At 48.7% G+C, this 71,746-nt stretch overlaps 1 protein-coding gene across 2 annotated transcripts; it reads right to left on the reverse strand.

Moving 5' to 3' along the window:
* Positions 1 to 11,305: 11,305 nt before the first annotated feature.
* On the reverse strand, positions 11,306 to 39,642 carry LOC137360463 (immunoglobulin superfamily member 1-like). 2 transcript variants are annotated; one of them, XM_068025885.1, is made up of 10 exons: positions 39,342 to 39,641; positions 33,502 to 33,534; positions 28,662 to 28,961; positions 27,739 to 28,038; positions 26,267 to 26,566; positions 24,293 to 24,598; positions 19,250 to 19,285; positions 15,380 to 15,466; positions 13,914 to 13,942; positions 11,306 to 13,484 (listed from the first exon to the last, which is right to left on the reverse strand). In XM_068025885.1, exons 1-10 carry the CDS (start codon positions 39,535 to 39,537, stop codon positions 13,347 to 13,349), a joined length of 1,725 nt encoding a protein of 574 aa, XP_067881986.1. In that variant the 5' UTR covers positions 39,538 to 39,641; the 3' UTR covers positions 11,306 to 13,346. The 2 variants fall into 2 exon arrangements, with proteins under 2 accessions (XP_067881986.1, XP_067881987.1); XM_068025886.1 differs by lacking the exon at positions 33,502 to 33,534 and having other exon boundaries at positions 39,342 to 39,642.
* Positions 39,643 to 71,746: the final 32,104 nt, after the last annotated feature.

Here is a 71,746-nt window from a genome sequence, read left to right on the forward strand (position 1 = left end):
AGAAAATGAGGGAGTGAGGCAGAGAGAGTGAGACAGAGAGAGAGTGAGTGAAGCAGAGGGAGAGAGTAAGTGAGGCAGAGAGAGTGAGGGAATGAGGCAGAGAGAAAGAGTGAGGGAGTGAGGCAGAGTGGGAGAGAGAGTGAGTGAGGCAGAGAGAGAGAGAGTGAGTGAGGCAGAGAGAGAGTGAGGCAGAGTGTGTGGGAGTGAGGCAGACAGAGAGTGAGTGAGGCAGAAAGAGAGTGAGGTTGTGAGGCAGAGAGATATTGAGGGAGTGAGGCAGAGAGAGAGTGAGGCAGAGAGAGTGAGGGAGTGAGGCAGAGAGAGAGAGAGAGACAGAGTGAGTGAGGCAGAGAGAGAGTGAGGGAGTGAGGCAGAGAGTGAGTGAGACAGAGGGAGAGAGTGAGTGAGGCAGAGGGAGAGAGTGAGTGAGGCAGAGGGAGAGAGTAAGTGAGGCAGAGAGAGAGAGTGAGTGAGTGAGGCAGAGAGCGATGGAGTGAGTGTCAGAAAGAGAGTGTGGGAGTGAGTGAGGCAGAGAGAGAGTGTGAGTGAGGCAGAGAGAGTGATTGAGTGTGGCAGAGAGAGAAAGAGGCAGTGAGTCAGGCAGAGAGAGTGAGTGCTGTACTGAACTTTACTCAGGCCACACTTAGAATATTGCGTGTAATTCTGGTCGCCACACTACCAGAAGGACGTGGAGGCTTTGGAGAGGGTACAGAAGAGGTTTACCAGGATGTTGCCTGGTCTGGAGGGCATTAGCTATGAGGAGAGGTTGGATAAACTCGGATTGTTTTCACTGGAACGACGGAGGTGGAGGGGCGACATGATAGAGGTTTACAAAGTTATGAGTGGCATGGACAGAGTGGATAGTCAGAAGCTTTTTCCCAGGGTGGAAGAGTCAGTTACTAGGGGACAGAGGTTTAAGGTGAGAGGGGCAAAGTTTAGAGGGGATGTACGAGGCAAGTTCCTTACACAGAGGGTGGTGAGTGCCTGGAAGTTGTTGCTGGGGAGGTGGTGGAAGCAGGTACCATAGAGACGTTTAAGAGACATCGTGACAAATACATGAATAGGATTGGAATAGAGGGATACGGACCCCGGAAGTGCAGAAGGTTTTAGTTTAGGCAGGCATCAAGATCGGCGCAGAATTGGAGGGCCGAATGGCCTGTTCCTGTGCTGTACTGTTCTTTGTTCTTTGTTTGAGTAAGGCAGAGAGATGAGAGTGAGTGAGTGAGAGAGAGTGAGTGAGTGAGTGAGGCAGACAGAGAGAGTGAGTGAGTGAGGCAGTGAGAGAGAGAGAGAGAGAGTGTGAGTGAGGCAGTAAGAGTGGAGTGAGTGGGGAAGAGAGGGAGAGTGTGACTGAGGCAGAGAGAGAGAGAATGAGTGAGTGAGGCAGAGAGAGAGAGAATGAGTGAGTGAGGCAGAGAAAGAGTGAGGGAGTGAGGCAAAAAGAGAGTGTGGGAGTGAGTGAGGCAGAGAGTGTGGGAGTGAGTGAGTCAGAAAGAGAGAGGGTGAGTGAGGCAGGCAGAGTGAGAGAGAGGCAGTGAGTGAGGCAGAGAGAGTGGGAGTGAGGCAGAGAGAGATGGGAGTGACTGAGGGAGAGAGAGTGAGTGAGTGAGGCAGAGAGAGTGAGTGAGGCAGTGAGAGAGAGAGAGAGTGTGTGAGTGAGGCAGTGAGAATGGGAGTGAGTGGGGAAGAGAGGGAGGGTGTGAGTGAGGCAGAGAGAGAGAGAGAATGAGTGAGTGAGGCAGATAGAGAGTGAGGGAGTGAGGCAAAAGGAGGGAGTGTGGGAGTGAATGAGGCAAAGGGAGAGATGGAGTGAGTGAGGCAAAAAGAGAGTGAGGGAGTGAGTGAGTCAGAAAGAGCGTGAGAGAGTGACAGACAGTGAGGGAATGAGGCAAAGAGAGAGTGATTGAGGTAGTGAGAGAGGGTGAGGCAGAGAGAGAGATAGTGTGAATGAGGCAGAGCAGTGAGTGAGTGAGGCAGAGAGAGAGGGAGTGAGGCAGAGAGAGAGTGATAGAGTGACGGAAAAGTGAACGCGTGGGGAGAGGAGGAAGGAGTGAGAAAGCAGGGAGGTAGAGAGTTGGGGCAGAAAAGAGAGGGGGAAAGAGAGAGAGAGAGAAAGAAGTAAGATTATTGGTTTCGTCAACTGGAGTGAGCGTGTTATCGCTGGCAGGAGGTAAAATGTATAAACTCTAGGACCTGATCTCCATAATCCAGGCCGACACTCCCCCGGTGTCAGTACTGAGGGAGTGCTGCACTGTCGGAGGGAGATGTATAAACTCTAGGACTTGATCTCCATAATCCAGACCGACACTCCCCCGGTGCCAGTACTGAGGGAGTGCTGCACTGTCGGAGGGAGATGTATATACTCTAGGACTTGATCTCCATAATCCAGACCGACACTCCCCAGTGTCAGTACTGAGGGAGTGCTGCACTGTCGGAGGGAGATGTATATACTCCAGGATTTGATCTCCATAATCCAGGCTGACACTCCCCGGTGCCAGTACTGAGGGAGTGCTGCACTGTCGGAGGGAGATGTATATACTCTTGGATTTGATCTCCATAATCCGGACCGACACTCCCCAGTGTCAGTACTGAGGGAGTGCTGCACTGTCGGAGGGAGATGTATATACTCCAGGACTTGATCTCCATAATCCAGACCGACACTCCCTCGGTGCCAGTACTGAGGGAGTGCTGCACTGTCGGAGGGAGATGTATATACTCTAGGACTTGATCTCCATAATCCAGATCGACACTCCCCGATGTCAGTACTGAGGGAGTGCTGCACTGTCGGAGGGAGATGTATATACTCTCGGACTTGAGCTCCTTAATCCAGGCCGACACTCCCCCGGTGTCAGTACTGAGGGAGTGCTGCACTGTCGGAGGGTGATGTATATACTCTCGGACTTGAGCTCCTTAATCCAGGCCGACACTCCCCGGTGCCAGTACTGAGGGAGTGCTGCACTGTCGGAGGGTGATGTATAAACTCTAGGACTTGATCTCCATAATCCAGACCGACACTCCCCGGTGTCAGTACTGAGGGAGTGCTGCAGTGTCGGAGGGAGATGTATATACTCTAGGATCTTGATCTCCATAATCCAGGCCGACACTCCCCCGGTGTCAGTACTGAGGGAGTGCTGCACTGTCGGAGGGAGATGTATATACTCTAGGACTTGATCTCCATAATCCAGTCCGACACTCCCCCGGTGTCAGTACTGAGGGAGTGCTGCACTGTCAGAGGGAGATGTATATACTCTCGGACTTGATCTCCATAATCCAGGCTGACACTCCCCGGTGTCAGTACTGAGGGAGTGCTGCACTGTCGGAGGGAGATGTATATACTCTAGGACTTGATCTCTATAATCCAGACCGACACTCCCCTGGTGTCAGTACTGAGGGAGTGCTGCACTGTCGGAGGGAGATGTATATACTCGAGGACTTGATCTCCATAATCCAGGCCGACACTCCCCGGTGTCAGTACTGAGGGAGTGCTGCACTGTCGGAGGGAGATGTATATACTCTAGGACTTGATCTCCATAATCCAGGCCGACACTCCCCCGGTGTCAGTACTGAGGGAGTGCTGCACTGTCGGAGGGAGATGTATGTACTCTAGGACTTGAGCTCCATAATCCAGTCCGACACTCCCCCTGTGTCAGTACTGAGGGAGTGCTGCACTGTCAGAGGGTGATGTATATACTCTAGGACTTGAGCTCCATAATCCAGTCCGACACTCCCCGGTGTCAGTTCTGAGGGAGTGCTGCACTGTCAGAGGGAGATGTATATACTCTCGGACTTGATCTCCATATTCCAGGCTGACACTCCCCGGTGTCAGTACTGAGGGAGTGCTGCACTGTCGGAGGGAGATGTATATACTCTAGGACTTGAGCTCCATAATCCAGACTGACACTCCCCAGTGTCAGTACTGAGGGAGTGCTGCACTGTCGGAGGGAGATGTATATACTCTAGGACTTGATCTCCATAATCCAGTCCGACACTCCCCCGGTGTCAGTACTGAGGGAGTGCTGCACTGTCGGAGGGAGATGTATATACTCTAGGACTTGAGCTCCATAATCTAGTTCGACACTCCCCCTGTGTCAGTACTGAGGGAGTGCTGCACTGTCGGAGGGAGATGTATATACTCTAGGACTTGATCTCCATAATCCAGTCCGACACTCCCCCGGTGTCAGGACTGAGGGAGTGCTGCACTGTCAGAGGGAGATGTATATACTCTAGGACTTGAGCTCCAAAATCCAGGCCGACACTCCCCCGGTGCCAGTACTGAGGGAGTGCTGCACTGTCGGAGGGAGGTGTATATACTCTAGGACCTGAGCTCCATAGTCCAGGCCGACACTCCCCGGTGACAGTACTGAGGGAGTGCTGCACTGTCAGAGGGAGATGTATATACTCTAGGACTTGAGCTCCATAATCCAGGCTGACACTCCCCGGTGTCAGTACTGAGGGAGTGCTGCACTGTCGGAGGGAGATGTATATACTCTAGGATTTGATCTCCATAATCCAGGCTGACACTCCCCGGTGCCAGTACTGAGGGAGTGCTGCACTGTCGGAGGGAGATGTATATACTCTTGGATTTGATCTCCATAATCCAGACCGACACTCCCTCGGTGCCAGTACTGAGGGAGTGCTGCACTGTCGGAGGGAGATGTATATACTCTCGGACTTGATCTCCATAATCCAGGCTGACACTCCCCGGTGTCACTGCTGAGGGAGTGGTGCACTGTCGGAGGGAGATGTATATACTCTAGGACTTGATCTCCATAATCCAGGCCGACACTCCCCGGTGCCAGTGCTGAGGGAGTGCTGCACTGTCAGAGGGAGATGTATATTTTCTAGGACTTGATCTCCTTAATCCAGGCCGACACTCCCCCGGTGTCAGTGCTGAGGGAGTGCTGCACTGTCGGAGGGAGATGTATATACTCTAGGACTTGATCTCCATAATCCAGGCCGACATTCCCCCGGTGTCAGTACTGAGGGAGTGCTGCACTGTTGGAGGGAGATGTATATACTCTTGATCTCCATAATCCAGGCCGACACTCCCCGGTGCTAGTGCTGAGGGAGTGCTGCAGAGTCGGAGGGAGATGTATAAACTCTAGGACTTGATCTCCATAATCCGGACCGACACTCCCCCGGTGTCAGTACTGAGGGAGAGCTGCACTGTCGGAGGGAGATGTATATACTCTAGGACTTGATCTCCATAATCCAGACCGACACTCCCCCGGTGTCAGTACTGAGGGAGTGCTGCACTGTCGGAGGGAGATGTGTATACTCTGGGACTTGAGCTCCATAATCCAGGCCAACACACCCCGGTGTCAGTACTGAGGGAGTGCTGCACTGTTGGAGGGAGATGTATATACTCTAGGACTTGATCTCCATAATCCGGACCGACACTCCCCCGGTGTCAGTACTGAGGGAGAGCTGCACTTTCGGAGGGAGATGTATAACTCTAGGACTTGATCTCCATAATCCAGTCCGACACTCCCCGGTGCCAGTACTGAGGGAGTGCTGCACTGTCGGAGGGAGATGTATAACTCTAGGACTTGATCTCCATAATCCAGTCCGACACTCCCCGGTGTCAGTACTGAGGGAGTGCTGCACTGTTGGAGGGAGATGTATATACTCTAGGACTTGATCTCCATAATCCAGTCCGACACTCCCCGGTGTCAGTACTGAGGGAGTGCTGCACTGTTGGAGGGAGATGTATATACTCTAGGACTTGATCTCCATAATCCAGTCCGACACTCCCCGGTGTCAGTACTGAGGGAGTGCTGCACTGTTGGAGGGAGATGTATAACTCTAGGACTTGATCTCCATAATCCAGTCCGACACTCCCCGGTGTCAGTACTGAGGGAGTGCTGCACTGTTGGAGGGAGATGTATATACTCTAGGACTTGATCTCCATAATCCAGGCCGACACTCCCCCGGTGTCAGTACTGAGGGAGTGCTGCACTGTCGGAGGGAGATGTATATACTCTAGGACTTGATCTCCATAATCCAGACCGACACTCCCCCGGTGTCAGTACTGAGGGAGTGCTGCACTGTTGGAGGGAGATGTATATACTCTAGGACTTGATCTCCATAATCCAGGCCGACACTCCCACGGTGTCAGTACTGAGGGAGTGCTGCACTGTCAGAGGGAGATGTATATACTCTGGGACTTGATCTCCATAATCCAGGCCGACACTCCCCCGGTGCCAGTACTGAGGGAGTGCTGCACTGTTGGAGGGAGATGTATATACTCTAGGACTTGATCTCCATAATCCAGACCGACACTCCCCTGGTGTCAGTACTGAGGGAGTGCTGCACTGTCGGAGGGAGATGTATATACTCGAGGACTTGATCTCCATAATCCAGGCCGACACTCTCCGGTGTCAGTACTGAGGGAGTGCTGCACTGTCGGAGGGAGATGTATATACTCTAGGACTTGATCTCCATAATCCAGGCCGACACTCCCCCGGTGTCAGTACTGAGGGAGTGCTGCACTGTCGGAGGGAGATGTATGTACTCTAGGACTTGAGCTCCATAATCCAGTCCGACACTCCCCCTGTGTCAGTACTGAGGGAGTGCTGCACTGTCAGAGGGTGATGTATATACTCTAGGACTTGAGCTCCATAATCCAGTCCGACACTCCCCGGTGTCAGTACTGAGGGAGTGCTGCACTGTCGGAGGGAGATGTATATACTCTAGGACTTGAGCTCCATAATCCAGACTGACACTCCCCAGTGTCAGTACTGAGGGAGTGCTGCACTGTCGGAGGGAGATGTATATACTCTAGGACTTGATCTCCATAATCCAGTCCGACACTCCCCCGGTGTCAGTACTGAGGGAGTGCTGCACTGTCGGAGGGAGATGTATATACTCTAGGACTTGAGCTCCATAATCTAGTTCGACACTCCCCCTGTGTCAGTACTGAGGGAGTGCTGCACTGTCGGAGGGAGGTGTATAAACTCTAGGACTTGATCTCCATAATCCAGACCGACACTCCCCGGTGTCATTACTGAGGGAGTGCTGCACTGTCAGAGGGAGATGTATATACTCTAGGACTTGAGCTCCATAATCCAGTCCGACACTCCCCCGGTGTCAGGACTGAGGGAGTGCTGCACTGTCAGAGGGAGATGTATATACTCTAGGACTTGAGCTCCAAAATCCAGACCGACACTCCCCCGGTGCCAGTACTGAGGGAGTGCTGCACTGTCGGAGGGAGGTGTATATACTCTAGGACCTGAGCTCCATAGTCCAGGCCGACACTCCCCGGTGACAGTACTGAGGGAGTGCTGCACTGTCAGAGGGAGATGTATATACTCTAGGACTTGAGCTCCATAATCCAGGCTGACACTCCCCGGTGTCAGTACTGAGGGAGTGCTGCACTGTCGGAGGGAGATGTATATACTCTAGGATTTGATCTCCATAATCCAGGCTGACACTCCCCGGTGCCAGTACTGAGGGAGTGCTGCACTGTCGGAGGGAGATGTATATACTCTTGGATTTGATCTCCATAATCCAGACCGACACTCCCTCGGTGCCAGTACTGAGGGAGTGCTGCACTGTCGGAGGGAGATGTATATACTCTCGGACTTGATCTCCATAATCCAGGCTGACACTCCCCGGTGTCACTGCTGAGGGAGTGGTGCACTGTCGGAGGGAGATGTATATACTCTAGGACTTGATCTCCATAATCCAGGCCGACACTCCCCGGTGCCAGTGCTGAGGGAGTGCTGCACTGTCAGAGGGAGATGTATATTTTCTAGGACTTGATCTCCTTAATCCAGGCCGACACTCCCCTGGTGTCAGTGCTGAGGGAGTGCTGCACTGTCGGAGGGAGATGTATATACTCTAGGACTTGATCTCCATAATCCAGGCCGACATTCCCCCGGTGTCAGTACTGAGGGAGTGCTGCACTGTCGGAGGGAGATGTATATACTCTCGGACTTGATCTCCATAATCCAGGCTGACACTCCCCGGTGTCACTGCTGAGGGAGTGGTGCACTGTCGGAGGGAGATGTATATACTCTAGGACTTGATCTCCATAATCCAGGCCGACACTCCCCGGTGTCAGTACTGAGGGAGTGCTGCACTGTTGGAGGGAGATGTATATACTCTTGATCTCCATAATCCAGGCCGACACTCCCCGGTGCTAGTGCTGAGGGAGTGCTGCAGAGTCGGAGGGAGATGTATAAACTCTAGGACTTGATCTCCATAATCCGGACCGACACTCCCCCGGTGTCAGTACTGAGGGAGAGCTGCACTGTCGGAGGGAGATGTATATACTCTAGGACTTGATCTCCATAATCCAGACCGACACTCCCCCGGTGTCAGTACTGAGGGAGTGCTGCACTGTCGGAGGGAGATGTGTATACTCTGGGACTTGAGCTCCATAATCCAGGCCAACACACCCCGGTGTCAGTACTGAGGGAGTGCTGCACTGTTGGAGGGAGATGTATATACTCTAGGACTTGATCTCCATAATCCGGACCGACACTCCCCCGGTGTCAGTACTGAGGGAGAGCTGCACTGTCGGAGGGAGATGTATAACTCTAGGACTTGATCTCCATAATCCAGTCCGACACTCCCCGGTGCCAGTACTGAGGGAGTGCTGCACTGTCGGAGGGAGATGTATAACTCTAGGACTTGATCTCCATAATCCAGTCCGACACTCCCCGGTGCCAGTACTGAGGGAGTGCTGCACTTTCGGAGGGAGATGTATATACTCTAGGACTTGATCTCCATAATCCGGACCGACACTCCCCCGGTGTCAGTACTGAGGGAGAGCTGCACTGTCGGAGGGAGATGTATAACTCTAGGACTTGATCTCCATAATCCAGACCGACACTCCCCGGTGTCAGTACTGAGGGAGTGCTGCACTGTTGGAGGGAGATGTATATACTCTAGGACTTGATCTCCATAATCCAGACCGACACTCCCCAGTGCCAGTACCGAGGGAGTGCTGCACTGTCGGAGGGAGATGTATATACTCTGGGACTTGATCTCCATAATCCAGGCCGACACTCCCCCGGTGCCAGTACTGAGGGAGTGCTGCACTGTCGGAGGGAGATGTATAACTCTAGGACTTGATCTCCATAATCCAGACCGACACTCCCCGGTGTCAGTACTGAGGGAGTGCTGCACTGTTGGAGGGAGATGTATATACTCTAGGACTTGATCTCCATAATCCAGACCGACACTCCCCAGTGCCAGTACCGAGGGAGTGCTGCACTGTCGGAGGGAGATGTATATACTCTGGGACTTGATCTCCATAATCCAGACCAACACTCCCCCGGTGCCAGTACTGAGGGAGTGCTGCACTGTCGGAGGGAGATGTATATACTCTGGGACTTGATCTCCATAATCCAGGCCGACACTCCCCCGGTGTCAGTACTGAGGGAGTGCTGCACTGTCGGAGGGAGATGTATATACTCTAGGACTTGATCTCCATAATCCAGTCCGACACTCCCCCGGTGTCAGTACTGAGGGAGTGCTGCACTGTCGGAGGGAGATGTATATACTCTAGGACTTGATCTCCATAATCCAGTCCGACACTCCCCCGGTGTCAGTACTGAGGGAGTGCTGCACTGTCAGAGGGAGATGTATATACTCTAGGACTTGAGCTCCCTTTGTAGTGACACTGGAAAGTGCCGCTGGATTATATGCAAGGGGTTTGTGTTCGATTTAATGTGTAAGTGGTGTCTCTTTGGCGACACTGGGGAGTTGTGGGGCCGAGCCAGTGTTTTCTAGTGGTATCACATTGCCATCTACTGGTGTGTAAGCGTTTAGCAGAATAATGTGTGTAATATTTTGCCAGTGGTTTCCTGTAGTTTAGTTTAGTGATACAGCACTGAAACAGGCCCTTCGGCCCACCGAGTCTGTGCCAACCATCAACCACCCATTTATACTAATCCTACACTAATCCCATATTCCTACCACATCCCCACCTGTCCCTATATTTCCCTACCACCTACCAATACTAGGGGCAATTTATAATGGCCAATTTGCCTACCAACCTGCAAGTCTTTTGGCTTGTGGGAGGAAACCGGAGCACCCGGAGGAAACCCACGCAGACACAGGGAGAACTTGCAAACTCCACACAGGCACTGCCCAGAATTGAACCCGGGTCGCTGGAGCTGTGAGGCGGCGGTGCTAACCACTGCGCCGCCCTGTGTTTCATTCATATGCCAAGCTTTGCTCTCAGAGTAATGTGGGGGCTACATTATAACATTGTTCTTTATGCCAAAACGCGACAACAATTCCAGACGTAGAGTCATTACGGCATATAAGGAGGCCACTCGGGCCATGGGTCTTCATGCTGTCCCTTCGTTGACACCTCCGAATGCACAGTTGAGTCCCAAAACCCCAAATTGTCGCCGTCCGACACCATGTCCAGTTCACCCCTTGCTTCCCCCACCCTTGTGCTCGCTGACCGACACTGGCTCCCCTTCTGGCAACACCTCGATTTTCAACTTGTCATTCCCCTGTTCAGACGCCTCCATGGCCTCTTGCTTCCCCCCCCCCCCCCCCCCCCCCTCTCATCCCAGGATTCAGTCGTGTGAACCTTTGCCTCTTCTGCAGTTATATCCTTTCTTAAGTCAGGTGACCAAATCTGTCCACAATTCTCTAGATGTGGTCTCACCAGTATCCTGTCCAACCTCAGCAAAACATCCCTACATCTATATTCCATTTCCCCTCACAATAAGCGACAATGTTGCATTTGCCGCCTTCATCACTTGCTGTAGCTGCAGACTAACTTCTTGTGTTTCGTGTACTCGGGCACCCAGAATCCTCGGCATCTCAGAGATCTGCAATCTCCCCTCCATTTAAATAGTTTATTGTTGTGCTATTCTTCCGGCCCAAGTGGACATTTTCCCGTGTTATTCAGCAAGATGCATTGTGTGCTGCGATTTCGTCGTTGCCTCCGATGTTGATTTGGAAAGAAAATGTTCCCGGGGTTAATGAACGGAAAAAGGATCAAAGTTTCCCAGTCCTGCTGACATTGAAATTCCAGTTATTGATCTGGGCAAAAAATAAACTTGCTGCAGCAAGGGGCCAGGACTTTGAACTCTGTGACTGTTCAATAATGTGACATGTTACTCTCTCCTTTACTGCATTTCAGTGAGCAATAACAACACACTGCATTTATATAGCAGCTTTTACAGGGGCGGTTATCAAACATAACTTGACCCTGAGTCACGTCAGGAGATATCATGGACAGACGAGCAAAAGATCGGTCACAGAGGGAGGTTTAAAGGAGGAGAGAGAGGGAGGGAAGTTCAGGGAGGGAATTCCAGAACTCCGGGACCCCCCCCCCCCCCCAGGACAGCTGAAGGCAGGGCCACCAATGGCGGAGCGATGGGCATCGGGGAATGGTCAAGAGGCCGGGATTGGAGGAGCTCCAGAGATCTCGGTGGGATGCAGGGGCTGGAGGAGGTTACAGAGAGAGGGAGGGGAGGTCGAAGGGCCGTGGAGGGATTTGAAGAGGAGGATGAGAAGTTTAAAATCGAGGCGTTGCTGGACTGGGAGCACAGGGAGGGAGGTGAGGGGTGAAGGGAGACTCGATGCCAGTTAAGACACGGGCATCGAGGATGACCTCAGGCTTACAGAGGGTAGAATGCGGGTGACTAGCCAGGCATGCAGTGGAATAGCCAAGTCTAGAGGTGACGAAGGCACGAATGAGGGTTTCAGCAGCCGATGAGCTGAGACAGGGGTGGAGTCGGGCGACGTTACGGAGGTCTTAGCGATGGCACCCACATGAGGTCGCAAGGTCATCTCGGGGGAAAATGGGACCCACCCAGGTTGCGAACGGACTGGCTTAATCTCTGGCTGTTGCTCGGCGGAGGCATGGAGTTGGTAGGTGGGAAAATGAGTTTGGAGTGGGCACCGAAAACAAGGGCTTCAGCCTTCCCAGTATTTAATGGGACCAACATCCTGCTCATCCAGTCCAGGTTGTCGATTCGGTCATCCGCTATTTTAGCTAAATAATGATCTTCCAGAAATATCGGAAGCAGGATCAAAACTTTTCAACAGAAAACATTTTTTTTTTAAATCGTTCATGGGTTCTGGGCGTCACTGGCCAGGCCAGCATTTATTGCCCATCCCTAATTGCCCTTGAGAAGGTGGTGGTGAACTGCCTTCTTGAACCGCTGCAGTCCATTTGGGGTAGGTAGACCCACAGTGCTGTTAGGAAGGGAGTTCCAGGATTCTGACCCAGTGACAGTGAAGGAACGGCCGATATAGTTCCAAGTCAGGATGGTGTGTGACTTGGAGGGGAACTTGCAGGCGGTGGTGTTCCCATGCATCTGCTGCCCTTGTCCTTCTAGTTGGTAGAGGTCGCGGATTTGGGCGGTGCTGTCTAAGGAGCCTTGGCGTGTTGCTGCAGTGCATCTTGTAGATGGTACACACTGCTGACACTGTACGCTGGTGGTGAAGGGAGTGAATGTTTGTGGATGGGGTGCCAATCAAGCGGGCTGCTTTGTCCTGGATGGTGTCGAGCTTCTTGAGTGTTGGAGCTGCACCCATCCAGGCAAGTGGAGAGTATTCCATCACACTCCTGACTTGTACCTTGTAGATGGTGGACGGGCTTTGGGGAGTCAGGAGGTGAGTTACTCACCACAGGATTCCCAGCCTCTGACCTGCTCTTGTCGCCACGGTATTTATATGGCTACTCCAGTTCAGTTTCTGGTCAATGGTAACCCCTAGGATGTTGATAGTGGGGGATTCAGTGATTGTAATGCTGTTGAATATCAAGGGGAGATGGTTCGATTCTCTCTTGTTGGAGATGGTCATTGCCTGGCACTTGTGTGGCACGAATGTTACTTGCCACTTATCAGCCCAAGCTATTTAATTCCAATTAATTTGTTCTTCTTGACCCGAATATTGTTTATATTGATGCTAATATAATAAAGCATTAGGAGGCCATTCAGCCCCTCTCGCCTGCTTGTTAGATTATTTTTCTGAATTCTTTCATGGGATGTGGGCATCGCCAGCATTTGTTGTCCATCCCAGTTGCCCTTGACAATGTCCGAGGCCATTTCACCGAGCTGTTAAGAGTCACCCACATTTCGGTGGGTCTGGAGTCACTTGTCGGCCAGACCGGGAAAGGATGGGCAGATTTGTCTTCCTGAAAGGACGCCTTTGACCCACACGGGGTTTGGTCTTGCAATCGGTGACAGTTTCACAGCGCCGCCCCTGAAGCGATCTAACCACCCCGGATTTTTGGTGAAGGAATTGGATTTATTCACCCATTCAATTGAAATGCCTTAATGAGATTTGAACTCCCGCGTTTCTGGGTGGGAAGTGAGCCTGGGCGCATTTCGGCGGAGCTCGCTCAGCCGGCTGTCTCCTCGCCGCTATCTGACCGTCATGACCGCGTACACGCACGCCTCCGTCTCGGCCGGCTGGCGCGGAGCTGGGGCACTGGCGGAGCCCTGTCGCTGGTTCAGGAAGGCAGTGTTCAGAGAGGCGTAGACCACCGCGGGTTCCGTCTCCTGCACAATGAAAGTCATTAGCATTGGAGTGGCTTCCAGCAGGCAAGACCCATGGGCTTAGTGCCAGTCCCTATGAACAAGCCATCCGGCTCAGTCCCGCTTCTCCACCCCTGCTCTTTCCCCCCTCGACCCCCCCCCCCCCCCCTCACTCCCCCCATCTCTGTCACCTCCTCCAGCCTCCCTTCCCTCCACCATTGGCTGCCGTGCCTTCAGCTGCCCTGGGGTGGGGTGGGGATGACGGAATTCCCTCCCTGAACCTCTCCGCCTCTCCCTCTCCCGCCTCCTTTCAGCCGCTCCTCAAAACGTCTCCCTCTGACCCACGCCGCTTCTCCGCCACATACAGTTACAACTCAGGCTGAAGCCAATTTCAAGATTAACTCCCGGCGACAGGTTCCCCAGGGTCGCAAGGCTTTGACGCAAGGTACTCACGTTGTCACTGGGATGACCATCGGCTGCACCTAGAATGGGGGAAGGGGAGAGAAAGTAGATTTCAGTGGCAAGTGAGCCGTCACGTTGTGTTGTTGCTGGGTCATTGCCTCAATGTTCTTCCCGCTGTCAGCAAGAGCTGCCCTCAGTGTCGGATTGCGGCTGATCCTCGAGCACAATTCCACAGTCCAGCCCTATTCCTTCATTCAATCGGAGTCCAACATTCTACCCATCTCCGGCTTGATCAATGACTCAGCTCAAGATTCCAAAGATTCACAAACCCCTCGGAGCGAAGAAACTTCTCCCTGTCTCAGTCCCGACTGGCCGCCCCTTATCCTGAATCTGTGACCACCCCCATCCTCCCCCGTTCGAAACCCTCCAGCCAGGAGAGTGGGGGGCTGTTAACAGCCTCTCAGCATCTACCCAGTCAAACCCACTCTCCGAATTTTACCCGTTTCAATGAGATCGCCTCTCATTCTTCCAAACTCCAGAGAATCTCGGCCCCCATTCTACTCGATCTCCCCTCATCGGAACACTCTCTCATCTCCAGGAATCAGTCTAGATTATGGAGCTCAAGTCCGAGAGTATATACATCTCCCTCCGACAGTGCAGCACTCCCTCAGTACTGACACCGGGGAGTGTCGGACTGGATTATGGAGATCAAGTCCTAGAGTTTATACATCTCCCTCCGACAGTGCAGCACTCCCTCAGTACTGACACCGGGGAGTGTCGGACTGGATTATGGAGATCAAGTCCTAGAGTTTATACATCTCCCTCCGACAGTGCAGCACTCCCTCAGTACTGACACCGGGGAGTGTCGGACTGGATTATGGAGATCAAGTCCTAGAGTTTATACATCTCCCTCCGACAGTGCAGCACTCCCTCAGTACTGACACCGGGGGAGTGTCGGCCTGGATTAAGGAGATCAAGTCCGAGAGTATATACATCTCCCTCGGACAGTGCAGCACTCCCTCAGTACTGACACCGGGGAGTGTCGGCCTGGATTATGGAGATCAAGTCCTGGAGTATATACATCTCCCTCCGACAGTGCAGCACTCCCTCAGTACTGACACCGGGGAGTGTCGATCTGGATTATGGAGATCAAGTCCTGGAGTATATACATCTCCCTCCGACAGTGCAGCACTCCCTCAGTACTGGCACCGGGGGAGTGTCGGTCTGGATTATGGAGATCAAGTCCTGGAGTATATACATCTCCCTCCGACAGTGCAGCACTCCCTCAGTACTGACACCGGGGAATGTCGGCCTGGATTATGGAGATCAACTCTGAACTGGGAATCGACTGCACATTCTTGTGACTCGGTGGTGAGAGTCCTGATCATTTCATCCAACTTGTGGGGTTTTGGACCTTTGGTCACTGGATAGGACAATAATCCCATTTGGATGGTCTGCCCAGGACAGGAGACTATTTGTCTATGCAGAACTCCTGGAAAATAAATGACAACACTTACTTTTCCTGGAGAAACAGAACCAGGCCAGGCCAAGGATTAGGAATGCAAACAGTGCTGCTGCAAGTAGGCCCGCTGCCACGATCAGTCCTGTTGAGAGGGGTGCAATGTTAAAAAAGAAAATGAATACAATGTGTAGAAACTTCTAGACCCCACACAAAAACCCCGCTCTGCCACCAGGTTCCCCTGGGGAACAGCGGCACTTGCTGCAGACCATGTCCGGATCCAGGGCTCGGGCAGCTTCGGAGGGCAGGTTGGCCTTTTGGAGCAGGTGCACAGCACATTGGCCTGAATGATGCTGGCACTGATCAGGCTCCATGATGAGGGCAGTTTGCAGGGACTCGGCTTGTAGTCGCCTGAGTTTGGACAGCCGAGGAATCACCAAGTTGAGGTGTTGTGCAGGTGGTGAGATAGGTAACTGGTACAGAGAGAGAGAGAGAGGGACAGAGAGAGACAGTGAGGGACAGAGAGAGAGACAGAAAGAGAGACAGTGAGGGACAGACAGACAGAGAGAGAGAGAGAGACAGAAAGAGAGACAGTGAGGGACAGAGAGAGAGACAGGCAGACAGAGAGGGACAGAGAGAGAGAGAGAGAGACAGAAAGAGAGACAGTGAGGGACAGAGAGAGAGACGGGCAGAAAGAGAGGGACAGAGAGAGAGAGAGACAGACAGAAAGAGAGAGAGAGAGAGAAAGAAAGAGTGGAGGAAAGAGAGAGACAGAGCAAGAAAGAGGTGGACAGACAGAGAGAGAGAGACAAAGCGACAAACAGAGATAGACAGACATACGGAAAGAGAAAAAGAGATTGAAAGACGGACAGTGAGATAGACGGAGAGAGAGAGACAGACAGACAGGCAGAGAGAGAGAGACAGACAGACAGAGAGATAAAGAGACAGGCAGAGAGACAGACAGGACAGACAAAGACAGACAGAGAGAGAGTCAGACAGAGAGACAGCAAGAGACAGACAGACAAAGAGACACATAGAGAGAGACAGACAGACAGAGAGATGGACAAACAGAGAGAGGGAGAGACAGACAGAGAGAGAGAGAGAGACAGACAGACAGAGAGAAAGACAGAGAGAGAGACAGACTGACAGAGAGTGAGAGACAGACAGAGAGAGAGACACACAGACAGAGAGAGAATGACAGAGAGAGAAACAGACCGAAAGGGACAGACAGAGAGAGAGACAGATGAACAGAGAGAGAGAGAGAGACAGACAGACAGACAGATAGATTGATAGGTAAGGGAAATTATTTTCTCTGGTGGGGGAGTGAACAAACATTGTAAAATTGGAGTTAGAACATTCAGGAGTGAAATTCAACTAACATTCGCGCCACACAAGTGCCAGGCAATGACCATCACCAACAAGAGAGAATCTAACCATCTCCCCTTGACATTCAATGGCATTACCATCGCTGAATCCCCCCACTATCAACATCCTAGGGGCTACCATTGACCAGAAACTGAACTGGAGTAGCCATATAAATACCGTGGCGACAAGAGCAGGTCAGAGGCTGGGAATCCTGAGGCGAGTAACTCACCTCCTGACTCCCCAGAGCCTGTCCACCATCTACAAGGCACAGGTCAGGAGTGTGATGGAATATTCTCCACTTGCCTGGATGGGTGCAGCTCCAACAACACTCAAGAAGCTCGACACCATCCAGGACAAAGCAGCCCGCTTGATCGGCACCCCATCTACAAACATTCACTCCCTCCACCACCGACGCACAGTGGCAGCAGTGTGTACCATGTACAAGATGCACTGCAGAAACGCACCAAGGCTCCTTAGACAGCACCTTCCAAACCCACGACCTCTACCAACTAGAAGGACAAGAGCAGCAAATACATGGGAACACCACCACCTGCAAGTTCCCCTCCAAGTCACACACCATCCTGACTTGGAACAATATCACCGTTCCTTCACTGTCACTGGGTCAAAATCCTGGAATTCCCTTCCTAACAGCACTGTGGGTGTACCTACCTCACATGGGCTGCAGTGGTTCAAGAAGGCAGTTCACCACCACCTTCTCAAGGGCAATTAGGGATGGGCAATAAATGCTGCCATAGTCAGTGACACCCTTATCGCACAAACGAAATGTACTGCATTGGCAAATGGTGCAAGGAGAGACAGGTTGAAGGTTTTGGGTAAGAGATGCGGAGTTGGGGGTGGGGGAGAAACATGAGGAGGGACTTTTTTACGCAGCGGGGAGGTGTGGGCGGTGATGACCTGGAACTTGCTGCCCACGAGGGTGGTGGAAGTGGAGATGGTCAGTGACTCCAAGAGGAACTTGGATGGCCACCTGAGAGAAATGGACTTGCGGGGATATGGGGTGGGGGGGGGGGGGGGGCGTGGTCGAGCTGGGGAGTGGGACCGACTGTACAGCTCCAGGGACTCGATGGGCCGAATGTCCTCTGTCTTCGGTTATGTACATTCCATTGGGGTCCAAGCCCTCCAACCCTCCGAGGTCTCTGGAGCCCCTCCAATCCCGGCTTCTTGAGCATCCCCCCCTGCGGCCCTGCCTTCAGCTGTCCTGGGTGGGCCCGGAGCTCTGGAATTCCCTCCCTGAACCTCTCCGCCTCTCTCTCTCTCACTCTCCTCCTTTACGTCGCTGATTAAAATCTTTGAGCGAGCCTTTGTTATTGAGATTCCCATTCACTTCTATCCAGTGTTATTGTGGACTGTCACCCCAGTGTGTAGGACAGCCCTAGTGCCTGATTTCACCCCGATACCATGAGTTCCATAGATGGTTGTCAATTGTTGATAGATTTTAGTTAGCCAAAGGCAGGAATACAAAGCCTGCCACGTGGAACAGACTCGAGGGGCTGAATGGCCTTCTCCTGTTCCGATGACCCCATGACTATTTCACAGTAATAAGGCAGACCCCCCCTGTCTTGTATATTCTCCAACCCCTGCAACCTTCAAAGAGAGACAGGGACGTACGACTGTACGGACGGCGGAGCAGGACTAGGCCACTCGGCCCCTCGAGCCTGCTCCGCCATGCGGCAAGATCATGGCTGCTCCGATTGTAACCTCAACTCCGCATTCCAGCCTACCCCCGATAATCTTTCGCCCCCTTTGCTCATCAAGAATCTATCTACCTCTGCCTTAAAAATATTCAAAGACTCTGCTTCCACCACCTTTTGAGGAAGAGATTGCCAAAGACTCACGACCCTCTGAGAGAGAAAACAAAATTCTCCTCATCTCTGTCTTAAATGGGTGACCCCTGATATTTAAACTGTGACCCCTAGTTCTAGATTCTCCCACAAGGGGAAACATCCTTTCCACATCCACCCTGTCAAGACCTCTCAGGATCTTATATGTTTCAATCAAGTCGCCTCTTACTCTTCTAAATTCCAGCGGATACAAGCCTAGCCTGTCCAATCCTTCCTCATAAGACAGCCCACCCAATCCAGATATGAGTCTAGTAAACCTTTTCTGCTTCCAACGCATTTACATCCTTCCTTAAATAAGGAGACCAATACTGTATACAGTACTCCAGATGTGGTCTCACCAATGCCCCGTATAACTGAAGCAAAACCTCCCTACTTTTACATTCAATTTCTCTCACAATAAACTATAATATTCTATTAGCTTTCCTAATTCCGTGCTGTACCTCCATACTAACCTTTGGTGATTCATGCACTGGGACACCCAGATCCCTCTGCATCTCAGAGCTCTGCAAATTTCTCACCATTTAGATAATATGCATCTTTTTTATTCTTCCTGCCAAAGTGGACAATTTCACACTTTCCCACATTATACTCCATTTTCAGATCTTTGCCCACTCACTGAACCTATCCATATCCCTTTGTAGCCTCCTTATGTCCTCTTCACAACTTAATGACAGGATAATGACACAAAACGTTAACCCTACCTTTCTTCCAGCTCTGATCACTCGGCACATGCGCATCTGAAATGACAAGACGTGTTTCACAGAGCAGAACTATATTTGATCCCTTCAGAAAAAAAAACATTTTGAGCAGCTGAAATCTGCTTCTCTATGATTCCTCCTGTCGCACATTAGTTGGGGGGCCAGGACAAATCCCGTTTGCACAGCAACAGATATCAGATTATTCCGTTGTGCATTTGTGATCTTGCTGTGCGAAAACTGACTGCTGTCCTTCCGACATGACATAGGATGTACGGTGGAGAAACAGGCGATTGGACCCAATCAGTCCAGGCTGGCTTTTACGCTCCACTCAGGCCTCTGACCATCTTTACTCAGCTGAATGTGACAGCATAGCCCTCTATTCCAGGGCTGTCCAACCTTTTCACTTGGGGAGTGGGGGGTGCGGGGCACATTACATAGGGGAGACAGTTTCAGAACAAACAAAGAACAAAGAGCAAAGAACAGTACAGCACAGGAACAGGCCATTTGGCCCTCCAAGCCTGCGCCGATCTTGATGCCTGCCTAAACGAAAACTTTCTGCACTTCCGGGGTCTGTATCCCTCTATTCCCATCCTTTTCATGTATTTGTCAAGATGCCTCTTAAACGTCTCTATGGTACCTGATTCCACCACCTCCCCCAGCAGCAAGTTCCAGGCACTCACCACACTCTGTGTAAGGAACTTGCCTCACACATCCCCTCTAAACTTAGCCCCTCTCACCTTAAATCTATGTCCCCTAGTAACTGACTCTTCCACCCTGGGAAAAAACTTCTGACTATCCACTCTGTCCATGCCGCTCATAACTTTGTAAACCTCTATCATGTCGCCCCTCCACCTCCGTCGTTCCAGTGAAAACAATCCGTGTTTATCCAACCTCTCCTCATAGCTAATGCCCTCCAGACCAGGCAACATCCTGGTAAACCTCTTCTGTACCCTCTCCAAAGCCTCCATGTCCTTCTGGTAGTGTGGCAACTAGAATTGCACACAATATTCTAAGTGTGGCCTAACTAAGGTTCTGTACAGCTGCAGCATGACTTGCCTATTTTTATACTCTATTCCCCGACCGATGAAGGCAAGCATGCCGTATGCCTTCTTGACTACCTTATCCACCTGCGTTGCCACTTTCAGTGACCTGTGGATCTGTACGCCCAGATCTCTCTGCCTGTCAATACTCCTAAGGGTTCTTTCATTTACTGTGTACTTCCCACCTGCATTAGACCTTCCAAAATGCATTACCTCACATTTGTCCAGATTAAATTCCATCTGCCATTTCTCTGCCCAAGTCTCCAACCGATCTATATCCTGCTGTATCCTCTGACAATCCTCATCACTATCCGCAACTCCACCAACCTTTGTGTCATCCGCAAACTTACTAATCAGACCAGCTACATTTTCCTCCAAATCATTTATATATACTACAAACAGCAAAGGTCCCAGCACTGATCCCTGCAGAACACCACTAGTTACATCCCTCCATTCAGAAAAGCACCCTTCCACTGCTACCCTCTGTCTTCTGTGACCGAGCCAGTTCTGTATCCATCTTGCCAGCTCCCCTCTGATCCCGTGTGACTTCACCTTTTGTACCAGTCTGCCATGCGGGACCTTGTCAAAGGCTTTACTGAAGTCCATGTAGACAACATCCACTGCCCTTCCTTCATCAATCATCTTTGTCACTTCCTCAAAAAACTCAATCAAATTAGTAAGACACGACCTCCCCTTCACAAAACCATGCTGCCTCTCGCTAATAAGTTCGTTTGTTTCCAAATGGGAGTAAATCCTGTCCCGAATAATCCTCTCTAATAGTTTCTCTACCACTGACGTAAAGCTCACCGGCCTATAATTTCCTGGATTATCCTTGCTACCCTTCTTAAACAAAGGAACAACATTGGCTATTCTCCAGTCCTCTGGGACCTCACCTGTAGCCAATGAGGATGCAAAGATTTCTGTCAAGGCCCCAGCAATTTCTTCCCTTGCCTCCCTCAGTATTCCAGGGTAGATCCCATCAGGCCCTGGGGACTTATCTAACTTAATGCTTTGCAAGACACCCGACACCTCCTCCTTTTTGATAATGAGATGACTGAGACAATCTACACTCCCTTCCCTAGGCTCATCATCCACCAAGTCCTTCTCTTTGGTGAATACTGATGCAAAGTACTCATTTAGCACCTCGCCCATTTCCTCTGGCTCCACACATAGATTCCCTCCTCTGTCCTTGAGTGGGCCAACCCATTCCCTGGTTACCCTCTTGCACTTTATATACGTATAAAAAACCTTGGGATTTTCCTTAATCCTGTTGGCCAATGACTTTTCATGACCCCTTTTAGCCCTCCTGATTCCTTGCTTAAGTTCCTTCCTACTGTCTTTATATTCCTCAAGGGATTTGTCTGTTCCTACCCTTCCAGCCCTTACAAATGCTTCCTTTTTCTTTTTGACTAGGCTCACAATATCCCGTGTTATCCAAGGTTCCCGAAACTTGACAAACTTATCCTTCTTCCTCACAGGAACATGCTGGTCCTGGATTCTAATCAACTGACGTTTGAAAGACTCCCACATGTCAGATGTTGATTTACCCTCAAACAGCCGCCCCCAATCTAAATTCTTCAGTTCCTGCCTAATATTGTTATAATTAGCCTTCCCCCAATTTAGCACCTTCACCCGAGGACTACTCTTATCCTTATCCACAAGTACCTTAAAACTTATGGAATTATGGTCACTGTTCCCAAAATGCTCCCCTACTGAAACTTCAACCACCTGGCCGGGCTCATTCCCCAATACCAGGTCCAGTACGGCCCCATCCCCAGTTGGACTATCTGTTTCAAGAATCCCTCCTGGATGCTCCTTACAAATTCTGCCCCATCTAAGCCCCTAGCACTAAGTGAGTACCAGTCAATATAGGGGAAGTTAAAATCACCCACCACTACAACCCTGTTACCTTTACATCTTTCCAAAATCTGTCTACATATCTGCTCCTCTACCTCCCACTTGCTGTTGGGAGGCCAGTAGTAAACCCCCAACATCGTGACTGCATCCTTCCTATTCCTGAGCTCCACACATATTGCCTAGCTGCATGATCCCTCCGAGGTGTCCTCCCGCAGTACAGCTGTGATATTCTCAGAAAGATAAAAGCATTCAAAATTTATCTTCGCATTAATCAACACAACGACAAATGTACATTTTTCTGTAGAAGCTTTAAATGAGAAGATTAATTTTGTGACTTACTTTCTTGTCACTATGTTGAACACTGATTTAGTGAGATTCCTGGCATTTTTTGTTTGCAAAAGTAGTCAGTGTCTGCCCGCACACTTGATGTCGCAATGCGGAGCATTCCACATAGATGTCCTTTTTTCTGGAGTGATTTTGATCACTTGCCACCCCCCCACCCCCCCCCCCCCCCCCCCCCCGTCTCTCTCTCTCTCTGTCTTTTTCTCTTTCCCTGTGTCTTCCCACCCTGTGTTGTTCCCCCCTGCACTGTGTCTTCCTCATTCTCTGTATTCCCCCTGCCCCTGTCCCCGCTCTTTCTCTCTCTGTCACCCCTTTTTATCTTTTGCCCCACTCTCTCTCTGTCCCTCCATTTCTCTATCTGACACTGCTTCTCTCTCTCGGCTCTGCCCCTCTCTGTCACCCCTCTCTGTCCCCCCTTGTCTTTCTCTCTCTCTCTGTCTGTCCACTCTCTCTGTACCCCCTCTCTCTCTGCACCCCCTCTCTCCGACCCCCTCTCTTTCTGTAACCCCCTCTCTCTCTGTCCCCCTTTTGCTCTCTCTTATGTCCCCCTTGTCTCTCTCTTTCTCTCTTCCTCCTCTCTCTCTGTTCCCCTCTCCCTCTCTGTCCCCTCCTCTGTCCCCCCTCTCTGTTCCTCCTCTCTCTCTCTGTTCCCTTTCTCTCTCTGTCCCCCCTCTGTCTCTCGGCCCCCCCACTCTCTCTCTCTACTCGACCCCCCTCTCTCTGCCACCCCTCTTCCTGAACACCCCACTCTCTCTGTCCCGCCCCTCTCTGTCCCCTCCCCCTCTGTTTCCTCCACTCTCTCTCTCTCCCCTCTCTGTCTCTGTCCCTCTATCTCTGTCCCCCTTTCTCTCTCTGATTGATGCAGAGGGTGAAAATGCTCAGCGGATGGTTTGTCAGCCGTTTTTTTAAAAAGAAGATCGCAAGTCAGTTTCACAGCTGACAGGTCTGACATTGGGAACTGTCATTTCCCAACTTCGGACTCGGGGTTTTCCAGCAGCCTTTAAAAAAAAAGTCAGAACCCGCCGGAAAACCAGGAATCTGTCCAAATTTAGCAAATCACTGTTCCTGATGTCAGCACCTGTGAAACTGACCTCCAATCTTTTTTTTTAAAGTCGCTCTGACAACGGGAAATTTCCCATCTCCAGTCATGGAGCCCTGGCGAGGATGAGGAACAGCCCGGGTACAGTTTACATCCGTGGGCCGCATGGAAAGTTTTGGCGGGCTGGATTCCTAGTTGATGGCATCAGGAACCATTGAAAAGACCCACTGATGCAAGGGTGGTATACGAGGGTTGGAATACCTGTTCGCAGTGGCAGGATCAGCTGGTCTGTTTGGCCATCACACCTGTCTGAATGAGGGATGTTCCTCCGACCAATGTCAAACCACTTATCCATAAAGGGCGGAATCTATCCTAAATGCACCAGAGGAGTACAAAGTAATGCTTGCAGTACAAATGGGACTTTGAGGGAAATTTAACAGCATTGCATACAAAATCGAGATTTTCTACGATATAGGGACACATGAAAGTGGAGCAGGACTAGGCCACTCGGCCCCTCGAGCCTGCTCCGCCATTCAACAAGATCATGGCTGATCTGATTGTAACCTCAACTCTGCTTCCTTTTTTGGACTGATCGGGGAGATGCTCAGATTTTCTGGGATCTTGCTGTGCGACAACCGGCTGCTGCGCTTCCTGCATTCCGACAACTTTGAAAAGTACCTCTTTGACAGCGCATTGCTTTGGGGCCTCCTGCGGTCAGCAAAGGTGCTGCATCAATGCAAGCCCTTCTCTTAATGTCGTAGCACTTACCTGTCACAGTTACCTGCACTGGATCACTGAGTGGTGAATGATATGCAGTCTGCTTTACTATCCTCTCATAACTACAGGTGTAGTTCCGTGTCCCGGGTGTGTCCGTGCCATTGACATGGAAAGAGACTGAGTTCGCAGAGCCAGACACATCCAGTGCCCTCACGTGATTCATTTCACCATCCCTGTATAAGTAGAACTGGCCGCCGGAGGACAGAATGGTTCCTTTGCAGATAATTCGAAAGGGCTCCCCTCTTCTGACCACACCAGTGGCTGGATCAACAGAGATGTTGGCCTTGGGGAGCATATCTGCCATTGAACAAACACAGATGTGAATAGCTTACAATACACAGGAGGAGTCTCTGTGTCAGAGTTATAACGGTGCCTTTATATTTTCTGTTAAGCTTTTTTTTTGAGGACTTTGTATTTTAGAATTATGGGCATTGTTTATCAGGGAAAAATAAAAAGGATTCCATGGATGCTTTCCTCACTGAAGGTCTTTTGGACTTTGTTTGTAAACAACCCGCACTGGGAGCTGCCTGCCTTCTGATAAATAGCCAGCAGGGGCATTTTGACTTGAAGTGATGTTTACGGAGAAGTGACAGGTCAAGGTTAATAGTGGTCAGGAGGCTGAACTCTTGAGATTGTTTTTTGGTTTTGCTTTGGACCACCAGTTGAGGGTTTGGATCGTGTTCTGAAAGGACTTTTAAATCAACCAGCCAAGGTCGAAAGCCCAGCTCAGCCTTTTCCACCTCTTTGAGAAGCTCTCAGAAGTGACTAAGAAATAGAGAAATTGTTGCAGCATTCCTCCTGCAAGTCCTGCCTGAAACCCCTGTTGCCGCATTTCTCCTGGAAAGCCTACCCAAACTGATCCTCAATGCCACCTGAAAGTAACATTCTAGGAATATCCCAGTGATAGCTGTCTAAACATATTTGGGATGCCAGACCAAAAAGGGACAGCTGACATCTTTCCATATCTTCTCTTTCTTTTTCAAGAATGAAAAAGTATATGGCCAAAGTATTCTTTTTTGTCATTTTTAGTAACAGATCTCGAAAAAGAATATCTCTATTTTTCGGTTCACCGGTATGTGTGGAGTGTGTGTGTGGGAAGGGGCTAAGGTAAAAGGGAACTTTCATATTTCAATCAGTGTGTTAATGCTTTGCTTTCTTACTGGTTATGCCTTGTTTTATAATAAACGAATTTTTTCTTTGTTTATGAAAGAAACCTGGTTGGTGTATTTTATTCTGGGATGAAGAGTAGAGTATATGATTGACCAAATTGGTAACTTGGCAAACGTTTAAGTGTAAGTGTGACCTGTCAAGAAGCGGAACTAGAAAAACAGTGCACTCCTCCCGCCTCGGTCGTAACAGTCAGGTGTTGGCAGAATAGGAGAAAGATCAGGACTGATACTCCCCGGTACCAGAACTGAGGGAGTGCTGCACTGTCGGTGGGGATGTATATACTCCAGGACTTGAGCTCCATAATCCAGGCCGACACTCCCCGGTGACAGTACTGAGGGAGTGCTGCACTGTCGGTGGGAGATGTATATACTCTAGGACTTGAGCTCCACAATCCAGTCCGACACTGCCCTGGTGTCAGTACTGAGGGAGTGCTGCACTGTCGGAGGGAGATGTATATACTCTAGGACTTGATCTTCACAATCCAGACCGACACTGCCCTGGTGTCAGTACTGAGGGAGTGCTGCACTGTCGGTGGGGGATGTATATACTCTAGGACTTGATCTTCACAATCCAGACCGACACTGCCCTGGTGTCAGTACTGAGGGAGTGCTGCACTGTCGGTGGGGGATGGATATACTCTAGGACTTGATCTCCACAATCCAGTCCGACACTGCCCTGGTGTCAGTACTGAGGGAGTGCTGCACTGTCGGAGGGAGATGTAAATTGTTGAAGTTCTAACAACCCTTTGTTGTGGGAATAATGGGAAAGAGTTTCACTAACTGACATATCACTCACCTTTCACAGTTATCTCTACCGAGTCACTATGATATGAATTATATGCTCTCCCGTTTACCATTTTCTCAAAGGCACATTTGTACTCCGCACTGTCCACTGGTTCGACATTGATGAGGGTGAAAGTGACTGACTGCTCGGACACTGAGACATTCCGCGTATCAATAGCTTGACTATTACTATTCCTGTACAAGCAGGACCTGTGGCTTGGGTAGTTGGTGGTGCAATGAATCTGAACTCTCTCGCCGATGGTGACCACACCAGAGGGTGGATCCATAGAGACCGTGGGCTTCGGAAGCTTGTCTGAAATGAGAACAACACACTGAGCAAGTGAGAACTGTTCAGAATATATGGAAGCGAGTGGGAAAACAAACAGACTGTCCTTGGAGACTGTGCACAGGAGATTGACTAGAACGGTAGCAGGGATGAAGGATTCCAGTGATGTGTGGCAGGATTAGAGAAAGTGGGATCAATCAGCTTAGAGCTGGGAAGGTTAAAGGAAGATGTGATAGAGGCGTTGAGAATTAGGAAGTGTTTCATTGAATAAATCAGGAGATATTAGTCCAGTGTCCAGAACGTAGGAAAGCAGGGACATCGATCTGAGATAACTTGCAAAAGAACCAGGGGCGAGGTAAATTTTTTTCCAGGAAGTGATGAAATGATCAGGAAGATACTTTCAGGTCTGTCTGAAAGGGAGCATTTGTGTGAAGGGCCACCTCTCTTAGTGAGATACACCGATATAGTCTCTGTGAGATCATGTACATTTTGCTTTTTGTTTGGGACGCCAGACCCAAAAGGGACAACTGACATCTTTCCATATCTTCTCTTTCTTCTTCAAGAATGAGGAAGTATTTGGCCAAAGTGTTCTTTTTCGTCATTCTTTGTAACAGAGCTCTAAAACGAAAGTCTCTATTTTACGGTTCACCGGTGTGTGTGTGTGTTTGTGTGTGTGTGTGAGAGAGAGGGGCTAAGGTAAAAGGGAACTTTCATATTTCAGTCTGTGTGTTAATGCTTTGCTTTCTTACTCGTTATGCCTTGTTTTCTAATAAACTTTTTTTTTGTTCATGAAAGAAACCTGGTTGGTGTATTTTATTCTGGGTTGAAGAGCAGAGTCTATGGTTGACCAAATCGGTAACTGGGTAAGCACTTAAATATGTGTTGTGACCTATGGAGAAGCAGAAGTACAAAAACAGTGCACTCCTCCTACCTCGGTCGTAACAGTCAGGGATTGGCAAAATAGGAGAAAGATTGGGACCGACACTCCTCGGTGTCAGTACTGAGGGAGTGCTGCACTGTCGGGGAGGGAGATGTATATACTCGAGGGCTTGAGCTCCATAATCCAGGCCGACACTCACCCGGTGCCAGTACTGAGAGAGTGCTGCACTGTCGGAGGGAGATGTAAGTTGTTGAAGTTCTAACAAACCTTTGTTGTGGGAATAATGGGAAAGAGTTTTAATAACTAACATAAAACTCACCTTTCACAGTTATCTCTACCGATTCACTATGGTATGAATTATATGCTCTCCCGTTTACCGTTTTCTCAAAGGCACATTTGTACTTCCCACTGTCCGCTGGTTCGACATTGGTGAGGGTGAAGGTGACTAACCGCTCAGATCCTGAGACATTCCGTATATCAATAGCTTGACCATTATTATTCTTGTACAAGCAGGACCTGTTGCTTGGGTAGTTGGCAGTGCAATGAATCTGAACTCTCTCGCCGATGGTGACCACACCAGAGGGTGGATCCATAGAGACCGTGGGCTTCGGAAGCTTGTCTGAAATGAACACAACACACTGAGCAAGTGAGAACTGTTCAGAATATATGGAAGCGAGTGGGAAAACAAACAGACTGTCCTTGGAGACTGTGCGCAGGAGATTGACCAGAATGGTAGCAGGGATGAAGGATTCCAGTGATGTGTGGCAGGATTAGAGAAAGTGGGATCAATCAGCTTAGAGCAGGGAAGGTTAAAGGAAGATGTGATAGAGGCGTTGAGAATTAGGAAGTGTTTCATTGAATAAATCAGGAGATATTAGTCCAGTGTCCAGAACGTAGGAAACCAGGGACATCGATCTGAGATAACTGGCAAAAGAACCAGGGGCGAGGTCATTTTCTTTCCAGGAAGTGATGATATGATCAGGAAGATACTTTCAGGTCTGTCTGAAAGGGCAGTGAAAGCAGATTCAATAGGAACTTTCAAAAGGGGAATTGTATAATTATTCAAAGGGGAAAATGTTTGCAGGGGTATGGGGGAAGAGCAGTGGGAGAGTGGGATTAACGGGATAGCTCGCTCACAGAGCCAGCACAGGCATGATGGGCTGAATAGCCTCTTTCTGTGCTGTATGACTGGACAATTCTTTGTGTTGCTTTGTCACTGAGATTGTGGTGTATCTCCCTTACCTTGAACAGTTACCCGTAAGGGCTCACTGGGTGGTGAAGATGCCCAGGTCCTGTTGTTCTTGAAGTATTTATTATATTTACAGGTGTAGTTGTAACTACCTTTCAAGGTTTTGCCTCCTTCAACATTATAGATGGCAGTGTAGTTTACTTCACTGCAATGCAAGAGTTTCTCTTTGTTATTTTTGTAAAATTCAACATTGCAGCCGATGAAAGGGCAGCGACAGACGAGTGAAAATGCATCTCCCAGTAGAATGACACTTGATTGTGGATCCAGCGAGATGGTCGGTTTGGGTAAGAGAGCTGAAGAACAAACAATATATCAGACACGGCAGCTTTGGTGCAATCTATTCTTGTGCAAGCCTCATACTGGTGACCTCTGCGCTGACTTCACATTCTTATTCATGCTTGTCTGGCAATTTTAACTGAGCCTCCGGATTGGGAATAGACGAGATGGGGTCAGATGTCCAATTTACACACTGTCAGATTTTAGTCTGTGCTGAATTCGAAACTGGGTGTAGAACCTGAATCTGACTGGAATCCACTAGCTTTCCACCAGCCCAGTTCAGTTAAAATTACCGCAGGTCTGCGGCATGATGCATCTGCGATAACACTGCTTGCATCAGGGCTGATTTTAACCTCATTCACCCAATGGAAAACGCATGGGGATAGGTGCAGTGCTGGTTTCACAGCCATTCAGTATCACTCTACGCCATCTTCATTGGAGTATACATGAGAGGCGTGTGTGAAACCAATGTGGTTCTCAACTCCATCTGCTTTCCAATGGGCGTGCTGGGTTAAAATTAACCCCATCTGATGCTGGGACGGGTTTCTGTTTTCATTGTCCCTGAGAAAGTAACGGTGCAACTCGAACCCTGCATTTGCATCCGACTCTTTCCTTGGAGGCTCCAAATATACTGATTCAGACACAAAGCCTAGAGTGGGAACGTAGCAGAAACCATCTGCATAGCTACACCTGCAATCTGTTGCATTAAATTGCAATCAATTTCACTATATAGTTCAAATTGATGGTTTCAGTGACTTATATACTGGAGACTTTAAAATATAAAATAATTCACAAATGGTTTAGATTTAAAATGCTTTCATCGTCAATCTAACCAGCGCATGTTTTACACAAATGGGTATAAGATGGAAGGGGAGTAGCATTATGGTTGTAAAAAGAGAAAATGTTGGAAATGTTTGGCAGGTCTGGCAGCATCTGTGGAGAGAGAAACAGAGTTAACGTTTCAGATCCATAACTTTTCATCAGAACTGGGAAAAGTTAGTGATGCAAGAGGTTTTAAACACATGAAAATGCGGAGGATGGGATAAAGAACAAAATGGAAGGTCTGTGATAGTGCAAGGCAGGTGGGATTTAAATGGGCTCGAAAATGCTGCCCAGACCTGCTGAGTATTTCCAGCATTTTATTTCGGATTTCCTGCATCTGCAGTATTTTGTTTTCACATAGTGCGTTTGTAATCCAGAAGTCTGGACTACCGATGCAGAGACAAGTGTTCAAATCCCACCATGACAGCTGTGGACTTTACATTCAATTCATTCATTAAGATTTTTTTTCTGAGAAAAGATATCTGGAATAAAATGTTAGAACCAGTCATGGTGACCATGAAACTACCGGATTGTCCTAAAAATCCATCTGGTTCACTGATGTCCTACAGGGAAGGAAATCTGCCATCCTTACCCGGTCTGGCCTACATGTAACTCCAGACCCACATCAATGTGGTTGACCCTTAACTGCCCTCTGAAGTGGCCATAGCAAGACACTCCATTATATTCAAGATGGTGGCACACCTCTGTAATATAGCTTGTTCCTTTGGTGTGTGAACTGTCATGAATCTCAGAGGACTCCAAAGAACATCCAAGGGAAATGAGGGTTTTATTATACTTTAACTAGAATATAAATATACCAGCAGTTAACCCACGAGATACATCTGAACACATCTCTCCCTGTCTGGCTACACTTACAACTCCCTGGTCATGAGTGACGTGACATCACCTCCTCTGGTGATCTTCACTTACAGCTCTTCAGGTGGTCCTTCTTAAGGTTGTCCCACAGCAACTACCACCTTCTCAAGGGGCAATTAGGGATGGGAAATACTTGCTGACTTTGCCAGCCATGCCCACATCACGTGAAAGAATGAAAAAAAAAGAAATTACAGAGGTCGGCCTTTCAGCCCATCGTGGCTGTGTTGGCTCCTTGAAATTGCTATCCAATTTTCTTGTATATCATTGCTTTATTTCTTTTGTCTTTGACTCTCAGAAATTAGCAGTTTTGTCTAGAAATTATTTGATGTAATTGTTAATATTGTCTATCACTGCAGTAATAACCACAGAATAGGGAGTTGGGAATCATCTGTGACATCACTGAACATGGGAATATAGGACCAGGAGTGATCCATATTCCCTTAGAGTGAGAAAGCAAAGAAGTGATGATGAATCTTTGTAAGTCTCTAGTTTGGTCTCAGCTGGAGTGTTAAATCCAATTCCGGGCACCGCACTTTCAGAAGGATGTGAAGGCTCTAGAGAGGGTGCAGAAAAGATTCAGGAGAATAGCTCCAGGGATGAGGAACTTCAGTTCCGTGGATAGATTGGCGAGGCTGTGGCTGCTCTCCTTGGAGAAGGGAAGGCTGAGAGGAGATTGGATAGAGGTGTTGGAAATAATGAGGGGTCTGGACTGAGTAATCAGTGAGAAACTGTTCCCATTGGTCAGAGGATCGAGAACTAGAAGACACTGATTGAAGATGATTGGTAAAGGAACCGGAGGAGGCAAGTCGAGAAAGTTTTATTTTCAGGCAGTGCTTGGTTAGGATCTTGAATACACTGCCTGAGGGCTTGGCTCAAGCAGATTCAATCGAGGCATTTAACAGTGAATTGGATGACCACCAGTAGTGAAAAGCACTTGCAGCAGGGATACAGGGAAAGGGTGAGGAAGTGGAACTATCTGAGTTACTTTGCAGAGAGCCAGCATGGACATGACGAGCCTCCTTCTGTGCAGTAACCATTCTATGAGTCTATGATTCTATGGTTCGGGCCTGGGTCCACCAATGAATGAGATCACAGTTGATGTATGTGACCAAACTCCTCATACCCGCCTTTGCCCCATATCCCTCAATACCTCTTGTCACACACACTGGAAGTGCGATGAGACAACAATCATGGATTAACTAGGAAGAGTTATGAGAAGCGGACATTGCCTTTAAAAAAAAATGAACCATTGTTTTAAGAAGTGAACAATGGTCCAAAATGGCCACCAAAGAATAAAGGATTGGCCTTTTGTGTATTCAACCTGTCTGACAAAGGCAACGGAAGAATATTCAAAGCTAGAAGGTGTCAATTGAACCCGTCCTACACTTCTCCTAAAACATTCCAGAAATTAATATCTTCTTCTGAAACAAAGGAGGTGAATTAATGTCTTCTTCTGAAACAAAGGAGGTGTGAAGTGGGAACGTCCTGGACCATTGTGCGATCACCATGGTACAGGAGAATGTCTCCTACTCGGAGGTGAGAGGGGACACATGTTTACCTGAACAAAAGACAGCTAGCGATAGAGATAGAGAAAGAGGGAGAAAGAAAACATAGAGATAGAGACAGAGAGAGAGAGAGACAGACAGACAGACCCAAAACGTGAAGCTACTTGTAACAGCTTGAGTTCCAGTCCAGCCACGACACACAGTGCCATGCTGAAAAAAAAAATCCGACGTCTGCCGTGTACAGCAGTGAGAGCTAGAAGTAACCCACCATCTTCAACAGAACAATCAATCAAGAGAGAAATCTACAATCCACTCAGGCCTGCATCCATCTCGAAATTGATTCCCAAGAGAATTCAACAGTTTATCATTACCTTTCTCCCTCACTAATAAAACACTGACCTTTTCCCTTTTCTATCTGTCTCTTATGTTTGTGAGTGTGTGTGTGTGTGTTTGTGTTTGTGTGTGTTTGTGTTTGTGTGTGTGTGTGTTTGTGTTTGTGTGTGTTTGTGTTTGTGTGTGTGTGTGTTTGCATGCGTGTGTGAGTCTGTGTGTTTATGTGTGTTTGAGAGTGGATGCAGTTGTGACAATTTCTGGATAAGGTTTATTGATCAATAAACAATTGATTTTATGTTTTTAAAATCTACAAGAAAACTTGTCTCTGTGTATTTATTTGAACAATAAAACATCAAGGTGCTAAGCTGTAATATAAATACACTTGTTGTGGTCAGCTGGGGATTTGAACAGGGGGAATCAAACCTCACGGCTGGAATAATTTGGATAGCGAAAATCTTATCAAAATCCGATTTCAAAATAACAAGTGATCTGGCAGCAATTGCAACTTGTGGAAGAGAATTCGGGAATTCTACCACCCTTTGTGTGTGGGAGTGTTTCCTAACTTCACTCCCTAAAGGTCTGGCGATAGATTTAGGACTGTTCTCCCTGGTTCTGGACTCCCCAACCACCGGAAACAGTTTCTCTCCAATCTGCTCTGCTTGTTCCCCTTAACATCATGTACATTTCGATCAAATCCCCCCTCAATCCTCTAAATTGCAGGGAATACAACCCTAGTTTATAACCTCTCTGTCTACCTTCATCCTTGGAGTACAGGTTTCATTCTGGTAAACAGACACTTCACTCCCTCTCACGCCAGTACATTCTTCCTAAGGTGTTCTACCCACAACTGCGCCCTGCCACCATTTCACCTCACTGAGGAAAGCTGCCCAGCGTAATTTGATGTGAATTCTATTATCTCTGTCGTTCTGAATTTATCCTTCATCGATGTCGGATATTTGATCTATTAGAGAGTGAAGTTTAAGATTGATACAAGGCACTTGTTGATTATGTGGGTACTCACGGTTTTTATTATTTCTGGCATCAAATGGGGGCACTGGAATGGAACACATTGAAGATATCTATTAGATTATTGCAGATTCATCTCACTACACACACATTGCTGTTAAACCAGAGTGACACAGAAACGAGGCGATTGGTGAATGAACCAGAGGGGGAGATGTGTAAATATTTTATTTAATGCAGTGAGTTGACATGATCTGGAATGGACTGACTGAGAGGATGGCAGAAGCAGATTCAACAGTCACTCTCAACAGAAAATTGGGTGAGTACTGAACAGGGAAAATTTGTGGGGCTGCAGGCAAGAGCAGGGAAGAGGATGAATGGGAAATCTGTGTCAAGGAACGAAGTCACCATGGGGCAGTTACCACCTTCTGCCCTGTGACACTCTACAATACTGCGACTAGTGTGAGATTTGGCCTCTCCATGCTTGTCGGAAGATTACCTGGGGGAAACCAATTTGCATTACTGTCAGGAAAGGAAACTCAATTGTTTTCTGCATGACCGCAGGGAGGGTATGTGTCAAACACTGATCAGTTCAAGTCCCACTGCGATGTAATCATGGCTGACACACCCCGGTGTCAGTACTGAGAGAGAGCTGCACTGTCGGAGGGAGATGCATATACTCTTCGACCTGAGCTGCATGATCCAGGTCAACTCTCCCCGGTGCCAGTACTGAGGGAGTGCTGCACTGTCGGAGGGAGATGCATATACTCTTCGACCTGAGCTGCATGATCCAGGTCAACTCTCCCCGGTGCCAGTACTGAGGGAGTGCTGCACTGTCGGAGGGAGATGTATATACTCTTGGACTTGAGCTCCATGATCCAGGTCAACTCTCCCCGGTGCCAGTACTGAGGGAGTGCTGCACTGTCGGAGGGAGATTTATATACTCTAGGACTTGAGCTCCATAATCCAGGCCAACACTCCCCGGTGCCAGTACTGAGGGAGTGCTGCACTGTCAGAGGGAGATTTATATACTCTAGGACTTGAGCTCCATACTCCAGGCCGACACTCCCTGGTGTCAGTACTGAGGGAGTGCTGCACTGTCGGAGGGAGATATCATTTCTCTGGGATTTGATCTCCATAATCCAGGCCAACACTCCCCGGTGCCAGTACTGAGAGAGTGCTGCACTGTCGGAGGGAGATATCATTTCTCTGGGACTTGATCTCCATAATCCAGGCCGACACTCCCCGGTGCCAGTACTGAGGAGTGCTGCACTGTCGGAGGGAGATATCATTTCTCTTGAACTTGATCTCCATAATCCAGGCCGACACTCCCCGGTGCCAGTACTGAGAGAGTGCTGCACTGTCGGAGGGAGATATCATTTCTCTTGAACTTGATCTCCATAATCCAGGTCGACTCTCTCTGGTGTCAGTACTGAGGGAGTGCTGCACTGTCGGAGGGAGATATCATTTCTCTAGGACTTGATTTCCATAATCCAAACCGACACTCTGCGGTGCCAGTACTGAGGGAGTGCTGCACTGTCGGAGGTGCCGTCTTTCAGGATGAAACATTAAACCGATGCCCGGTCACGCGTAGGTCAAAGCGTTTGGGCACATCTTTGAAGAAGAGGGAGGCTCCAGCGAAGTGACCTTATTTGAAATGCAGTTTGGTTGCAAACGCGCTGGCCAATTTGCACACAGCAAGATCCCACAAGCAACAATGTGAGAATAACCAGATAATCTGTACTGGAGATTTTGAAAGGAGAAATGACGGCAAGGGACATCCACCCTGTTCTCCTTTCAAATAGATTTTATTTCTTCAAGAGTTTTATTGCTTTCAGAAAGGGTTTGTCTCTGCTGCAGTGACTGTATCAACAATGAAAGAATAGGTTAGGTGGGTGTTTGAATGAAAAGGAGATAAAGGGATACAGGAACAGAATGGGTAAATGGGATTAGGATGACTGCATGGGTAGATGATAGACAGCAACTACTGCGTCTGGAGAACCCATTTCCATACCACTGTGTGATCGGTCAGTCAGTAACTGAATGCAAAAATGTCAGGTCCACAGGGGAAGCAATGTTGTGGAGAGGAGATTTGAAAGCTATTGTTGGGAACAGAAATGTCCTGCTCGATAGAATGACAGAAGCAGAATCGATGATAACTTAAAAAGAGGAAGTCCAGTAAAGGTTTGAAAGGAGGAAGTGCAAATGAATATTTTGAAAACTAGAAGTAGAAAAAAGAGAGCGATATTTCATGAAATGGTACAAGTGTGGCCAACTGAATGAACATGGGCATGGGAATCTGACTGAGGGGAGAATTCTTTAAGAGAGGGGGCACAGGAGCGAGGAGCTGAATGTGGAAAAGACAGGGGAAATCATCATTCCTTCGCTATCACTGGGTCATAATCCTGGAACTCCCTTCCTAACAGCACTGTGGGTGTACCTGCACCACAGGGACTGCAGATGTTCAAGAAGGCAGCTCACCACCACCTGCTCAAGGACAATTAGGGATTTTGAAACAGTGACAGTGAAGTTATGGCCGATATAGTTCCAAGTCAGGATGGTGTGTGGCCCCGAGGGGAACTTGCAGGCGGTGGTGTTCCCATGCATCTGCTGCCCTTGTCCTTTTAGTTGGTAGAGGTCGCGGGTTTGGGCGGCGCTGTCGAAGGAGCCTTGGTGAGTTGCTGCAGTGCATCTTGTAGATGGTACACACTGCTGCCACTGTGCGTCGGTGGTGGAGGGAGTGAATGTTGAAGGTGGGGGATGGATTTCAGTTTCTGGTCAATGGTGACCCCCAAGATGTTGATAGTGGGGGATTCAGCGATGGTAATGCCATTGAACGTCAGTGGCAGATGGCTAGATTCTCTTTTGTTTGAGATGGTCATTGCCTGGCACTTGTGTGGTGTAAATGTTACTTGCTCCTTATCAGCCCAAGCTTAAACGTTGTCCAATTTTGTGTTGTTTGTACTCCATGCGGGCCTCCATCCAATCTATTCCATCTCACTCCATTTGCATATTTATATTCCTTTCTCCCTCGTGTGTTAATCCAGCTTCCCCCACTCCTCAAATACATCTCTGCGATTCGCCTCAACCCACTCCCTGTGGTAGCGAGTTCCACATTCTCCCCACTCTCTGGGGAAAGATGTTTCTCCTGAATTCCCCCCCATTGGATTTATTAGTGATTATCTTATATATACACACCCCCCATTCCGGTTTTGTCCGCAAGTGGAAACATCTTTTCGACGTCGACCCGATCAATACCCTTTCATAATCGTAAAGACCTCTGTCATCTCACCCCATCCCCTCAGTCTTGTGTGCTCTTGCCGAAATAGCCCCAACCTCTTCAATCTTTTCTGGTGGTACCACATTCTTAAGACTCTCTGGGGTGACAGCTGGGTGACGTCGGAGAGCAGAAGGATTTTGAAGGTTCAACTTAACAAGATTTCGAAAATCAACACCTCAAATAGTTAAGTCCAATACAAAAAGGAATCGAAGACTGATAGGGCAGGATGTATAGAGTCTTACTGTTGAGATGCGATGGTGAATCCAACTATATCATTAATAATATCACAAATGCAGGGCTGTTTGCCGTTTTAGTCTCCACATTATGGAAAGTATGTGGAGGCAGCAGAGAGTGTAGATCGTGGATTGCCTGTTATAAGGAAATGTCAATCCACAGGAAGACATGGAGATGTTGGATATGTTCTCTTGTTTCAAGAAATGATTAAAAGGTCATTTGTCAGAGGAGATTAACATCTTTGAGGGAAGTTGTGGAGTTGGTTTTAAAAAAACACATTCTTTCAAGTGGTTGAGTTCCTGGAACATGAAGGCAGATTAGATTCGAGATGCAGCACTGAAACAGGCCCTTCGGCCCACCGAGTCAGTGCCAAACATCAACCACCCATTTGTACTAATCCTACATTCCTACCAAACATCCCCACCTGTCCCTATATTTCCCGACCACCTACCTATACTAGTGACAATTTATAATGGCCAATTTACCTATCAACCTGCAAGTCTTTTGGCTTGTGGGAGGAAACCGGAGAACCCGGAGAAAACCCACGCAGACACAGGGAGAACTTGCAAACTCCACACAGGCAGTACCCGGAATCGAACCCGGGTCGCTGGAGCTGTGAGGCTGCGGTGCTAACCACTGTGCCGCCCTTATGTGTAAGATTAAATGTTATTTGAGGTGGAGAGCATGAGCAACTTTATTTTTCTTTACACAGAGTGTGTGAGGCTGTGGTTTGCACTGGTGGAGTTAGGGATCAAAGCACAGACAATGCCTAGCTTTAAGAATAGGTTCTATAGGTGGCTGAGGGAGAGGGGAGGGGGTTTGGGGAAGGAGTCTGAGAGCAGGAGCTGGCACATGGGATTGGGCCTTCTTCTCTGATGGAGGGTAAACACTGAATAACTACTTCGGTCCAACCGCCTGTGCTCATGGAGAAACACATTGTTAATTGCTGTCTCATTAACTGCGGAGTAAGATGGAAATTGCAGCACAAGAACAGGCCGTCCTGGGTAACCAGTCAAGTCCAGTAGTCCCATTCCCCTGTGTTGCTAATTACATGGGATCCATTGAAGACAACGAGAAGGAAAATGTAGGCTGAGATGGGAATGATAACCCATTTAAGACAGAGATGAGGAGAGTTTATTTTTCTCTCAGAGGGTTGTGAGTCTGTGGAACTCTCTTCCCCAGAGACCGGTGCAGGCAGGGTCATTAAACATTTTTAAGGCGGAGGTAGAAAGATTCGAGACGAACAACGGAGTCAATAGGTATTGGGGGGCAGCTGTAAAAGTGGAGTTGAGGCCACAATCAGATCAGCCCTGATCTTAGAGGATGGCAAAGCTCGAAGTGGCCGAATTGCCTACTCTTGCTCCTAATTCGTATGTTCTCCCTTTTTCCTTTAATTTGAAGTGCAGTAAAGTTGTAAATGCGGCAGTTGATTTGCCCACAGAAAGATCCCACAAGCAGCAACATGATAATGAAAGAGATGATCTGTTTTTTGGGGGTCATGTTGATAAGACAGTCTAACATTGGAAGGTGGAATTTTACAGGACTCTCTACAGTTCCATTAATAATTAGTAACGACATTTTGAAGTGGAGGAGGGGATATTTGGGAAGTTGCATGACTTGGAACAACAGAGGGGCTTTGCTGGGTCCAGGTTCACACACATTAAAACAGAACTTCAAGTGGACAAGGCAATTGGATAAGCAGTATTGTGCCAATATGGAGAAAAATGGCGATGTAATGGAGAATCTATATAATACTTTAGTAAGATCACAGCTGCCGACACACTGCAAGAAACATGTTCAGGTTCCAGCAGAAACTCACGAGGACACTGCCTGGTGTGTGAACGCACAAATATGAATAGTGACTTGCTATCAAAGAAGCCTTGCTGCTATTATATGGAGCCTTGGTGAGACCGCACCTGGAGTATTGTGTATAGTTTGGGTCTCCTTACCAAAGGAAGGACATACTTACCATAGAGGGAGTGCAACAAAGGCTCATCAAACTAATGCCCGGGATGGAGGGATTGTCCTATGAGGAAAGATTAAATAGAATGGGCCTTTATTTTCCGGAGTTTAGAAGAATGAGAGGTGACCTCATTAAAACATACAAACTTCTTACAGGGCTCGACAGGGTAGATGCAGGACGTTTTGGTCGAGTTGAAGCCATGGAGGGTGAGAAGACGGGACCAGGCGAGCTTTGGGATACAGAAAGCAGTGATACAACATCCCAGATCACTTTTAAAAATGTACAATGCGGAATATTTAACCATCGTTAACACTGTGCTTGCACTTCCTCACTTCTTCTCTTTCAACAGAGAGTATCCAAATGAAGAAAACATCCTTACAGCTTTGTTTATAACCAACGACTCAAATGAAGAGAGACCTACCGATCGCCAGTAGAATTGAGATGGGGACCATCCCGAGAAAGGATTTCAGAAAATAGGCAGACATTGTGGAGCACTGATCTTCTGACTTAATCTCTGACTCAGTCCTGGGCTCAATATAAAACGGACAAGAATTTGTGCAAAGAGGAAATCTGTGGTCTGAAAATGACGTGAAGAAAAGAATTGACAACTCCTTCATCTTAAAATAAAGACGAATGGTTTAGCCGGGGATGCGGAGTTGTGAAAAAAGTTCACTCAAGAGAAAAAGTTCTCGAGAACTGGAGGACACCGATTTAAGGTGATTGGTGAAAGAACCAAAGGCGATGGGAGGGAAAGATTTATTTTGCACAGCGAGTGGTTCGGATCTGGAATGCACTGCCTGAGAGTGTGGTGGAGGCAGATTCAATCAAGGGAGATGGGAGGGGAGAGATTGGAGGGGGAGAGGGACGAGGGATGGGTAAGGGAGGGGAGCGGAGGTGGGTGTGGGAATGGGAGGGGAAATGGGTGAGGGAGGGGAGGGAAGATTGTTGGGGGAGGGGGAATGGGAGATGGTTGAAGGAGGGGGAGAGAAAATGGGCGGGGGAGGGGGAATGGAGATGTGTGGGAGAGGGTAGTGGTGGGGAGATTGGTGTGGAGGGGGAGATGGTTGAGGGAGGAAGACAGGAAATGGGTGGGGGAGGGGAGGGGAGGGGAGTTTAGTGGGGGAGGGGAGATTGTTGAGGAAGGTGTGGGGAGATCGGTGGGGGAGGGTGAGTTGAGATGGGTGAGGGAAGAGAGAGGGGAGATGGGTGAGAGGTGCAAGAGTGGAGATGAGTGAGGTGGAGGGGGAGGGGAGATGGGTCGGGGAGCGGGATGGGTGGAGGGGGCGATTGGGTTGGGGAGGTGAGATGGTGAGGGGAGGTGGAGGGGAGATGGATGGGGGAGGGGGTGATGAGAAGGGTTGGGGAGTCGGAGGGGATTTGGATGAGTGAGGGGATTGGAGATTGATGGGGGAGGGGCAGGGGAGATTGGTGAGGGGAGGGAGATCGGAGATGTTGGAGGGAGGGGAGATTCGTGGGAGAACGGAAGTGGAGATTGGTGGGGGAGGGGGAGGGAAGATGGGTGGGGTGGGGAGGGAAGGTGGGTGGGGAGGAAAAGGGGGAGGAAGGATTGCTGTGGGTGGGGGCGGTAGGAGGGTGAGGGACGGGAGAGGAGTTGGGTGAGGGAGGGGAAATGGCAGAGGGAAGGGGAGTGTGATGGGTGAGGGAGGTGAAACGGGTGGGGGAGGGGGAATGGAGATGTGTGGGGGAGGGTAGTGGAGAGGAGATTGGTGGGGGAGGGGGCAGGGGAGATGGTTGAGGGAGGGGGAGAGGAAATGGGTGGGGGAGGGAAGTTTAGTGGGGAAGGGGAGGGGACAATGGGTAAGGGAAGTAGAGGGGAGATGGGTGAGAGGAGCGAAAGTGGAGATGAGTGAGGTGGAGGGGTGATGGGTCGGGAAGCGGGAGGGGAGATTGCTGGCGGAGAGGTGATGGGTGGGAGAGGTGTAGAGGAATATGGGTGGGGGAGGGGGAGAGGAGATTGGTGGCGGTAGGGTGGGGGTGGGGGAGGGGGAGGGGAGATGGGTGGGGCAGGTGCTAGGCGGAGGGGAAATGGGTGGGGGAGGGAAGGAGAAAATGGAAGGGGAGGGGGAAATGATGGGGGGAGTGGAGGGGAGGAGGGGAAATGAGGGGAGTGGAGGGAAGGGCACTCGTTGCACTGCCTCTAGTGCACGTCTGTCTTTCCGAAGGTACGGAGACACAAGCACTGTTACAATTCCACCCCCAGCTCCTCCCCGGAGCTGCTTTGCTCCTGACATGGAGAACCCCCCTGATGTTAAAGGAACATCTGTTTCCTGGACTGTGGTCACATTATAAGGAAGTGTTTGCCCAGACTATAACTTTTGTAGCCAGGGCCTCTGTGCTCCAGGCTTTATTTATAGTTCAGTACTGCTTCTGTCAAAGTTTTAACCCATTCCCTTGACCTGATGTCATCTGTAGAGGCAAGAATAAATTCACGTTCTCTCACCCTTCGAAACATGGAGACATAGAAAAAAGATACGTCACTGACAGGGGGGCCACCATATCCGTACCGGGTTATAAAAACAGTGACCAGTACTGTACACAGTGCTCCAGCTGTGGTCTAACTAGTTGTTCTCCTCAGATAATCATCTAGTTATCTCTTGAATGCCTTCATTGAATCTCTCCCCTCCCATCTCCCTTCCCTGCCAAACCCCTCTCCCCCCTCCCCCAGCAATCTCACCTTCCCCTCCAACACCAACCTCCCCTCCCCCTCCAATTCTCCCTCCCCCACCCATTTCCCCTCTCCCACCCATCATATCTCCCCTTCCTTCACCCATTTCCCCTCCCTCACCCAACTCCCCTCCCCTCCCTCACCCTTCTACCATCCCCCTCCCCCAGCAATCCCTCCTCCTCTCCCTCCTCAACCCATACCCCCTCCCTCACCCATCACACCTCCTCCTCTCTCACCAATTTCCCCTCCCCCTCCCTCACCCATCTCCCCTCCCCACCCTCACCCGTCTTCCATCTGTCTCCCCCACCGAATTCGCCTCCCCCCACCCATCCCCCCTCTCCCTCCATATATCCCACCTTTGCCCCTTATCTCTTAATACCTTTGGTTAACAACAATCTATCAATCACAGGTTTAAAAATTAACCAATAAGCCAGCATGAAAATTCCACAAACAACATCATGAGGGTGTGCTGGCTCCCACAGTGGAATAGCTTGCTGAATATTTAAAATGGAGACAGAGAGAGAGAGAGACAGAGATAGGAGAGAGAGGGAAAGACAGATGGAGGAACAGAGAGACAGAGATGGAAGGAGAGAGAGGGAGTGACAGGGAGGGAAAGACAGACGGAGAGACAGAGAGAGAGAGACGGAGATAGAAGGAGAGAGAGGGATAGACAGAGAGGGAAAGACAGACGGAGAGACAGAGAGAGAGAGGGGAAGATGGAAGGAGAGAGATGGAGTGCTAGGGAGGGAAAGACAGATGGAGGGACAGAGAGAGAGAGAGACAGGGAGAGAGATGGAGTGACAGGGAGGGAAGGACGGAGGGAGAAAATGGGGAACTAAAGACCTGTTCGTCTAACATCAGTCATAGGGAAAATGGTCGAATCTATAATAAAGGATGTGATAACAGGACACTTAAAGAGAGATTGCGGGGGGAGTGGGGGGGAAAGAGAGAAATGGGGAAGAGAGAAATAGGGGGGAGAGAGAGGGGGAGAATGCGTGAGTGAGACGGAGCAAAGGAGAGAGATACTAGGTTAGGTGGGACAATAAGCTGTGAGGAGAACACAAATAGACTACAAAGAGAGATGGTTTGGGATAGACAGCGATAAATGTCCCAGTGTTGTGGTAACATAAAATGGCCACTGAAAATGAACCTAAAATGGCTGACTGATGTGTGTGGATTTCCACAGATGAGAGGAGAGAGAGAGACAGACAGACAGACAGAAAGAAAGACAAAGAGGGAGACAGAGACCAAGACACAGAGAGTGATAGCAGGATATTTGTCGTCGGACAGAGGAAGAGGAGGAGGCCATTTGGCCCCTCAACCCTCTTCTGTCATTCAATGAGCTCATGGCTGATGTGTGATCTAACTCCATGTACCTATCTTTGTCCCTTAATACCTTTGGTTAACAAAAATCTCTCAAACTCAGATTTAAAAATTAACAAGTGTCTCAGCATCAATTGCTGATTGTGGAAGAGAGTTTCAAACTGATACCACACCTGGTGTGTTGAAGTGTTTCTTCATTTCACTCCTGAAAGGTTTTTAGACTAGGTTTATATTTTTAGACTATGCCCCCATGTTCTAGACTCTGCAGCCAGTGGGAATTGTTACTCTCTGTCCACCCTATCAGTTTCCCTTATTATCTTGAAAACAATCATCAAATCACACCTGAGCCTTCAAAATTCCAGGGATACAGAGTAAATCTCCAGCTACACTGTCCCATTAAATATTCCCAAGCCAAGCACAATGTTGGGTTTGACACAGAGTAAATTTCCCTCTGCACTGTCCCATCACACACTCCCAGGGCAGGAACATCATGGGGTGGATACAGAGTGAATCTCACTCTACACTGTCAGATAGAGACAGAGAGAGAGAGACAGAAAAAGAGAAACAGAGAGACATGGACTGACAGGGTGACTAAAAGAGATGGAAGGATACTTCACAGGGGATACTGGAAGAGGAAGATGCAATTCAACCACACAACTCTGTTCCGGCATCAAATGTGATCTTGGCTGATCTGTGATGTAACTTACACCATATATCCTGCCTTTGCCCCTTATCTCTTAATACCTTTGGTTAACAAGAATCTATCAATCACAGATTTAAAAATTAACCAATAAGCCAGCAAGAAATTTGCACAACCAATATCATGAGGGTGCGATGGCTCCCACAGTGGAATAGCTTGCTGGTTGTTTAACATGGAGGCTGTTCCTTCTGGATCATCAAACGTATCTGCCTGGGCCCCAACTTCATCTACATTTCCCCATCTCCCAATGTTTTTTTATCTCCATATCTATCTCTTATATGTTTGTGTACACAGCAGTGAAGGATTACATCAAATTAATATATCTTACATTATCCTTTTCATCCACCTCAACAACCTCTCTCTCTCTCCAAATTTGTCCTCAGAGACAGAGAGGGAAAGACAAATGGAGGAACAGAGAGAGAGACGGAGAGAGAAGGAGAGAGTGGGAGAGAAACAGAGGCAAAGGCAGTTGGAGAGACAGAGAGAGAGAGAAGCAGAGACGGAAGGAGAGAGAGGGAGTGACAAGGAGGGAAAGAAAGATGGAAAGACAGAGAGAGGGAGAGACAGAGAAAGATGGAGAGAGAGGAAGAGACAGAGAGGGAAAGACAGATGGAGGAACAGAGAGAGAGACAGAGATGGAGGAGAGAGAGGGAGGGACAGGGAGGGAAAGACAGATGGAAAGACAGAGAGAGAGAGACGGAGATAGAAGGAGAGAGAGGGAGAGACAGAGAGGGAAAGACAAATGGAGGGATAGAGAGAGAGAGAGACAGAGATAGAAGGAGAGAGAGGGTGTGACAGAGAGGGAAAGACAAATGGAGGGACAGAGAGAGAGAGACAGCGAGAGAGGCAGAGACAGGGATAGAAGGAGAGAGGGGGAGTGATGGTGGGGGGGGGGATGAATACAGATGGAGGGACAGAGAGAGATCGGAGAGAGAGGGAAAGACAGATGGAGAGACAGAGAGACAGAGATGGACGGAGAGAGAGCGAGTGACAGGGAGGGAAAGACAGATGGAGAGGCAGAGAGAGATCGGAGAGAGAGGGAAAGACAGATGGAGAGACAGAGATAGAAGGAGAGAGAGGGAATGACAGAGAGGGAATGACAGATGGAGGGACAGAGGGAGACAGAGAAAGAAGGAGAGAGTGGGACAGAGAGGGAGGGATAAAGAAAGGAGGAAAAATGTTTGAAACCATTGCTATCCTGGGAGCGAGGGATGAAGGGAGAGATGGTGTCATAGAGACACAGACAGAGTTATGGGCAGAGGCAGAGAAAGAGAGGGAGAGAGAGAGATAGAATTAGAGAGAGACGGTGACAGGGAGGGAATGATAGATGGAGGGACAGAGAGAGAGAAGGAGAGAGAGGGAGAGACAGAGAGAAGGAGAGAGGGAGTGACAGAGAGGGAAAGACAGATGGAGGGACAGTGAGAGAGACAGAGATACAGAGTGAGGGAAAGGCAGAGAGTGTGTGAGAGAGACACAGTAGAGTCATGGACAGAGGCACAGAGAGAGAGAGAGTAACAGAGAGAGAGACAGACAGACAGAAAGAGAGAGAGACAGACAGAAAGAGAGAGATAGAGACACAGAGAGAGAAACAGAGAGAGAGGGAGCGGCAGTGAGAGAGAGAGAGAGACAGAGACAATGACAGCGAAAGACAACGAGAGAGAGAGATGGGGAGAGAGAGATAGAGGGGGGAGAGAGAGTTAGAGGGGGGAGAGAGAGATAGAGACACAGAGAGAGAAACAGAGAGAGAGAGAGCGGCAGTGAAAGAGAGAGAGAGACAGAGACAATGATAGCGAAAGACAACGTGAGAGAGAGATGGCGAGAGAGATAGAGGGGGTAAAGAGAGATAGAGGGGGTATAGAGAGATAGAGGGGGTATAGAGAGATCGAGGCGGGTAGAGAGAGATGGAGGGGGGAGAGAGATAGACGTGGAGAGAGAGAGAGGGGGGGAGAGAGAGAGAGAGGGAGAGAGAGAGAGAGAGGGAGTGTGAGGGGGAGAGGGAGATAGAGGGGTGAGACAGATAGAGGGGGGAGAGTGAGATAGAGGGGAGAGAGTGAGATAGAGGGGGGAGAGTGAGATAGAGGGGGGAGAATGAGATAGAGGGGGAGAGTGAGATAGAGGGGGGAGAGTGAGATAGAGGGGGTGTGTGAGATAGAGGGGGTGTGTGAGATAGAGGGGGTGTGTGAGATAGAGGGGGTGTGTGAGATAGAGGGGGTGTGTGAGACAGAGGGGGTGTGTGAGACAGAGGGAAAGAGTGAGATAGAGGGGAAGAGTGAGATAGAGGGGGTGTGTGAGATAGAGGGGGTGTGTGAGATAGAGGGGGTGTGTGAGATAGAGGGGGGGAGAGACAGATAGAGGGAGAGAGTGAGATAGAGGGAGAGAGTGAGATAGAGGGAGAGAGTGACATAGAGGGGGAGAGACAGATAGAGGGGGAGAGTGAGAGAGGGGAAGAGTGAGAGAGGGGAAGAGTGAGATCGAGGGGATGTGTGAGATCGAGGGGATGTGTGAGAGGGGCAGAGGGAGATAGAGGGGCAGAGGGAGATAGAGGGGGGAGACGGAGATAGGGGGGGGAGAGAGAGCAGGAGAGGGAGATAGGAGGGGGAGAGGGAGAGAGCGGGAGAGGGAAATAGAGGGGGTGTGTGAGATGGAGGGGGGAGAGACAGATAGAGGGAGAGAGTGAGATAGAGGGAGAGAGTGAGATAGAGGGGGAGAGTGAGATAGAGGGGGAGAGACAGATAGAGGGGGAGAGACAGATAGAGGGGGAGAGACAGATAGAGGGGGAGAGACAGATAGAGGGGGAGAGTGAGAGAGGGGAAGAGTGAGATCGAGGGGATGTGTGAGCGGGGGAGAGGGAGATAGAGGGGCAGAGGGAGATAGAGGGGGGAGACGGAGATGGGGGGAGAGGGAGCGGAGAGGGAGAGAGAGCGGGAGATAGAGGGGGAGAGGGAGATAGAGGGGGAGAGGGAGATAGAGGGTGGAGACGGAGATAGAGGGGGAGAGATGGATGGGGTAGAGGGTGGTGAACCTGTGGAATTCTCTACCGCAGAAGGCAGTCATGTGATATATCGGTCATGATCTTTATTGAATGACGGAGCAGTCCCAAAGGGCCGAATGGCCTTCTCCTGATCCTATTTTCTATGTTTCTATGAGAGAGGTGGATTGAGAGAGGGAGAGATAGAGAGAGAAGGAGAAACAGAGAGAGAAGGAGAGATAGAGATGGAGCGAGGTGACCCTGATATTCTCTCTCTCTCACACACACACGTCCAGACACACACAGACACATACATAAAGGGACACACAGAGACACACAGACACACACAGACAGATTTTACAATCCACACTTTCTTTCTTTTCTTTTGGGCCTCCTTATCTCGAGAGACAATGGATACGCGCCTGGAGGTGGTCAGTGGTTTGTGAAGCAGCGCCTGGAGTGGCTATAAAGGCCAATTCTGGAGTGACAGGCTCTTCCACAGGTGCTGCAGAGAAATTTGTTTGTTGGGGCTGTTGCACAGTTGGCTCTCCCCTTGCGCCTCTGTCTTTTTTCCTGCCAACTACTAAGTCTCTTCGACTCGCCACAATTTAGCCCTGTCTTTATGGCTGCCCGCCAGCTCTGGCGAATGCTGGCAACTGACTCCCACGACTTGTGATCAATGTCACACGATTTCATGTCGCGTTTGCAGACGTCTTTATAACGGAGACATGGACGGCCGGTGGGTCTGATACCAGTGGCGAGCTCGCTGTACAATGTGTCTTTGGGGATCCTGCCATCTTCCATGCGGCTCACATGGCCAAGCCATCTCAAGCGCCGCTGACTCAGTAGTGTGTATAAGCTGGGGGTGTTGGCCGCTTCAAGGACTTCTGTGTTGGAGATATAGTCCTGCCACCTGATGCCAAGTATTCTCCGAAGGCAGCGAAGATGGAATGAATTGAGACGTCGCTCTTGGCTGGCATACGTTGTCCAGGCCTCGCTGCCGTAGAGCAAGGTACTGAGGACACAGGCCTGATACACTTGGACTTTTGTGTTCCGTGTCAGTGCGCCATTTTCCCACACTCTCTTGGCCAGTCTGGACATAGCAGTGGAAGCCTTACCCATGCGCTTGTTGATTTCTGCATCTAGAGACAGGTTACTGGTGATAGTTGAGCCTAGGTAGGTGAACTCTTGAACCACTTCCAGAGCGTGGTCGCCAATATTGATGGATGGAGCATTTCTGACATCCTGCCCCATGATGTTCGTTTTCTTGAGGCTGATGGTTAGGCCAAATTCATTGCAGGCAGACGCAAACCTGTCGATGAGACTCTGCAGGCATTCTTCAGTGTGAGATGTTAAAGCAGCATCGTCAGCAAAGAGGAGTTCTCTGATGAGGACTTTCCGTACTTTGGACTTCGCTCTTAGACGGGCAAGGTTGAACAACCTGCCCCTGATCTTGTGTGGAGGAAAATTCCTTCTTCAGAGGATTTGAACGCATGTGAAAGCAGCAGGGAGAAGAAAATCCCAAAAAGTGTGGGTGCGAGAACACAGCCCTGTTTCACACCACTCAGGATAGGAAAGGGCTCTGATGAGGAGCCACCATGTTGAATTGTGCCTTTCATATTGTCATGGAATGAGGTGATGATACTTAGTAGCTTTGGTGGACATCCGATCTTTTCTAGTAGTCTGAAGAGACCACGTCTGCTGACGAGGTCAAAGGCTTTGGTGAGATCAATGAAAGCAATGTAGAGGGGCATCTGTTGTTCACGGCATTTCTCCTGTATCTGACGAAGGGAGAACAGCATGTCAATAGTCGATCTCTCTGCACGAAAGCCACACTGTGCCTCAGGGTAGACGCGCTCGGCCAGCTTCTGGAGCCTGTTCAGAGCGACTCGAGCAAAGACTTTCCCCACTATGCTGAGCAGGGAGATTCCACGGTAGTTGTTGCAGTCACCGCGGTCACCTTTGTTTTTATAGAGGGTGATGATGTTGGCATCGCGCATGTCCTGGGGTACTGCTCCCTCGTCCCAGCACAGGCATAGCAGTTCATGTAGTGCTGAGAGTATAGCAGGCTTGGCACTCTTGATTATTTCAGGGGTAATGCTGTCCTTCCCAGGGGCTTTTCCGCTGGCTAGGGAATCAATGGCATCACTGAGTTCCGATTTGGTTGGCTGTATGTCCAGCTCATCCATGACTGCTAGAGGCTGGGCTGCATTGAGGGCAGTCTCAGTGACAGCATTCTCCCTGGACTACAGTTCTAGGTAGTGCTCAACCCAGCGGTCCATCTGTTTGCGTTGGTCAGTGATTATGTCCCCCGATTTAGATTTGAGGGGGGTGATCTTCTTGATGGTTGGCCCAAGAGCTCTCTTCATGCCATCATACATTCCTCTGATGTTTCCAGTGTCTGAGGCCAGCTGAATATGACTGCATAGGTGTTGCCAGTAGTCGTTTGCGCAACGCCTAGCTGTTCTTTGTGCAGTACTTCTGGCTGCTTTAAGTGCTGCGGATGTTAAATCGCTGGGGGCTTTCTTGTAGTTCAAAAGTGCAATGCGCTTAGCGGCTATGACAGGTTCCAGCTCTTCATTATGAGATTGAAACCAGTCTGCATTTCTCTTCGCACTTTTGCCGTAGGTGGTCAAAGCTGACTCATAGATGGCGTCTCTGATGTGGGCCCACTTGGTCTCAGCATCCCCTGTGGGAGTGTTTTGAAGGGCTGTTACAAGTGAATTTAGAAATTTTTGTAACAGCTGTGGGTGAGAAATTCTGCTCGTGTTGATGCGCGGGTGGCCCTTCTGCTTGGAATGATGCAACTTCTTTGGTCTGAGTCTAACCTTGCTGCACACCAGGGAGTGGTCGGTGTCGCAGTCCGCACTGTGGAAGCTGCGTGTGATTTGAACACTGTTTAAGGCGGCTCGCCTTGTGACAATGAGGTCTAGCTGGTGCCAACGACGTGATCTTGGGTGCCTCCATGAAACCTGATGTCAGTAAAAATGACCAACAGAACCTCAGTAACAATCCCCAGTGTCTGCCCAGTCCTGTAGAGAGACAGAGAGAGAGAGATAGGGCAGTGACAGAGAAAGACAGTGAAAGAGGGCGGCACAGTGGCGCAGTGGTTAGCACCGCAGCCTCACAGCTCCAGCGACCCGGGTTCAATTCCGGTTACTGCCTGTGTGGAGTTTGCAAGTTCTCCCTGTGTCTGCGTGGGTTTTCTCCGGGTGCTCCGGTTTCGTCCCACAAGCCAAAAGACTTGCAGGTTGGTAGGTAAATTGGCCATTATAAATTGTCACTAGTATAGGTAGGTGGTCGGGAAATACAGGGGGCAGGTGGGGATGTTTGGTAGGAATATGGGATGAGTGTAGGATGAGTATAAATGGGTGGTTGATGGTCGGCACAGACTCGGTGGGCCGAAGGGCCTGTTTCAGTGCTGTATATCTAATCTAAAACAGCTTGTAGGAGAAACTTTACATTTCTTTGTGTTCCACAGATTTTATTAAAAGTTGAAAGGGACTGGACACTGGAAAAGCTGTCAACACACAACAACAACACTGAGAGACTTTAGATGTGAGGGAAGGGGAGACACACTTTAAAATCCACACTGATGTCAGTAAAAATCCCCAAACACAACCTCAGTAACAATCCCCATTATCTGCCCAGTCCTGTATTGTGAGTTTCTTCTTTGGCCTCCTTATCTCGAGAGACAATGGGTAAGTGCCTGGAGGTGGTCAGTGGTTTGTGGAGCAGCGCCTGGAGTGGCTATAAAGGCCAATTCTAGAGTGACAAGCTCTTCCACAGGTGCTGCAGAGAAATGTGATTGTCGGGGCTGTTACACAGTTGGCTCTTCCCTTGCGCCTCTGTCTTTTTTGTGGGTTTAGTGTGAGGGTTTGAGGGGGGAGGGTTGGATCAGTGTTTGATATTTTGAAACTGCAGGGAAAGAATGAAAGGTTTAAAATGAACTAAGAGATGTCTGAAAGCATTGCTGTGCTGGGATTAACATCTCAATGGACTGTAAAAGTCAGGAAGGTCCTGTCCTGGGATTAACATATCAATGGACTGTAAAAGTCAGGAAGGTCCTGTCCTGGGATTAACATATCAATGGACAGGCCCCCTCCCCCGCCCCCGAGGCAGGAGATTGAGAGACAGCCCAACATGTCAGAGGCTCAATGGGTGGAGTTTGCAAACAGCTCACTCAGGATATAAACTGGGTTTGAAGATCTGAGTTCCAATCACAAAACCCACCTCTCACTCTCTCTCTGGAGAGAGTAGACACATTCCCCAGTCTGATTCAGTGTGTGTGTCTGTGTATCTGTGTGTGTGCTCTCTCTGTCTCAATCTGGTTTATAACTGTGATTTGATTGTATTTGAATATTGCTGATTGTCTGTGTAACTGAGAGAGGAAACCCTGGGCTCTTGCTGTGCAATTTTGTTTAAAAATGTCTTCGCTTTGTATTTTAATCCAATTTTTTTCTCCTTCTTTCCCCTGAGGAATTTTCATTCTGAAAACTGCACGGTGAAGGTGAAAAGAGGGAAAGTTTGGGACGAGGAATCCTTGGACAGGAGCTTCCTCCAGAGGGGACGGACTGAGGCCTTGTCCACAGGCTGCACCCAAAGGGCCCACGTGAGTTGTGTCTGTTTATGACCCTGAGGTTTAATATCCTCTCTGGGGCCCACCTCGCAAGACTAAATGAAACATCGGAAAGGTGTAGCTGTATAAAGGCTTGTTATAATTCCCGAGTAATGCTGGTGTTTTGGGCAGTGCCGTGAATTTGAGGGTGAAATGAAATGTGCAGCAGCCATTTGAATTGACAGTGAGGTTCTGAGAATGGATTTCTCTGTCTGTCTGAATGAGAGTAATAGGAGGGAGAGAGACGCAGGAGAGTGAGGGAAACATGGAGGGAATCAGAGGGGGAGAGGAGGGGTTTAGCCGGCTGTTATCACACTGCTTGTGGGATCTTGCTGTGCACCAATGGCATGCAACATTTCCAACATTGCAACAGTGACGACCACTTTAAAAAATTAACTCTGAGCTTCAAAAGGCTAGGAATTAAGTCACAAATGTGATAGTTTCTATCGGCTTGTAATAATTCTAGAATAATCTGTGTGCTTTGGACAATGTTCTGAAGCTTTGCTGTTAAATAAAATGGACGGAGCCCATTTCAATTCATTTTACTGAAGTTCTGAGTTGAGATTTCTCTCTCTGTCTCTCTCCAGCTTTCTTTCCCTCTGTCTCTCTATTTAAACCTTTAATAGTTAAAAACATATCACACACTGCAATCTGATTTGTTGTTGTTTTAAATGGTGAGACAGAAATATTTCATAGCTTATTTCAACTAAGATTAGATACAAAATTGAGGGGAAAAAGCCCGATATGGACAGAGAGAGAGAGAGCAAGAGAGAGGGTCACAGGGGTGACTGAGATAGGAAGAGAGAGAGAGATACAGAGACACGGAGAGAGATAAAGAGACAGACACACAGACACACACTGGTGGAGGGAACTGTCTGAACCATTTTAGCCTCTGCTTTATTAACTGATTTGTTTGTATTTGGGTGTTGCTGAGAGAGTGTCTGTGTAACCGAGGGCAATTGCTGGACTCTTGCTGTGCTATTTTGTTTAACAATGCCTTTTAATCAATTTTCTCTCTCTCCCTCTTGCCTCAGGAATTTTCATTCTGAAACCTGCACGGTGAAGATGAAAAGGGGGAAAGTCTGGGACGAGGAATCCTTGGACAGGAGCTTCCTCCAGAGGGGATGGACTGAGGCCTTGTCCACAGGCTGCACCCAAAGGGCCCACGTGAGTTGTGTCTGTTTATTAGCCTGAGGTTTAATTTCCTCCCTGGGGCCCTGGGTTAAACGTTTCATGTTGGATTGGGGCTCCTGGTGTTTTATACAGATTGAAAGCCTGGGGTTAAAGGAGCAGCCCCAGGAGGGAGTCCCATTTGCCCCTTGCTCCTTCCAGCCCTGTCTGTGAGGTGTGCTGGTGTTTTGGGCAATGCGAGGAAGCTAACAGTGAAATAAGATGCACGGTGCCCATTTTAATTCATTTTACTGTAGGTCTGAGCTTTCTCTCTGTCTCCACATTCTTTCCCTGTGTCTCTATCTCCCCCCATGCTTTCTCTTCTCTGTCTCGGTTTCACACTCACCTTCTCCAATTAAACCTTTAATAAATAAAAAAACACGCCACACACAGCAATGTGATTTGTCGTTATTTGAAATGGTGAGACAAAATCAGCAGCTTGTTCCCAGTTTAAAGAGGGAGTTTCACCCTTTCTGGGGACTGAAATCTAGCAATTATCACATTGCAGCTTGTGGGATCTTGCTGTGCATCTCTGCATTTTTCTGCACAACAATGAGGACACTTTAAAATTCAGCTTCCTGAGGGTCAGATTGTGGATCTCTCTGTGTTTACTCTCCAACTTCCTCTGCTTTTCTCTCCCCTGCACTTTCTCTATTTTAACCATTAATCAATAGGTGCCACAATGTGTGCACAGCAAGATCCCACAGGCAGCAATATGATAATATGCAGATTATGTGTTTTCAGTGATGTAAGTTTCGGGGTCGCAGAGGGAGGGACTTTCCTGCAGCGGCTAAGTGGTTAGTACCGCAGCCTCACTGCTCCAGCAACCCAGGTTGGGTTCTGGGTACTGCCTGTGCGGAGTTTGCAAGTTCTCCGTGTGGGTTTCCTCCGGGTGCTCTGGTTTCCTGCCACATGCCAAAGACTTGCGGGTTGATAGGTAAATTGGCCATTATAAAAATTGCCCCTCGTGTCGGTAGGTGGTCGGAGAATTGAGGGAAGGTGGGGACGTGAGAGGGGGGAAAATGGCATGAATGTAGGATTAGCATAAATGGGTGGCTGATGGTCAGCGTTGGGCCGAAGGGCCTGTTTTAGTGCTGTATCTCTCTATGAATCGAATGTGATGTGTGGTTATTTTAAACGGTGACTGAAACGTCCGCTGAAATGTTTCTATCTGGATTAAATCCCAGATCGAGAGAGGAAGAAACAGATGTGGATGGGGTGCAGGGGGGAGGGAGCAGGAGAAAGACAGGGCGAGGGGTGTTTGAGATTTTCAAACTGCAGGAATGTCCCTCCCTCTGGGATCTCGATACTTACGTCACTAAAAACAGATTATCTGCATATTAGCATATTGTTGCCTTTGGGATCTTGCTGTACACAGATTGCCTGCAGGTTTCCTGCATTGAAACAGTGAGGACCACTTTAAAAATTAGTTCATTGATTCTCAACTGCTCCTGAGGGCCAATAATTACAAGAGCTGAACGTGAAGCTGTCTAAAGGCTTGTGAAAAGTTTAAAGATGGAGTTCAGCATTTTCAGAGGACTGTGATAGGATTTCTGGCTATGATCACATTGTGGGATCCTGCTGTGCATACATTCCCTGCATCAATTCTTACATTACAACACTGAGGCAGAAACAGATGGAGAGAAAAAGAGGGAGAGAGAGAGAGACAGGCGGAGTGTGGATGAGGGAGGGAAGGCAGAGAAAGATGGAGAAAGACAGAGAGAGAAATCCACACTCAAAATCTTGGTAAACTGAATTTTGAAGTGTCACCATTGCTGGGATCTTGCTGTGCACAGCTTGCCTGCAGAATTCCTTGCATTGTCACAGTGACTGCATTTTAGAAGTGAATTCATTGTGTGTAAAGCTCTCCTGAAGGCCTTGAAATTAGGTCCGGAGCTTGAAGCCGGTATAATTCCCAAATAATGCTGGTGTTTTGGGCAGTGACGTGAATTTCTCTCTCTCTCTCCATCTGTCTCTCTGAATGAGAGTAACAGGAGGGAGAGAGACGCAGGAGAGTGAGGGAATCAGAGGGGGAGAGAGGGGTAGCTGGCTGTAAGCACACTGCTGCTTGTGGGATCTTGCTGTGCATAAATGGCCGACAGCATTTCCAACTTTGCAACAGTGACGAGCACTTTAAAAATTGATTCATTGAGTGTCAAATACTTCTGTGAATCAGCAATGAAATGGGTGAAATGTGAAGGTTTGTAAAGGCTTGTTCTCATTCCCGAATATTGCTGGTGTTTGAGGCTGTGGGCTGAATTTGACAGTGAAATGAAACACCGGGGGACCATTTGAATTCAGATTTTCAGGGATGGGAATGTGGATTTCTCTCTCTATCCTTCTACAGGAGAGGGGATGGGGGTCTCCAGTGCTTGTGTGCTTTTACAATGAGGCAGAAACAGGTGTAGAGAGACACACAGAGAAATCGAGAGAGAGAGAGAGAGAGAGACAGCAGGAAATGACAGGGTAAACACATCTACACTCCCCAGTCTCTGGCTCTGTGTCAGGGGATGTGTTTGTAAGTCACTGAGAGATTGCTTTCTGTCAGTGAGTTTGAGAGAGAGTCCTGGGCTCTCGCTGTGTTTTATTTCTGTGCAAAAATGCTTTGCTTTGTTTGAATCAATTTTATTTCTCTTATTCCCAAGGAGAATCTTTTCGGAAGCTGCAGCTGTGATGATGCAGAGGGAGAATCTTTTAGCCACGTGGAATTCTCCGACAAGAGCTTTAACCGGAGAGGGAAAGTAATAATAAAAATATATTTGTCATTGTCAAATTAATTTCTAGATCCAGAAAAGAAGACTGTGTGATTTCGGGGCTGATAGAAAAACAAAGTGCTGGAAAAGCTCAGTATTTCCAGCACAGTTTTTATTTCAGATTTCCAGCATCCTCAGTATTTTGATTTTGTGTTTTCGGGGGTCTGTGGATTTTTTTACCACAAGGGAGGGGGCTGGATGGTGTCCAAAGAGAATAGTTTGGGAATCGCTGCTCCAGAACAGTCAATGTAATCCCGTAGATTTCCCTCTCTCCATCTCTTGCTGCAACTTGTTCCTGCACCTTCCTCCTTGTTCCTAACTCTGTTTCTTCACATCTTTAAATCCCTATCTCTGTATCTCTCAACATCCTTTCTATCTCTGCCTCTCTCTAGAGTCTCACAAGTTTCCATTGTCACTCTCTTTATCTTTATCTGTCTCTCTCTCACTCCATTTCGTCTTTCACTCACTTCCAAATCCCTGAATCTTTCCATCTCTGCTCCTCCTTTCCTGCAAGATTATCTCTGCATTTCCCTCCCACCTGTCCCGGGACACCCCTCTCTATTCTGTGAACACATCTTACTTTGTATCTCTGCTGCTCCACTTCTTTCTGTCTCTGCATATTTTGAAGGTATTTAGATGGGGGTCTGTCCCGGGGTGGGGGTGGTATTTAGATGGGGGTCTGTCCCGGGGTGGGGGTGGTACTTAGATGGGGGTCTGTCCCGGGGTGGGGTTAGTATTTAGATGGGGGTCTGTCCCCGGGGTTAGTATTTAGATGGGGGTCTGTCCCGGGGGGGGTATTTAGATGGGGGTCTGTCCCGGGGGTTACTATTTAGATGGGGGTCTGTCCCGGGGGTTACTATTTAGATGGGGGTCTGTCCCGGGGGGGTATTTAGATGGGGGTCTGTCCCCGGGGTTAGTATTTAGATGGGGGTCTGTCCCGGAAAGGGTATTTAGATGGGGGTCTGTCCCGGGGTTAGTATTTAGATGGGGGTCTGTCCCGGGGTGGGGTTAGTATTTAGATGGGCGTCTGTCCCCGGGGTTAGTATTTAGATGGGGGTCTGTCCTGGGGGGGTTCTGTCCTGGGGGGGTATTTAGATGACGGTCTGTCCCCGGGGTTAGTATTTAGATGGGGGTCTGTCCTGGGGGGGTATTTAGATGGCGGTCTGTCCCCGGAGTTAGTATTTAGATGGGGGTCTGTTCCTGTCAGGTATTTGTCACAGGGGTATTATAAGGGTATAATTAGATGGGGGTCTGTCCCCGGGTGGGGTATTTAGATGGGGGTCTGTTCCCGGGGTTAGTATTTAGATGGGGGTCTGTCCCCGTATGGGGTATCTAGACGGGAGTCTGTCCCCGGGGATGTATTTAGATGGGGGTCTGTCCCCGGGGATGTATTTAGATGGGGGTCTGTCCCGGGGGGGTGTATTTAGATGGGGGTCTGTTCCGGGGGGTGTATTTAGATGGGGGACTGTCCCCGGGGATGTATTTAGATGGGGGTCTGTTCCCGGGCATGTATTTAGATGGGGGTCTGTATTTAGATGGGGGTCTGTCCCGGGGGGGGGGTATTTAGATGGGGGTCGGTTCCCGGGCATGTATTTAGATGGGGGTCTGTTCCCGGGCATGTATTTAGATGGGGGTCTATCCCGGGGGGTGTATTTAGATGGGGGTCTGTTCCGGGGGGTGTATTTAGTTGGGGGTCTGTCCCCGTGGTTAGTATTTAGATGGGAGTCTGTCCCGGGGGGTGTATTTAGATGGTGGTCTGTCCCCGGGGATGTATTTAGATGGGGGTCTGTCCCCGGGCATGTATTTAGATGGGGGTCTGTCCCCGGGGTTAGTATTTAGATGGTGGTCTGTCCCCGGGGATGTATTTAGATGGGAGTCTGTCCCGGGGGTGTATTTAGATGGGGGTCTGTCCCCGGGGATGTATTTAGATGGGAGTCTGTCCCGGGGGGTGTATTTAGATGGTGGTCTGTCCCCGGGGATGTATTTAGATGGGAGTCTGTTCCCGGGGGTGTATTTAGATGGGGGTCTGTCCCCGGGGATGTATTTAGATGGGAGTCTGTCCCGGCGGGTGTATTTAGATGGGGGTCTGTCCCCGGGGGGGGTAATTTAGATGGGGGTCTGTCCCCGGGGATGTATTTAGATGGTGGTCTGTCCCCGGGGATGTATTTAGATGGGGGTCTGTTCCCGGGGATGTATTTAGATGGGGGTCTGTCCCCGGGGATGTATTTAGATGGGAGTCTGTCCCGGGGGGTGTATTTAGTTGGGGGTCTGTCCCCGTGGTTAGTATTTAGATGGGGGTCTGTCTCCGGGGGGGTGGGGGGTATTTAGATGGCGGTCTGTCCCCGGAGTTAATATTTAGATGGGGGTCTGTTCCCGTCAGGTATTTGTAACGGGTATTATAAGGGTATAATTAGATGGGGGTCGGTCCCCTGGTGGGGTATTTAGATGGGGGTCTGTTTCCGGGGATGTATTTAGATGGGGGACTGTCCCCGGGGATGTATTTAGATGGGGGACTGTCCCCGGGGTTAGTATTTAGATGGGGGACTGTCCCCGGGGTTAGTATTTAGATGGGGGTCTGTTCCCGGGCATGTATTTATATGGGAGTCTGTCCCGGGGGGTGTATTTAGTTGGGGGGTCTGTCCCCGTGGTTAGTATTTAGATGGGGGTCTGTTCCCGTCAGGTTTTTGTAACAGGGGTATTATAAGGGTATAATTAGATGGGGGTCTGTCCCCGGGGATGTATTTAGATGGGGGTCTGTCCCCGGGGTTAGTATTTAGATGGGGGTCTGTCCCTGGGGATGTATTTAGATGGGGGTCTGTCCCGGGGGGGTAATTTAGATGGGGGTCTGTCCCCGGGGATGTATTTAGATTGGGGTCTGTCCCCGGGGATGTATTTAGATGGGGGTCTGCTCCTGGGGGGGTATTTAGATGGGGGTCTGTCCCCAGGGATGTATCTAGATGGGGGTCTGTCCCCAGGGATGTATCTAGATGGGGGTCTGTTATTGGCGGGGTATTTCGATGGGAGTCTGCTCCTGGGGGGGGGGGGGAGGTATTTCGATGCAGGGATGTATTTAGATGGTGTTCTGTCCCCAGGGATGTATCTAGATGGGGGTCTGTCCCCGGCGGGGTAGCTAGATGGGAGTCTGTTATTGACGGGGTATTTCGATGGGAGTCTGCTCCTGGGGGGGTATTTAGATGGGAGTCTGTCCCTGGGGGAAGGGGGTATCTAGATGGGACTCGGTCCTGGGGGGGTATTTAGATGGGACTCGGTCCTGGGGGGGTATCTAGATGGGAGTCTGTTCCTGGGGGAGGTATCTAGATGGGACTCGGTCCTGGGGAGGTATCTAGATGGGACTCGGTCCTGGGGAGGTATCTGGATGGGACTCGGTCCCCGGGGATGTATTTAGATGGGTTGTCTTGTAACAGGGGGAAGGGGAGTCTCGTCCTGGGGGGGTATCTAGATGGGAGTCTGTTCCTGGGGGAGGTATCTAGATGGGACTCGGTCCTGGGGGAGGTATTTTAGATGGGAGTCTGTTCCTGGGGGGGTATCTAGATGAGACTCGGTCCTGGGGGGGTATCTAGATGGGTTGTCTTGTAACAGGGGGATGGGGATAATTAGATGGGGGTCTGGTGATAGTGAGGGTATTAGATGGGGGTCAGTTAAGAGGAGATATCAGAAAGGGGTCTGTAGATGAGGATTATTTAGATTGGGTGGGGGTCTGTACTAAAGTGGAATGTTATCCGGGGGGGGGGCGGGTGGAAATATTGCAGGGGATAAAATTTACATTGCGGGGGGGAATAATTGCGAAGTGGAATAAATTGCGGGGGGGGGGAATAATTGCAGGGGGGGGTAATAATTGCAGGGGGGGGGGTAATAATTGCGGGGGGGAGAATAAATTGCGGGGGGGAGAATAAATTGCGGGGGGGAGAATAAATTGCGGGGGGGGAGATTTAGATGGGAGTCTGTCCCTGGGTCTGGTGATAGTGAGGTTATTAGATGGGGGTCAGTTAACAGGAGATATCAGATGGGGGTCTGCAGATGAGGATTATTTAGATTGGGTGGGGGTCTGTACAAAAGGGGGAAGGGGAGTCTCGTCCTGGGGGGGTATCTAGATGGGAGTCTGTTCCTGGGGGAGGTATCTAGATGGGCCTCGGTCCTGGGGGGGGTATTTAGATGGGACTCGGTCCTGGGGGGGGTATCTAGATGGGAGTCTGTTCCTGGGGGGGTATTTAGATGGGACTCGGTCCTGGGGGGGTATCTAGATGGGAGTCTGTCCCTGGGGGAAGGGGGTATCTAGATGGGACTCGGTCCTGGGGGGGTATTTAGATGGGAGTCTGTTCCTGGGGGAGGTATCTGGATGGGAGTCTGTTCCTGGGGGAGGTATCTGGATGGGAGTCTGTTCCTGGGGGAGGTATCTGGATGGGCCTCGGTCCTGGGGAGGTATCTGGATGGGCCTCGGTCCTGGGGAGGTATCTGGATGGGCCTCGGTCCTGGGGAGGTATCTGGATGGGACTCGGTCCTGGGGAGGTATCTGGATGGGACTCGGTCCTGGATGGGACTCGGTCCTGGGGAGGTATCTGGATGGGACTCGGTCCTGGGGAGGTATCTGGATGGGACTCGGGCCTGGGGAGGTATCTGGATGGGACTCGGGCCTGGGGAGGTATCTGGATGGGACTCGGGCCTGGGGAGGTATCTGGATGGGACTCGGGCCTGGGGAGGTATCTGGATGGGACTCGGGCCTGGGGAGGTATCTGGATGGGACTCGGGCCTGGGGAGGTATCTGGATGGGACTCGGGCCTGGGGAGGTATCTGGATGGGACTCGGGCCTGGGGAGGTATCTGGATGGGACTCGGGCCTGGGGAGGTATCTGGATGGGACTCGGGCCTGGGGAGGTATCTGGATGGGACTCGGGCCTGGATGGGACTCGGTCCTGGGGAGGTATCTGGATGGGACTCGGTCCTGGGGAGGTATCTGGATGGGACTCGGTCCTGGATGGGACTCGGTCCTGGGGAGGTATCTGGATGGGACTCGGTCCTGGGGAGGTATCTGGATGGGGCTCGGTCCTGGATGGTACTCGGTCCTGGGGAGGTATCTGGATGGGACTCGGTCCTGGGTCTGGTGATAGTGAGGGTATTAGATGGGGGTCAGTTAACTTGAGATATCAGATAGGGGTCTGTAGTTGAGGATTATTTAGATTGGGTGGGGGTCTGTACAAAAGGGGAATCTTATCCGGGGTGGGAGGGGGGGAAATATTGCAGGGGATAAAATTTACATCGTGGATATAAATTGCGGTTGGAGGAAGTTTTGCCGGGGGGGGGGGGGGGGGGGTGGGATAATTGCGGGGGGGGGAATTATTGCAGGGGGGGGAGATAATTGCGGGGGGGGGGGAGATAATTGCGTGGGGGGGAGATAATTGCCGGGGTCTCTCCATCTCTCTATGATTCTTTCAAGCTCAGTTCTTCCTCTCTCTCTCTCCCCATCACTCTCTCTTTTCTATTTCCCTCTCTATTACTTGCTCTCCAACTCTCTTCCTCTTTCTGTTCATGTTGGGTCCCTTTAAGAGTTTGGGACAGTTCTGGTGGTGCAGGGTCCCTTTAAGAGTCTGGTGCTGACCCCCCTCCCCCACCCCAGGGGCGGGGTTACAAGTCGCCCAAAGCGCGGCTGCGCGGAAGCCAGAGGCAGCTTTTGACCCCTTGACCTCCAGACACGTGGGGCGAGGCAGCCAATGAGACCTCACTGACGCCCTGGCGGGAGGGGGGTGTCATCAGCCGCCATGTTTGCGCGACGTCACCCGCCGGCCGCTTATTTCCGCAAACAGCAGCTGAAAGGAAAAGGAGAAGCGGCTTCAGCTGTCGATCTCAATGGAGGAAAGTTGAATGTCTGAGCCGGGGGACAATATAAAAAAGCGGCGGTTAACGCTCTTGCGGAGATGCGCATGTGCGGAGCATCCTCCCAGAGTGCAGCGCGGCTTGTACCGCAGAAAGGGGCCTTTCCCATTCGCGGGGCATTGTGGGAGCCGCAGGACGCCATTGCCCCCTCATTAACTCAGTCAAAATTAACTCATTCCCTCTCAGCTCTCTCTCCCTCCTTTTCATATTGCAGGCTGAAATGGGGCTTTGTTGGCATCCATTACACCATCCCGGGTGTGATCAGATTGCGGGGGGAGATAATTGCGGGGGGGAAATAAATGCGGGGGGGGGGGGGGAATTTGGAAAAAGTACGAGAGAAAAGATAGAATGGGCGAGAAAGAAGGAGCGAACAGATAGAGAAAGAGAGAAAAGAAGGGATAGAAAAAGAATGAGAGAAAAGATAGAGTCAGAAGATAGAAATAGAGAAAAGACAGAGAAAAGACAGAGTCAGAAATAGAGAAAAGACAGAAAGTCAGAAATACAGAAAAGACAAAGTCAGAAATTGCGGGGGGGGGGGGGGGTGGGGGTTGGATAAAACACGAGAGAAAAGAGAGAATGAGCGAGAAAGAAGGAGCGAAAAGATAGAGAAATAAAGAGAGAAGGAAGGAGAGAAAAGATAGAATAAGAAAGAGACAAAGAAGGGAGAGAAAAAGAATGAGAGAAAAGATAGAAACAGAAGTCAGAAATAGAGAAAAGACAAAGTCAGAAATAGAGAAAAGACAAAGTCAGAAAAAGACAAAGTCAGAAATACAGAAAAGACAGAAAGTCAGAAATAGAGAAAAGACAGAGAGTCAGAAATAGAGAAAAGACAGAGAGTCAGAAATAGAGAAAAGACAGAGAGTCAGATATAGAGAAAAGACAGAGAGTCAGAAAAAGACAGAAATAGAGAAAAGACAGAAAGTCAGATATAGAGAAAAGACAAAGTCAGAAATACAGTAGAAAGAAAGTCAGAGGAATAGAGAAAAGGCCGAAAGAGACACCGAAAAAGAGGAGGGAAAAAAGTGGAGGGAAAGAACTGTGACACAAAGAAATTGCAGGCAGCAAAGAGACAGACGGAAAGCCAGTGAGAAAGGCACACAGAGAATCACAGAGAGATTGAGAGAGAGAAGGACAGAGAATCACAGAGAGATTGAGAGAGAGGACAAAGAAATCCATTGAAACAGAAAGACACACAATCATTCAGAGAGAAACAGAGAGAGAGAGAAACACAAAGTGAGAGGGAGAGATGGAGGAACACAGAGGGAGAGAGAGAACCAGAGAGAGAGGAAAAAAAACAGAGAGGGAGAGAAACACAGAGCGAGAATCAAGAGAGACAGAAACACAGAGAGAGTAACAGAGAGAGATTGAGAGAGAGAGATTGAGGAACATAGAGAGAGAAATAGAGAGAGAAATAGACACAGAGAGATTGAAAGAGAGAGATTGAGGCAAAAGGAGAGAGAAAGGCAGAGAGAGACAATAAAGATGTGATACTCACCATCCCACACGGTCTGTGCTCCATCATTGGACTCTAACACCTCCCCTCCATCAGCTCCTCCATGGGGAAAAGATCCTGGAGAGGGAGATTGGTGTGGGAATTGGAGACAAGGGTCAGGACTGGGACAGAGAGAGCAGGGGATTCAGACTGGACTCTCTCACACACACACACACACACTAAGCAGCTTGCAATTCACCTGGGCACAGAGACTGAGATACAGAAACTCACCTGAACAAACCAGCCGCATGGAAAGAAAGAATGGAGGCTGATGTTGTCCTAATATATCCCAGAACCTGTCACTCAAAACAGACAGTCCACCCAAATACAGCTCACCCAACCAGCTATCAGCTTCCTTCATCTGGACACTGCCTCCCAGGTATGGGACAGTCCAAGGTGAGTCTCTGTGTAAACAGGGAATGGGGGAGAGAGGGATATTCCAGCCATATCCCAAATGGACCATTCCACACAGAAACCTGTCTGCCTCTCTCTCTCTCTCTCTCCCTCCCCCAAAAACCTCATTAACAGAACAGATAAACTGCTGTCATTTAAAACCTGGAGAGGCTGGTTTGGATAATGGCCTTTTAACACAAATTGTATTAAATGTCTCCCACTATTCACCTCCAGTTAACAGAGTGTTCAGAAAATGACTGAAAATGTCTCACTGCAGTTACCTTGAAATTCTGGCACTCAGTTTTTGCTGGAGAGGCCTGTTTGACTGCAGTATAAACAGGCAGTTTTTATTCAGATTTTCAATTCCACTGTGTCTCAAACTAAACTAGAGCCCGGTTAGTGCTGCAGCCAAGAGAACTTTAACAACTGGTGACATTTCACACAATTCTCACCCATATTTACAGTTATATTTCTCAATGATACTTTGCACATTCTTTGCTGCTGCTGTTTTTATGCATTAGGCTGTAATCAATTAAAAATACCTTCTTAATATTTACCAGTTTAATGTTACAAGTGTTTACAAAGCTGGGAAATGGACATTTAACACAAATTGTATGAAAGATCTTCCACTTGTCACCTCCAGTTTATATAAAGCTCAGCGAGAACGACCTCCACATTCTGACAAAGAGTTTTTTTGCTGCTGTAATAAAGTGTCACTTGTTTCCATTTGCTTCCTGACTGTTATTTTCCTCTGCTCTCCTGGGGGATTCAGAGGGATTTTTGTTCATTGCTTGTCCACATTCAGGAGGTTTCAGCTCCTCTGCAGTTGCTGTCCTGGAGAAATTAATTGTATTCAAAATCTTTCCCTCAGTTTGGAGACGTGAGAAGAGACTGTTTACACGAGCAGAGGGGAGAAACAATTAGGCAGGGAGTTATTCTGGTGTGAAATTCACTGACAGGTTTCTGAAAGCTGATTCAAAATTAACTTTCAAAAGACAATCGGATCAAAACTTCAATTACTCTGAGTTATAGTACAGAAGATACCAGCATAGAAAGAGAAGTGAGAGAGAGAGATGTCATAACGTTAGTGATGAAGAACTCAACACAACTTATTTAGAGAGTTTTTATTTGTAAATGATTGTTTGAGTTTAATTTGATGCTGTTGTTTTATTTATAAATTATCTTTCATCACTAAAAATACTTTTCCAAACAGGAACCAGTTTAATGTTACAAGTGTTCACATAGTAGGAAGATAGCCATTTAACACAAATTGACTTGAAATTATTTCATTCAGCATCTCAAGTTTACAGAAAGTAAACTCCTCAAACTTTGTGAAACTTTCAAACTCTCAGTAACACAGAATCTGCCATCAGCAATGGCTCAGCATCTCCATCTGCTGGTGTCCCTGTCTCACTGCAGTTACTGTCTCCCTCTCACCATCTCCATCTGCTGGTGTCCCTGTCTCACTGCAGTTACTGTCTCCCCGCTCACCATCTCCATCTGCTGGTGTCCCTGTCTCACTGCAGTTACTGTCTCCCCGCTCACCATCTCCATCTGCTGGTGTCCCTGTCTCACTGCAGTAACGGCCCCCCTCTCACCATCTCCATCTGCTGGTGTCCCTGTCTCACTGCAGTTACTGTCTCCCCTCTCACCATCTCCATCTGCTGGTGTCCCTGTCTCACTGCAGTAACTGTCTCCCCTCTCACCATCTCCATCTGCTGGTGTCCCTGTCTCACTGCAGTTATTGTCCCCCCTCTCACCATCTCCATCTGCTGGCATCCCTCTCTCACTGCAGTTATTGTCCCCCCGCTCACCATCTCCATCTGCTGGTGTCCCTGTCTCACTGCAGTTACTGTCTCCCCTCTCACCATCTCCATCTGCTGGTGTCCCTGTCTCACTGCAGTTATTGTACCCCCTCTCACCATCTCCATCTGCTGGTGTCCCTGTCTCACTGCAGTTACTGTCTCCCCTCTCACCATCTCCATCTGCTGGTGTCTCTGTCTCACTGCAGTTACTGTCTCCCCTCTCACCATCTCCATCTGCTGGTGTCCCTGAAGAGACAGAGAGATAGAGACAAAGATAGAAGGAGAGAGATGGAGTGACAGGGAGGGAAGGATAGATGGAGGGACAGAGCGACAGAGAGATTTAGATTAGATTAGAGATACAGCACTGAAACAGGCCCTTCGGCCCACCGAGTCTGTGCCGACCAGCAACCACCCATTTATACTAATCCTACACTAATCCCATATTCCTACCAAACATCCCCACCTGTCCCTATATTTCCCTACCACCTACCTATACTAGTGACAATTTATAATGGCCAATTTACCTATCAACCTGCAAGTCTTTTGGCTTGTGGGAGGAAACCGGAAACCAGAGAGAGAGAGATAGAAGGAGAGGGAGGGAAAAACAGATGGAGGGACAGAGTGAGAGACAGAGAGAGATGGAGTGATGGGTGGGGAGACTGATGGAGAGACAGAGAGAGAAGGAGAGAGTGAGAGCGACAGAGATGGAAAGACAGATGGAGAGAGAGAGAGAGAGAGGCAGAGATGGGAGAAGAGAGAGGGAGTGACAGAGAGGTTTCATAAAAATCTATCAAACTCAGATTTAAAAATTAACAAGTGTCTCAGCATCAATTGCTGATTGTGGAAGAGAGTTTCAAACTGATACCACACCTGGTGTGTTGAAGTGTTTCTTCATTTCACTGCTGAAAGGTTTTTAGACTAGGTTTATATTTTTAGACTATGCCCCCATGTTCTAGACTCTGCAGCCAGTGGGAATTGTTACTCTCTGTCCACCCTATCAGTTTCCCTTATTATCTTGAAAACAATCATCAAATCACACCTGAGCCTTCAAAATTCCAGGGATACAGAGTAAATCTCCAGCTACACTGTCCCATTAAATATTCCCAAGCCAAACACAATGTTGGGTTTGACACAGAGTAAATTTCCCTCTACACTGTCCCATCACACACTCCCAGGGCAGGAACATCATGGGGTGGATACAGAGTGAATCTCACTCTACACTGTCTGATAGAGACAGAGAGAGAGAGAGACAGAAAAAGAGAAACAGAGAGACATGGACTGACAGGGTGACTAAAAGAGATAGAAGGATACTTCACAGGGGATATTGGAAGAGGAAGATGCAATTCAACCACACAATCCTGTTCCGGCATCCAATGTGATCTTGGCTGATCTGTGATGTAACTTACACCATATATCCTGCCTTTGCCCCTTATCTCTTAATACCTTTGGTTAACAAGAATCTATCAATCACAGACAGATTTAAAAATTAACCAATAAGCCAGCAAGAAATTTGCAGAACCAATGTCATGAGGGTATGATGGCTCCCACAGTGGAATAGCATGCTGGATGTTTAAAATGGAGGCTGTTCCTTCTGGATCATCAAACGTACCTGCCTGGGCCGCAACTTCATCTACATTTCCCCCTCTCCCGATGTTTTTTTATCTCCATATCTATCTCTTATATGTTTGTGTACACAGCAGTGAAGGATTACATCAAATTAATATATCTTACATTATCCTTTTCATCCACCTCAACAACCTCTCTCTCTCCAACTTAGTCCCTCTCTACAGCACTCTCTCTGCCTTCATATCTAACCCTCTCTCCCTCTGTCTCTCTCCTAATGTCAGAGATCGCAGGAGGGAGAGACAGCGAGAGAATGTTGAAGGAACTGTACTCTGTTCCTAAGCTGTGCTGAACCTGCTCTGGGAGTGTTTGATGGGCTACATTAATCGGCCGTGTACAGTCCTGTATCAGGCTGTGAAGAAGCACAGCTTGTTCAGTGTACAACGGGTCAAAGGGAACGATTCACTCCTGTCTGCTACTGGGAAGAGAGACTGACCTTAACATCAAGGCAGCGTTTGACCGAGTGTGACATCGAGGAGCCCGAGTAAAACTGAAGTCAGTGGGAATCCGCTGGTTGGACTCATACCGAGCACAAAGGAAGATGGTTGTGGCTGTTGGAGGTCAATCATCTCAGTCCCAGGACATCACTGCAGGAGTTTATCAGGGTCGTGTCCGAGGCCCAACCATCTTCAGCTGAGATCCCAGGAGAGAATACTGGAAATACTGAGCAGGTCAAGCAGCATCTGTGGAGAGAAAAACAGAGTTAGTGATTCAGCTCGATGCTTTCCAGATTTCCAGCATCCACAGTATTTTGCCTCAGATAATGAAGCAATCCATAGCCACATGCACCAAGACCCAGACAACATTCAGGTTTGGGCCGACCAGTGGCAAGTAACATTCACGTCACACAAGTGCCAGGCAATGACCATCTGCAACAAGAGAGAATCCAACCACCTCCCCTTGGCATTCAAAGCATTGTCCCATCGCTGAATCACCCAATGTCAACATCCTGGGCAAACATTGACATCAAACTTAACTGAACGAAACACATCAATAGTTTCTTCACCCAGTGGCTGGTGGGTGTCTGGAACTCACTGCCTGAAAGGATTAGTATAAAATGGGTGGTTGATGGCCGGCACCGACTGGGCGGGCCGAAGGGCCTGTATAAGTGCTGTATCTCTCTATGACTCTAAAGGATGGTCGAGGCAGAAACCCTCATCACATTTAAAACAATCTCTTGGATATTCACTTCTCCATGTTTAAAATGGGTAAGGAATAACTCTCCTCGTCTACACTGCCCCATCGAACAATCTCAGAGAAGGTTCAGCACAGGGTAGATACAGAGTACCGTTCAGTATAAACTGTCCCTCGAGTGTCAGATTAACCCGGGTCACTGTGCCCGGCTCAGCCTCAAGACTCACCTGCCTCAGTCACTGAGACGCTCCTGTATCACTTGCCTTAATGTAAGTGGATGCTGGGTTTGGGAGCAGGACAGGCACACGGGATTAGGACGACTGCTCATGTGGAGGATAAGCATCAGTAATCCCTCAGAGAATCAGAACAGACCAGCGAGACTCAGAAAAGGAAACTTGTGTTGAATTTGTGAGTCTTGCATTGTGGAATGCTTTAGTATTTGGTGAGAATGTTGAACCAGTGACATTTTGCCCCAGTGGGATGAATAGACACTATATGACTTTATTACAACAGTAAGGTACCGTGTGTACTGTAAATATGGACTGAAATAACAATGTAACTGATCAATTTTCAGCTGAATACTATGACTACAGTTCTACCTGCTATCCTGTTATATATGTGCTGCTATACCTGCTATATGTGAGAATGTACATACGACACGATGGGATGACGTCAAAGTGGCCACTCTTTATATTTTCAGACCATGCCCCAAGTTCCTGACTCCGCAGCCAGTGGGAATATTTACTCTCAGTCCACCCTATCAGTTTCCCTTATTATTTTGTAAACCTTCATCAAATCACCCAATAACCTTCCAGGAGAAAAATCTTTTCCTCAAATCCCCTCTAAACCTCCTGCCCCTTGCCTTCAATCTATGCCCCCTGGTTATTGACCCCTCCGCTAAGGGAAAAAGTTTCTTCCTATCTAACCTATCAATGCCCCTCATAATTTTGTACACCTCAATCAGGTCCCCCCTCAGCCTTCTCTGCTCTAAGGAAAACAACTCCAGCCTTTTCAGTCTCTCTTCATAGCTGAAATGCTCCAGCCCAGGCAACATCCTGGTCAATCTCCTCTGCATCCTCTCCAGTGCAATCACATCCTTCCTACAGTGTGGTGTCCAGAACTGTACACAGTACTCCAGCTGTGGCCTAACCAGTGTTTTATACAGCTCCATCATAACCTCCCTGCTCTTATATTCTATGCCTCAACTAATAAAGGCAAGTATCCCATATACCTTCCTAACCACCTTGTCTACCTGCGCTGCAGCCTTCAGTGATCTCTGGACAAGTACACCAAGATCCCTCTGACACTCTGTACTTCCTATGCTCCTACCATTCATTGGATATTCCCTAGCCTTGTTAGTCCTTCCAAAATTCTATGTAACCTAACCTATGTATAATCTTGAATCTTGCAGTGCATGTGTAATGTTTAATTTCTGAAAGCCAGACAGAGTAAAGCTTAACGTACTCCAAAAAACTCCAGACTTTTGGCATTTATTACCTTATCGGGTCAAATCTGTCGTTAAGTTGGACTAGACTTGTGAATAATTCTTTTTAAGTTGTTTTTCCGACAGTACGAGTGTAAATCGATTTGCAGCATCCCATCATATAATATACACTCCTGTCTATATTGTCTGAATACAGACATAAAATAGCCACAAATTTTGCTATTTATTTCGGGGCAGACAGGTGAAGTGTTTATTTTGTCTGTGGTTTAACTCGACCCACAATGATAACCAACATGGTGGGAGAGAGTGATAGACACAGAGAGAGGAACAGAGGTAGAGTAACAGAGAGATAGGGAGAGATAGAAATGGAGAGAGAACAGAGAGATAGTGAGGGATAGAGACAGAAGCAGAGAGATAGAAAGTGCCAGGAGACCCTGAGACACTTTAGAAGCAGGGGGACGGGGAGACAGGCTGTGTGGGGACCCTGGGGTAACGTTACAGATAGACAGGGTAGATGTAGGTAAGATGTTTCTCCTGGTTGGGGAGTCGAGAACCAGGGGACACAATTTCAAAATAAGGGGGAAGCCACTTGGGACAGAGATGAGGAGAAATGTCATTACTCAGAGGGTTGTGAATCTTAGGAATTCTCTATCCCAGAGGGCTGTGGAAGCTCAGTCATTGAGTATGTTTAAAGCAGAGATTGACAGATTGCTGAATACCAATGACATAAAGGGATATGAGGATAGTCTGGGAAAAACACATTGAAGTGGATGATCAGCCATGATAGTATTGAATGGCGGAGCAGACGCGATGGGCTGAATGGCCTACTCCTGTTCCTATATTCCAAAGCTGCCGAAATAGTTTCTCTCAAACTACCCCATCAGTTCCCCTTAATATCTCAACAACTTTGATCAAATCACCTTGATCCTCCTAAATTCCAGGGAATTATTCCCAGTTTGTGTAATATCACCTCGTAATTTAACCCTTGGAGTCCAGTTATCATTCTGGTAAATCTACACTGCACTCAAATGGACACGGACGCCTCAAGTCTCTTTCAACCTCCAGTGTTTCTAGCTTTTCACCATTTATAAAGTACTCTGTTCTAGTCTTTTTTACTGACATGGAAATCTATCTACCACAGTTTTGCCCATTTATTTAAGATATTAATACCTCTTTGTAATTTGATGCTTCCAGCTACACTGCTTACAATGCTGCCTATTTTTGTGTCATTGGTAAACTTGGGTATGTTGCATTCTACCCCATCATCTTAAATCGTTAATAAATACAGCAAAACTGAGACACACACGGGCTTTGCACTAGTAGACAGGAGTGAATCATTCCAACCTCGAGGCTTTTTAACTCCAGAATTATGTTTATTTTTAGAAAAAACAAAATTCAAATTCACAACAGCCCAGCGTGGGATTTGAACTCCTACTTTTTCAATCATCAGCTCAGGCCTTCAAATTAAAACCCATAAAAAGAGATTCATTTTCCTACTGCTGATGTCTGACTGACTGAGGTTTTGTATATTGTTCCCTTCTCCTCTTCTTCCATGTGTTTGAAGTCTTTGAAGTTTGTCAGACATTGGTAAACTACTTCATGTGGTGTTGTGTAAATACCTTCAATTCTGTGTATCTGCAAGGGACACAATTCAAATTCTCACCTTATTGCATCAACTAAAACCTGCAGGTCCATTCAAACAACTCTATTTCCTGTCTCTGCAAAGACAGCTCACACTTCCACAATGCAGGAATGTCTGAATGGAAACAGCTTTTGACACATTTCCCAACACGTTTGCTGACACTTTTCAGGATGAAGCTAAATTCAACTGACAAGACTGGAAGCCCCAAATTGAATCTTTCAGATATAAAAACTGACGCAGATCTCTCCAGATTCCCGATCTCTCTGAACCAGCACCCATCTTAACATTGTACTATTTAGTTTATATCGCTTCTCCTCAGCCTTCCTTCCTAAATGCATCATTTGACATTTCTCAGCATTGAAGTTAACCTGCCGTGTGTCTGACCAATTCACCAGACTGCCTCTATCCTCCTGAACCCCACACTGTACCTGCCCTGACAGTGTTTTATAGAACAGAGGAGACAGAGATTTACTACTACTATTCCTTTCTCTGTTTATTACATTGCAGATGGTGTAATGTTGAAGTTATGCCCTGTAAACCCAAGTCCAAGTCATTAATATATATCAAAAAGATCAGTGGTCCTAATCCAAACCCCTGGGGAATACCACTGTACCACAATGTACACTGTATACAGTCAGTACAAAAGCAGGCAGGTTATGCTGAACATTTATAAAGCTCTATTTCGGCCCCGACTGGAGAACTGTGTCCAGTTCTGGTCACCAGACTTTAGGAAGGATGTGAGGTTCCTTGAGAGGGTGCAGAGATTTACCAGAATGGTTTCAGAGATGGGGGATTTTAGCTCCAAGGTTAGGTTGGAAAAGCTGGGTTTGATCTCCTGAGAACAAAGTAGATAGAGGGGAGATTGAATAGAAGTGTATAAGATTATGTCAGTCAAAGAGACCACCCTCCAGTCTGAAGCAACCATTCACCACTACTCTCTGTGTCCTGTACCTTAGCCAATGTTGTATCCACTCTGTCCCTGTCCCGTTCATTCCATCAGCATTCCTTTCGTGAACTAGTCAATTATGAGGCAGCATTATGACCTCCCATTGAGGAAATTGGTCCCAGAGCACAGAAAAACACACACAGACAGGCAATGACCATCTGTAACACGAGAGAATCCAACCACCTCCCCATGGCATTCAAAGCATTATCCCATTGCTGAATCCCCCAGCATCAACATCCTA

The sequence above is a fragment of the Heterodontus francisci genome, unplaced genomic scaffold (genome assembly GCF_036365525.1).
Source record: "Heterodontus francisci isolate sHetFra1 unplaced genomic scaffold, sHetFra1.hap1 HAP1_SCAFFOLD_1062, whole genome shotgun sequence".
Lineage (NCBI taxonomy): Eukaryota > Metazoa > Chordata > Chondrichthyes > Heterodontiformes > Heterodontidae > Heterodontus > Heterodontus francisci.

Excerpts from the sequence above, each read along its gene's own strand:
- LOC137360463 (XM_068025885.1), bottom strand. The coding sequence starts at position 39,537 with ATGAAGGAGTTGTCAATTCTTTTCTTCACGTCATTTTCAGACCACAGA. Across the intron at positions 28,962-33,501 it reads TGCCAGAAATAATAAAAACC|CTCTCTTACCCAAACCGACC; the intron begins GTGAGTACCCAC and ends TTTGTTCTTCAG. Across the intron at positions 26,567-27,738 it reads GGTAGAGATAACTGTGAAAG|ACAAGCTTCCGAAGCCCACG; the intron begins GTGAGTTTTATG and ends TTCTCATTTCAG.